Source organism: Diplotaxodon limnothrissa, linkage group LG9, assembly GCF_057381915.1.
Source record: "Diplotaxodon limnothrissa isolate DT_005_m linkage group LG9, D_limnothrissa_male_GT1.1, whole genome shotgun sequence".
In the NCBI taxonomy this organism is placed as follows: Eukaryota; Metazoa; Chordata; class Actinopteri; order Cichliformes; family Cichlidae; genus Diplotaxodon; species Diplotaxodon limnothrissa.
In genome coordinates this window covers 20,233,870-20,305,958 of record NC_140604.1, presented here as the reverse complement: position 1 = coordinate 20,305,958, position 72,089 = coordinate 20,233,870, and the positions used below count along the sequence as shown (strand labels likewise).

Here is a 72,089-nt window from a genome sequence, read left to right as displayed (position 1 = left end):
TTTTTCAAAGGACAGATTAGTGTGATTTCTCCTTCAAAAACAGAGTCTCGCAATATAAATAGAGTTTGAAAGTGTCTGCGATTTCATGTTTCATTTGACCGTAGGGAGTATCTCAGGTTTCTGGGGGGGAAAGTGCTGACACTATGCTGTTTCACCATCTGCTCAGCGTCCTGTGAGATCTCTGTCTTGTTCATACATAGGCTTTCTGGCTGGTGTAAGTCAGTAGGATGTAATAATACATTTCCAGCTTGACCTCTGCAGTACATTTATTTTAATGAATGTGCTTAAATTCATAAATGTTGAGGGTTATGAGAATAATAAAGGATGAATTTAAAAAAAAGAGAGAAAAAATAAGGCCAGTAGATTCACAGCAGAAACGCTGGTATAGTAGGTCACCCATTATGCTTGGCTCAGCCCCAGATAACTCCAGAGATTTTGCAGGAAGATGAGTCAAAAGGTGAAGAACCAGATGGAAACACTCTGTCCTTTTAATATGAAAGACCTTCCTTCATCTCGGAAAATATTTTAAAAGGGAAACACCTGGAGCACCTCAAGCGCTCCATAGGCAGTTAGATACCCACAGCTGATACCTCCAGCTCTAAATGATCCAACATGTACGTACAATTTAAACCCTTTACTGACTTCTTAAGTTGTAGGCACCTAATCTGATCATGATACTATGACCATTTAAAAAAATACATTCTTGCATTTCTGTAGTTTATGAACAACTTCTGGTAATATTTTAGAATTCTTGAGGCTTCATAAGAACATCAGTTTGTCAGGAAAAGCTACAGGTCTTATAACTTTACTAGTGTGCACCTACAAAACAATAATTGTGAAAAATCAAGTTGATCATAAAAGAGAGAGAAATTTGGAACACTAACGTTGCATCAGTAAACGCAATAAAATCCAACTGCAGGATGTATTGAAGGATTGCCAAGTACACAAAAATACAATAGTGTACAAGTGACCTTGCAAAGAAAACGATTCATTCTTTTGGGGAAAGACAGAAAAACATGCCTTTTTATAATCTGAGATGATTCATTTGCTGTTATTTTTTCTTTAAACCACAAATAAATACTAACCTTCTTCATTTTTTCAAAAGGTGAGAAGATACCGCTCTGTATGCTAAATATAGAACCACAACCTTAAATTAGAGCTTAGCTGACACAAAAGCAGCAGGAAACAGTTGGCATTGCTCCGGTATACATTATTATGTATTATGTAATGCATAATGCACAATTTGTTGTGCCAGTTCAGATGCACAAACAAACACCTCAACTGGGTCTTTTTTAATATAGAGGAGTAGCTGCTCTACTCTAAGCCCCTCCTGAGTGACCAAGCTTCTCATCTTATCTCTAAAGGACAGCCCAGACACTGTTCGTGGGAAACTCATTTCCTCGTCTTACAGTGGTGGGAGAAACTGTTTTTCCCCTTCCCGATTTCCTATTGTTTTGTATGTTTGTCATGCTTAAATGTTTCAGATCATCTGACAAATTTAAATATTAGACAAAGATAACACAATAAACAAAAAATGCAGTTTTTTAAAGTGTTAATTATTAAGGTAAAACAAATTCCAAGGCTACATGGCCTTGTTTGAAAAAGTGAATGTCCTCTAAACCTGATAGCTGGTTGGGCCACCGTTAGCTACAACAACTGCAATCAAGCATTTGCAATGAATTTCCTTTTTAAGGTCGTATCACAGCATACCAATCAGATTCAGGTCAAGTCTTTGACTAGGCCACTTCAAAGTCTTAATGTTGTTTTGCTTAACTCATTTAGAAGTGGACTTGCTGGTGTGTTTTGGATTATTGTCCTGCTGCAGAACCCAAGTGTGCTTCAACTTGAGGTTTGAACAGATGGCTGGACGTTCTTCTTCAGGATGTTTGGTAGACGGCAGAATTCATGGTTCCATTTACCACAGCAAATCTTCAAGGCACCAAAACAGCCCCATACCATCACACTATCACCTCACTACCGACACCAAACTGGAAACCTGTTGTCGCCTAGAAATTCTATTCAGAAAGATCATGAACAAAATCAGTGACAAAGATGTGCACCAAGCTCACTCTGCAGGATTGAATGGCCCAGAATAAGCTGCTGCTACTCACTTTTATACCATAACATCTTCTGGCACTAACCACCACTGGTTGCTGTCCCAGCTGTTGTTCTTTGTAAGAACAATGATACAGTTATGCAATAGGTCTGTAGATTTTTTTTCCACACTTGGCTTCTATAACACTGTATATCCTGTTATAATAAGCGAGCATTAGTACCTTTATATCCAAAGCTGCAAGTGCAATAGAAAAGCTGAGTGCAGTACATTACTTTTCTTTTAAAATATTAGAGGCAGTGAAACTTCTTGGTGAAAGCACGTTGTCATTTCTACATTCTGAAGAAATAGATCTTGTGCGTTATCAAAGCTCATAATGGACTAAAAGTACTGACACTGACTTCAGCAATGATCTTTGAATAAATAAATGTTTAATACCTTAATAGGTTTATAGCAGTGCATTATACACTGAGTTGAACCCGTACTAAAACCAGTGTGCATGCAGAGAACATTTCTCTAATGTGCTGCTGACGCAAAGCTGCCGTGACCTGACCGGTGTGAGCTACAAATTTCAGTTTGTCAGTTGTTTATCTCATGATTTTTTAATCCATCCCCTCTCAGGCCACTTAAGCCCAAAAGGCAAATCCATTTTCTCTTCTGCCCTTTATAAGTGCAGTGAGAAACGCACTGATATTTTGACTGCAGGAAAAAAAAAAAGCTTAAAAAAAAGAAAAGCTTGGTCCATCAAGACAAACGAAGTCTCAGTGCTGATGCTGCAACATGGGGACTAAGTGCGCGTGCTTTGTTTTCCCATTAATACTGTTGCCCAGTGGGTTACTGATTCATGTATCATTTATTATCTCCTGTATAACTTCATATGGTATCAGTATAACAGCTTTTTGGTTGCTATTTGTCTTTGAGTTTTACGCTTCAGAACATGAGCACCGATCATTCAATCTGTCAATCTGTCTTCATCAGTCGAAATGCTGTTTCTGAAGAGCACGATGGGAAACTGTTGATATTGGCAAATGATTAAATTGTCAAAAATAGTATAAACATATGCTGCAGGGCAGACTTTCTATGCAACATAGTGTTAGGTGCTCTTTAACATGTTCCTGCAGTGCTCTCCCTTGTTCAGAATATATGCTCTGACAATTAAAACACATGGATGGATAGATGTATTCAGTCAGCATGCAATCTAAGCTGAGCCACTCCTCTGTGGCAGGAATTACAGAGGTGTGACTCCAGCATCTTCCCTTCAGAGGGATGAGGGCGAATGGCATGAAGACAAACAATAGTAGCAAGAGCGTGGAGGCCTGCCTGTGCAGCACAGAGCCTAAACAGCATTGATTGCCGCGAGTCGCTCTGAGTGGTTTTGATAACATTTCAATAAATATTGAAATGAGCACGGCTCTCTGAGGGCACTCTAGCGCAGCTGGATTGACAACAGTGTGGAGAGGAGTTTCTGTGAAGCTTGTGACTGAACAAAATGTCTTTTGGCACAACTATCTTAGGTCACATAAAATGCAAATTGAGTTTTTTCAGCTCATGCAAAATTGAGCGTGGCATTGGTTCAACAAGATAATGTTCAGAATGCTGTTAATCGAGTTAGAAGGGTAGCATGTGCATGCACAGGGACCACAACAAATCAAGCCCAAACCTTTCCGGACAACTTTTCTTCACTTCTGACCGTTTCCCGATGACAAACCAAAGCCTGGATACTTATCACCTGCCTTGCAGTGTGCACACTCCTCTTCACATTCAGCTGGCTCTGCACCCCTAAGGGTCATTGCCAACCGCCGAACCATGAACCTCTCCAACAACTGCATGGTTAAATAAACCGCACAGAGCCATGGAGCTGTGGTGTAGCGCTGGACGCTTTGTTATACATGTGTCTGCACATCAATTTAATTCACTCTGTGGTGTGACTGTGATTTGCAGCTTGGCTGGCATCCACGACAGAGCTCTGCTTTAGCACTGATCAAATAGCCTCACTAATGGCTTGGGATGATGACACTGGATGAAATTTCTTCCACTGCTATTCCAATACAACTTCTGTTAAGACAACAACTACATGTAACTTGGGGATGTAGTAATAGCAGATTTTGATCTGTTGATCTGTTCACAGCAGAAAAACAGTCTTAGAACAATTCTTGCGTGATCATTAGATTTTACGTGACAGGTAACATGAAGTTTTGCCAGATCAATTTGTATTGAGCTTTGCTACTTTGGCAGCATGGCTGGTGTTGGTGTGAGTACTTGGTTTAGCAAGGAGACACATCTAAATCAATGAATAATAGATGAGAGCAAAAAGCAACTGTTTGACAGTGAATGAGAAGTAAAAGTAAGCAATAAATCAAAGATTTGCAGGTTCTGACCTGCAGGGATTGGAGAACTCAGATCTTAGATTCTGGAGCCATGTCTCCACTTTGTGACATGACAAACCAAAACTGCTGGCTGTTTATTGATTTTCAAGTCAAAGGCTAAAAGAGCGGCTTCAAGAGTACCAAAATTGCACTTTCATCCTTACCCAATTTTTTTCTTCAGACTAGACTGCACTTTCCAGCTCGAATGATGGAATTAGAAATCTAATAAAACCATGACACACAATTGCTCCTCTGTAACATGTTTTCTCAGCAGTAGTGTGCCTCTGGCAAAGACAGCACAACAAGCAATTTCAAGAAATATTCTCCTCAAAAAAGTTGTTCACAAGTAGGGAAAGTTGGCCTGTTTGGTGCAGTCTTGAAATTGTGAAAGGACTCTCAATCATTTGCTTCTCCTGTGCTTCTTTATCAACCTGCAAAAATATAGTGATAATGCAATCAATACAAGACACAAGCACAGTGCTAAAATAAAAAGATTCTTAAAACAGAAAAGCTTTAGTTTCTATGAATTGTGGTATTTATATTTTTTGAAAAAAGTTGCGTTTTTACAGTGCTGTGACTAACTGAACTGCATGGTCATTCACCCACTGAGCTGGATTTCGAGTCATTGCTCTGACAAATCAAAGCTGTCAGATTCTTAGTTAATAGATCTGGTTCTTGGTTTATGGTTGGTGTTGATTGTTTCTCTTTGTACTTTTAGTGTCTGTTCCATCATCTCTGTTCTTGTTCAGTGTGAACAGTCTTCTTGTCTCCATATTCAGTAATGATTTTTGGGGGGTTATTTCTATTTAATTTTGATTTATGTCTTTTTGTTTGTTTGTTTCAATCTAGTGTCTGGTTTTCTGTTTAACTTTCTGCCTGTCTGATTGTTTAGTAATGAATAATTAATTACTTTTGTAAATTGTTTATATCTAATAGAGAACTTCACTCTCCCTTCTAGACTTTCTAAAAGTAGAATATGAGGCAGAGCCTTCAGCTGTTGAGACGCACTCCTGTAGAACCATTTTCCCAATTTTGATTTGGGAGATACATGCTGTCTCTGCCTTTAAGATTGGACTGTCTTTTGGTAAAGTGTAAAGTTAGAGCTGGACCAGGTGACTCTGAACTATCCCTTAGTTATGCTACCAAGCTGATACTGCTGACTGACTTCCTGCTCCACTCACTTTATTTCTCCACTCATGTCTTTTCACTCCTCAGGTGTCTCTATGCCACTACTGCTGTCATTAAATTGTGCCATCTCTCTCTCACAGTGTGTTTTCTATCCTGTCTATTTATATTCTTTTCTCTTTCTCCTCATCCTCCTACTGGAGGAAGATGGTGTCCCCTTGTTATGTTGTAGATTTCTTCCTATTAAAGGGAGTTTTTTCTTTCCACTGTTATCTTGTGCTTACTCATGGGGGATTATCTGATTGTTGGGGTTTTGTCAAGAACGTGGCATGTTTGCTGGTGTCTTTTCAGGAACTTATTGTACTGGGAATTTCCTTTCTTGAATATAACAATTAGACCTATGCACTAAAATGGCCTCGACAGTCCCCAGATCTCAATGCAATAGTACACCTTTGGGATGTAGTGCAATGGGAGATTTGCATCAGGGATGTGAAGCCAACAAATCTGCAGCAACTGTGTGATGCTATCAGGTCAGTATGGACAAAAATCTCTGAGGAATGTTTGTTGAATTTGTGCCATAAAGAATTAAGGCAGGTTTGAAGACAAAAGCAAGGTAGTGGCAGGATCAGGGTCTCTTAACTGGTCCAGGCTCGTATATTAAATCCAGAGGCGATCGTGTCTTCGAGGATCTCAAAGGACCTAAACTTTGGAACAACCTTCCTTGACCTATCAGCCTGGATCAGTGGTTTGTTTTAAATGACTGCTAAAAACCTCATTTTTCTTAATCTTGCTCCCATTATCTTTGGCTCTGTGTGGAAGTGTGTATGTTGGAATGTGAGACTCTTTGTCTGAGTGTGTGTCTGTGTGCTGGAACATGTAGTCTTATTTTTAAAGTGCGGTTTTATTCAAGCTGTGAAGCACTTTGTAACTGCGTGTTTTAAAAAGGGCTGTACGAACCATGTTATTGTTATTGCAGTTACCTATATGCCACTTTCAGTGTTGTCTTTCTGCCATGGCTTCTGTCTTCTCTCTCTGAGAATATGTGCAGATATCTGCCTGTTTCTGATGTACAGTTAGCAGCCTCACCAAACCTCTGAATATTTATTGTTATGATGTTTGTCAATTTTCTCCGCTTTTATTTTTTCTCTCTTTATGTTTTCCTCACCCCAGCTGGTCAAGGCAGATGGGCAGCCTCCTTAGCCTGTTTTTGTTAAAAGAAATGTTGTTTTTTCCCCAATGTGCCAAATGTTTGCTCGAAGGTAATTGTTGGGTTTCTCTCTATATATTTACCATGCAGTCTAAAGTGCCTTGAGCTCACTGTTGTTGGGCTATATAAGTAAAATTGAATTTAATTAAATTGAGTTTCTAGTCGTTGCCTGACAGTTTCACTGACACAACACTTTTTGGACAGATTAAACAAAGAAAGAAACAAAAAGAAAAAAGCTGAAGTGCACCTCGCAAGTGATTCAGCGATTCAGTTGGGATTTGGATAAAGCCACGCTCGCAGTTTTCCCGTTTCCATTCTTTATGGTAAACTAAACTACCCGGCTCTTCGGTTCTGTGTCTTGTGTACTGTTTGTGTCTTTCTTGCTGCTGTTACACCCAAATTTCTCCTTGTAGGACAATTAAAGGATTATTCTATTCTATTCTATTCTATTCTTAGCTTTAGATTCACATTTTCAGTACAGACAGACATAGGAGTTGTATTGATTTTCCTACGTCTGAGTCTCGCCATGAAGCAGCTTCTCCAGAGCACATGGTTATTTTAATGTGGGTTTATTGCACAGGAGAGGATGCCTCGTGATAGTTTGCTACCAAATGCCAAAACAAGTGATGCATGCTGCTAATTTTATCGCGGTTTCGTAGATGGCGGATTTCTATGTGTTTAGCGTTCTCATCCAGTAGAAGACATCTCATTTTAAGAAGCTGGGAGGCTACAGTGTTCATTGAGGAAACCTATTGCAGTAGATCAGTCATATTCATTCCCTTGCAACATTTTGTGGCGTGACCCTTCCCTGACTCTGCTTAACGTCTGAACAATATAGAGAGATGGGCCATAAGAGTCACTGCAATCACACCTTACTGACAACAACAGGCCATAACTTCAGCAAATGACCAGCCATTTGAACCAATAGGGAAAAACTAACCTTGGTGCAATATTTTACTTTAGAAATGAGTGTTGCTGCTGTTGAACAACACAGACTGCTGCAGTACTGAACAAAGCTTGACCCACAGCTTTACTGGTCAGGATGACATCCAGAAATATTCTAGATAATGGAATATTTTTGTCAGGGATAATGGGATTATGAGGGCCGATGCAACCTGGCAGGGTAGGATAAGCATTCATTGTAAAACTCGTAGGTCTGGCACGGAAGGTTAATCCGCTGAAGTGTGAAGTCTGAGTTCAATTGAAGGATACAGCTTTAGAAATCTTTATTTGCCTCCCCTACAAGTCCTTGTAATGCATCGAGGCATTGCACGTAAACAAATTGAACAAGAGACATTACGCTGCATCAGAGCACTGCAAAGGACATAACACTCACTCTACAGCCTTGCACTTGCCTAATGATTGTCATGTCATCTTTCTCTCCTTAATATGCACCTTTTTTCTCTTTGCCAAGGCCATCCGAGTGAATGGTTTGGCAAACCCCCTAGGTGCTAGGATTCCCGTGCACCTACTGAGGGCCCCTGCTTGCTGCATATCCACTAAGCCTGTGGAAAATTACAAACACACACAAGGTCACTGTGGAGTCGAGCCAGCCTCCCACAGAGCCCATCTGATCCAGGCTGAAACGCAGCAATTACCACCCTCTGTGTGCCTCCGTGTGGGGCTGCAGCTATTTCATTATTTATTTGAACAAATAGGATTACGGTTGGTCTGCGGTGGATTGATTGTGACGAGGGATGAGAGGCTCCGGGGAGCTGGGTGCTGTGGCCTGGGTGCGCTGAGCCACTCTGCTGTGTCAAGCTCACGGCTGATCTCCTGTCTTGGTCTCAGCAACTCCTCCACTTTTCCTGGACAGTGGAGCGTCGCTGCGTTGACATATGCCATCCGCTCTACTGCATTCTCCCCAGCGATTGATGGGGAAATGTTTTGGCTGGTTTGCGTGTACCAATTCTAGGAAAATATACTTTTATGAGACCATAAAAAGCATCGATCTGTGATATCCTCTGAGGCATAGAACTCAAATTTGACATAGCACATTCACACCGAAGTAATGAAGGCTCTCTTTAGGTGCTCTTAAAAAGATTGTCAGTCACAATGTGTGCATTTTAATTAGGTTTGAAATGAATTTGCATCTAAATAATGAGGGGCACGATAGAAGTTTGCGATCACTTTCAAATTAATTGCCTTAGAAGTGCAATTAAGTAAGCAGTGATTGAAATGGAAATATGAACAGTTGCAAAATACAGATTTGTTGGCTTTAGCAAATTGCACCCAACAGATTATTAGCAATATACCTGTCCAAACTGTAAGTGGACCTTATTTAGATCATTAAGGGATATGGTTTAACAAGCAAAATAACATTCATCTAGTGTAAGACTCAATCGTACACAATATTGTGGTATCTGAAATCAATTTTGTAAGGTTAAAAGAGCAAGCCTGAGAATAAACAAGAAAAATAGTTTTGGGAAACATTACCATCAGTGATCAGGTTGATTCAGTGCAGACTGTGTGGCCTCTGTAGCTAATAGCTCATCCCAGATGGAATTTGACCTGGCAGCTCCCCCCCCAAAATACCCTCCTTTGAAGTGATGAAGCTTCAGGTCTCTGAGGTAGACTTATCTGCTTCTAGAGATTGATCGAAGGTAATTTTTTTGCCCCAAGAAAACCAAGGAGGAATGTGATAGATAGCTCAGCCCCACTATCTCCCTGATGGCGATATTAGTCCTGATTAAGACAAATGGGCCTTCTCTGCCTATCCATGCAAATGTGTGCTGCCGGTGCAATTTATCTGAGAATGTGAAATTGGAGAAACAAGGAAAGCATGCTTTTCTTCACCTGATCTTTGCCTAGAAGTTTTTCTTGCTAGTATAAATCACAAAGGCTTCTACAATCATAATGGAGCCACTGATGTATTCTTTATATATGAGTGGCCATGTCTCTGTGATCTGGATATTGAGGATTTGAGGCAGGGAAGGGCTGTTATCCTAGTATAAGCAACTCTGCAGGTACAGGGTGAAGAGAGCATTTAGTGGAGTCTCATCATAGGTGGGCCTAAGCTGCTCTAATTGATGTTGATTAATGAAATCAGCTGTAGAGAAGGCAGAAGGACAACCTTATCAAGCAGGAGGTTTGACCTCTGTGCTACAGAGCATCCTGATGAATAAAGAAAGACAAAAGATATGCTACAGTAAGCATGATACATATGCTAAGTGAATGGAACTGCAAAACACAACAAAATGTGTTAATTGATGTTAAGTGCAATCGATACGTAACGTTAAAAATCACCCTCAGTTTGCACATTTTGCAAAAGAATATTGATATTGTTAATTACGCAGCAGTCTTTTTATCAGGGCTTGAAGCAAGAATAAATTTACTGCCTTAAATGTGTTATGGAAAAAACATATTGGATTAGATTAGGTTTGATTACAGATCGATTAAAGTGACTGATGAGTACCTAAAAGCGCAAATGTCGCCTATGAAAAAATATATTAATACATTTTTACATTTCTTTTTTTTTTTTTTTTTTACAACTTTATTTATAGTTTTCCAACAAAACAGTCCAGAATTTCTTACAAAAGTTGCGAACCCTACCCCCCACCCCCATCCAGGTGGCATCCCCACAACCAGGAAGCACAATACACACAACACAAAAAAAAAAAAAAAAAAAGGGGAGAAACACTCAAACCAATCTGTGACAGTCATTATAGCACCAACAGCCGGACCCCGGCACATGAGAGAAGAAACAAAGAAGAAAAAGGGAATAAAGAAATCCCAACAGTCAAAGTACTGGCATTGAGGAGACTATGGACAGCAGTCCGAGAAGAGAGCAAGAGCATAAATTACCAACAAGTAAAGAACAATAAATCAGGCAAAAGACAGACTCTTGACATGAGTTATGAACCGTGACCAGGTTTTGTCATATTTACTCTCCAAGCCGCGCACGGTATACCTAATTTTTTCCAGAGCTAATCCCAACATCACCTCTCTAATCCAATGGACGTAGGAAGGAGGGTTCGACGCCTTCCAGCTCAGCAGTATCAGACGGCGGGCATGCAACGAGGCAAAGGCTATTGCGTTTTTGTGGAGGGGAGAGAGTCTCAGCTCTTCCCGAGGTACACCGAAGATAGCTATCAAAGAGTCAGGCCGCAGTGTTTCACCCGATATAGCTGACAGTGATTGAAAAATTGATGTCCAGAAACCATACAGGGAGGGACATGACCAAAACATGTGCCCCAAAGAAACAGGAGAGTAATCACATCTAGGACAATTCGGTGCAACATCAGGGTACAGTTTAGACAGTCTGTCATTAGAATAGTGGAGCCTGTGGACGACCTTAAATTGAATCAGGCCATGTCTAATACAGAGAGAAGACGTATGTATACGCTGTATGGCTTTCTTCCAGATGTCTTCTGACATGAGTTCTCCAACCTCCCCTTCCCACGCCGCCTTAGGTTTGTCCCATGTATGAGGGCAGCTTTCAAGAATCAATGCATAAATCTTCGATATTGCTCTTTTAGTGGGCTGACTCACATTAAGAACTAGATACAGTAGGTCCTTAGAGGGCAGAGACGGGTACCCTGGGAGAAATTTAGAAGCAAAACTCCGAGCCTGAAGGTATCTGAAGTAGTGAGACTTTGGTAAGTTATGGTCTTCACACAAATATTTAAATGAGACAAAGCCATCCTCAGTGAAGAGATCTTGAAAGAAAACCAGACCGTTTCTGTGCCAGACTGCAAATGAATGATCTATTTGAGATGGTGTAAAAAGATGGTTGAACATTATCGGAGAAAAGCTACAAGTATTTGTCAAGTTAAAATGTTTCCTGAATTGACCCCAGATCTTAATTGAATTTTGAACCACCAAATTGGAGTTCAGCCCAGATGCTTTGACATTCAATGGGAGAGGGGCAGTTAAGATCGAAATCGGAGAGATTGGGAGTGTAGCTCTCAGTTCCATATCTGCCCAGACTGGACCCTCCCCATCCGCAAACATGGTTATCCAATATGTCAGCTTGACAATATTAGCAGCCCAATAATAGAATAAGAAATTAGGTAAGCCCAAACCACCATCAGCTTTAGCTCTCTCCAGGCTTGCTCTCCTTATGCGTGCAGGTTTTTTGTTCCATATGAACAAAGAGACAAAGCGATCCAGCTGGGCAAAATAGGATTTGGGGAGAAAGATGGGGATCATTTGGAATAGATAAAGAAACCTGGGCATTACAGTCATCTTCACCACATTTATCCGTCCTGCCAGCGAAAGTGGAAGTTTTGACCACCTACCCAGATCAGATTTAGTACTGTCCAGAATAGACCTGTAGTTATACTGGAAAATAGTCTTAATCGAGCCAGCTATTTCCAGTCCCAAATATGTGAATTTGTCATTTTCAATTTTAAAAGGCAAATCGTCATAAGTGGTCTGTTTTGCCAGATTGTTCAATGGAAACAGTAAAGATTTTGATAAATTAACCTTATACCCCGATATGTTGCTGAACTCCCGCAGCCAGCGGAAAAGGTGGGGCATACTCCCAATTGGGTCTGATATCTGCAAAAGGAGATCATCAGCATAAAGCAGAGTTTTATGAGTTACCTCACCCCTGGATATACCTTTAATCCTCTCATCAGATCTGATAGCAATTGCCAGCGGTTCGATCGCAATGTCAAACAGGAAGGGTGACAGGCAACAGCCCTGCCTCGTCCCCCTGTAGAGCGAAAAATATTCCGAAATCAGACCATTTGTCCTGACTGCAGCCATAGGCGTTGAATATAGGACTTTAATCCATCTACAAAAAGTAGGTCCCATGCCGAATTTCTCCAGAACTGTGAAAAGGTAGGACCATTCGATTCTATCAAACGCCTTTTCAGCGTCAAGGCTCAGGATAACTTCCGGTTGTATTGTCGAATGGGGGGAGAATACCACATTAAACAGTCGTCTCACATTAAAAAATGACTGCCGTCCGGGAATGAAGCCCGTTTGGTCCTCATTAATAATGGTGGAAATAATAGGGTCCAACCGTAGTGCAAGAGTTTTGGTTAAAATCTTATAGTCACAGCACAAAAGACTTATTGGCCTGTATGAGCTACACTGTACAGGATCTTTATCTTTCTTTAGTAAGACTGAGATCGTGGCCTGGGTAAGCGTCTGCGGCAGATTGCCAGTAGCAAAAGATTCAGCATAAACTGATTCTAAAATAGGTGTGAGCTTCGAAGAGAATTCCTTGTAAAACTCCATGGGGAAACCGTCCGGACCTGGCGACCTTCCAGTCTGAGATAATTTAATAGCGTTCGTTATCTCTTCAATCGACAACGGCTGTTCCAAAGGCGACTGAGCGTCCGGAGAGAGCTTGGGAAGATCCAGCGAGTCAAGAAACGAGTAGATCTCGGATGAATTACTGCCCACCTCTGATTGATATAGGGTAGAGTAGAAATATTTGAACTGGTCATTAATGACTCGGGGGTCGTGAGATATCGAATCAGCACCTATTTCAATTCCCGAAATCACGCGCTCAGCTGACCGCTGTTTGAGCTGAAGTGCAAGGAGCCTCCCCGCTTTATCTCCATGCTCATAATATACCTGCCTGGATTTAAAAATATTTCTTTCGGCTCTCCATGTCATAAGCGTGTCAAATTCAGTTTGCAACAGTAATTTCTCCTTAAAAAGATCTGGCGTAGGTGAAAGAGCGTAACGCCTATCCATATCCGCAATCTTGTCAGCCAGTTCCTTAAGTTGTTTAGAGCGCTCCTTGTCTCTGTGTGCCACATAAGAAATAACTTGGCCCCTAATATAGGCTTTCATAGACTCCCACAAGACTCCCCTCGACACATCCTGAGTGTCATTAATTTCTAGAAAGAAGTCAATCTGATTGCTGAGAAACGTTTTAAAGCGTTCACATAAAAGTAATAGGGGGTCTAGCCGCCACGTTCGTTGGGGCGCTACATTACCTGGAAAAACCAGACCCATCTGCACAGGGCTATGATCTGACAACACTATACTGTGGTATTTGGTGCTGGAAATTAAGGGAAGTAGCTGGTTATCGACAATGAAGTAATCAATCCTGGAGTAACTATGATGTACAGGGGAAAAAAAGGAAAATTGCTTCGTAGATGGGTTTGTTGCACGCCAAGGGTCTGATAAGCCGTAAGAACGAAGTAGGGAATTAATAGCCACTGCTGCTGACGAGAGGGTGTTGCTCGACCTTACGCTTGATCGGTCCAGCTGGGGAGAAAGGACACAATTAAAGTCTCCACCTAGAATTAGTTTATAGGAGACAAGGTCTGGGAGAGTCGAAAAAAAATTAAGAAAGAACTGTGCGTTGTCCCAGTTAGGTCCATAAATATTAGCCAGTATTAGTGGTGTGTTAAACAGCTTGCCCACTACAACAACATATCTGCCATTAGGATCTGATATCACTTCAGAGTGTTCAAATGGAACCCCCTTCCTAATTAAGATTGCTGTTCCCCTGGCTTTGTAGTTAAAACGTGAATGATATATTTGTCCAATCCACTTACAACCTAATCTTTTTTGGGAGTTAGTATTTAAGTGTGTCTCCTGTAGAAACATCACGTCAGGTTTGAGCGATTTCAAATGACTAAATACCTTGCTTCTTTTAACCAAATTATTCAGCCCTTTGACGTTCCAGCTAATGAATGAGACCGATTTCTGTTGATTATTCACATTATCCAGAGTCATAGTGCCACAATCGATAATAGACTGATCCTGCACGTTGGTTATATCTCAGTGTTTCAGTGCCTGTTTGAGCCACAACATAAACCACAGATAAACCCAAAGCAAAACTAACAAAAACAAACAGATAAACATAGATAAACCTCTCACCATCCTGGACCCCTGGGCTGGTCTTCCACAAACCTGAGACTGCCCTGAAAACACTCCTCTCTCTCCTAGGCATATAACACGTTTACACTAGCTTAAACTCTTACATGAACTCAGCAAAGACAGAACAAAGTATAATAGGACCCTTGACTCAGCATCATTATTGCCGCATGCATGTCGGCACCCATCCACTTACAGGCCGGTACGGCTCTGAACACTCACGGTTGGAAAATAATCCCACAAGAAAGGGGTAAAACCCAATAAAAATAATGACACTGGTGATAAGAAAAAGGGGATTAATTAATCAGAATACATCAAAAAGCAAAATAAAAGCACTGTTGGGGTTATGGTGTCGGGCTGGAACTAAGACCAATGAGGATACCGAAGATATTCTGAAATAAAATATTCCCCAGGCCACATGACATCCACAGAAATCCTCAACATCTTATAGCTATACCTTGTCCAATCATAAAGGGCATCCAACCGTAGCGTGGCGACGTTCACCAGTCAATGCACAGCCTGTGCAGACTACCTCAATGGTAGCACGCAGCGTGTGATACTTGTTGTGGTCCGTGAATTAACTGTCACTCTCCCTCCGTCTCCCGTGGGCGCAGATTGGTCTCGACGTAGTGCCTTGCCTTGATCGGGTCTTCGAAAGACATCTGTTCGCCAGCCGGGGTCGTGATTTTCAATGTAGCTGGATACAGGAGACCATATTTCACTCCCGTACACCGGCGAAGCAATCTTCTCACCTCGGTAAAGGCCGATCTCTTCTTTCTAACGGTGGCCGAGTAATCAGGGTAGATGTAGAAACGCTTCCCATTACGGGTAATGGGACCTGCCCCCATGGCCTTTCGAAGAACATCCACTTTCTCCTGAAAATAGTGGAACTTGACGATTATCGGTCTCGGGGCATCTCCATCCTTTGGCCTCGGCTGCAGGCTCCTATGCGCCCGATCGAGCGTCGGCGTATAGTCGAGGGCGAGCGCTTCCTTCAACAATTCAGCCACGGCTTTCTCCGGTCGAATATTTCCGAATCCCTCTTCCACTCCAATTAGTCTGCAGTTATCACGACGTTGCCGGGACTCCAAATCATCGGCCTTGTCTGCCAACCGGACGACTTGGGCAGATAGCGCATCAACTTTAGCTTCCAGTGCTACAACACGGTTAGCCTGGCCATTAGCTTCCTCCTCAAGATCATCAGTGCGGGTCGAGAGCGTGGCGTTTTCTTTCTGCATGTCTTCGATAGCCTTCGCAAACTCTGCGCGCACACTCAGGACCTCTGACCTTAAATCACCCGCCAAGTCGTCTATTTTCTTGTGTAGTTCACCTGCAGCTGCCATCACAGACGAGTCGATCTTGGCTAGCACATTCTGCTCCGTTTGCTTTATGGCAGCCATGATTGTGTCGAGATCCGGCCCGGCCCCCACCCCCGCGGCCGGATCCGCACCAGGCAAGTCCGAGGCATCAGGCCCCGGCTTCTGCTTGAGCGATTTAGGCATGTTGAACAGCTTTAGACTACAAAATACAACTGATTCGAGAGATTAGGCACTTGTGAGACGGGTTCGCGCCGGGATGTACTAGAAGGGGAGCGGGAAAATTACGCAAATGGTCAATCTAAGCAGAGCTCGCAAAAACACGTCTTCACATGTCGCTGCTCTCTCCCCTCCCCTACATTTTTACATTTCTAGCAGACTAATAGCACAGTGAACTGAAAACAGTTTCTTTTTCTCCACCAGGAAAGTCTGGCCCACTTACAATGACTTTTTACTGTGGAAATGTCTGTATTTAAATGTTATTTAAAAAAAATTATTATTTTTTAATTATTAAAAATAATGCAATAATACACTTTGCCTCTCTCTTAGTTTAAAATATGTATTTTCATTTAGACAGACATGATCCCTGTTGAGTCTCCATCTGTCACGTATTTAGAAAAATAATTACTTTCAATGAATTTATTAAGTCTGAGGACACTAATCACAATGATTATTTTATTGTTGCAGCCTCAGTGTAAGTATTTATTTAACTTAAATAAATAGTGAGCATATATTGGATGCTGTTAAGTACAAAGTGTCTGCATCACATTACATTAGCTTCCTAATGGGCTGTAGACGTTAGCTGCTTAGATGCTCAGCCTGATGCTTGGAGCTGGAGAGTAGCACGCAGCCTGATGCTAGCATAGCTGTTATCACAACACATCATTTGTAGTGTCTGTCTGGGCAACCAGCTCATAATATAAGCTATGTTTGTGTCAGGCTCCAGTGAGCAAAGTTGAAAAAACTGAGAAGAAGTGTTAATAAAATGAATAGATAGATGTAAGATGTAAGTCTGTTGTCTCTTTTATATTGTCATCCATCAAAAAAATAAAAAAATAAAAAATTATTTATTTTATATATATATATATATATATATATATATATATATATATATATATATATATATATATATATATATTAGGGGTGCAACGATACACAAAATTCACGGTTCGGTTCGGTTCGATACTTTGGTGTCACGGTTCGATATTTTTTCGATACAAAAAAATGTTCATGCCTTTTTAATTTGTCATTTATTAAAATTATAAATATATATTTTAACTCAAAAGTACAGTTTTTAAATTTAACCCTAACCCTTGTGCGTGTTTTTTATTTTGACAGCGAATGCGCACCTGCGGACCACTTATGTGCAGCCCTGGTTATTTAGCTCGTCATATTGCAGCCACAGAAATTATTTTGTCCATGAAACCATAAAGCTGCACTTTCTTTTTGCCTTATAGTCTGATTTGTCATAACTTCTCCGTTTTGTGGTAAGCTTTTCTTTGGCTGTCACTTCTTCACCCTGACCTGTCTTATTTGGCTCAGCAGAACTAAAATATATATCTGTCTGTGAAGGTTCTCAGTCATCCAGGTCATCGTAGTCAAATATAAATCCTGCTGCTTTTACACACGCACTCACATAAGCTCAGCGATTCTCTGCGCGATCAACCTCTCATATGTTTAAGCTTGCTGCGGGAGATTTCACTTGTCATGTTTGCATAGTAAGCTAACGATTAATAAGACGATGTCAGAGGAATTGGTGCGCAAATTATCATCACTCACAGATCAGTGCTGTCGCTCTCTATACACAGTTCGCGCGATTGCAAAGTGAAAGCAAAAAAACAAGCGCAAATTCAAACGCGACTTCAATATGTCACATATTGACAGTGGCTCACCGATGCCAATGACATAATTACCCAGCTACATTTCCGAAAGAATGCAAAAGCATTGACATATATTTTTCCTTCCTACAATAGCCCGACGGGCAGGGCAGAGATAGATTTTGGTAGCCCGACTGAAAAAATCGCTAGCTCCGGGACGTCGGGCTAGAGATATTGCGAGCCCTGTATCTGATTGAGGAATCACTCATCTTTGGAAAAGAGAGTTTATTACAGAGAAATGGCTCTTTTCAAAATAAAAGCTATACTATCCGCTTCTTCTGGGCTATATTCTCAGCAGCATATTAAACAGCTGTCTAAATGACTCGGCTAAAGTTAGTAGCATGCTTGCTTGTTTTTTTTCTGCTTCCACTTGTCTTTGCACTAGGATGATGTCGGCGTAAATGTGCAGTCATATTCGTTGTGTTCCCACTAGTGCTTTCAGGTTAATCTCGTTGAAATGACCTTAACGCCACAACACGGCAAATCTCCGTTAACGAGCTACCGCCGATCGCCCCGTGCATGGGGCCAGACGGCCAACACGTTAACGAGCTAACTGCGCTAACACACTAGTTCCCACCCATGTAATTGAGCATTGCGTGGCACATCCAACATACTGTTTTACTTTAGTCCATGACGTGCTTACCTTCAGGGTCATACGTCACATGAAAACCAAAATAATTCCAAACGCCAGATCTGAATGAGAGTGGGGGAGGTCCACGTTGTAAGGAGAGCTTAACTTCTGTCTCGCTAGCTTGCCCTGCGCTCTTCCTTCTGACGATGCTGTCTGTGTTGAGCGCTCAGTGAATCTGCGTTCGACTACTCCGCCTAGGCTGCACTGTCGACCCTAGGCAGAGTAGTCGAACGCAGATTCACTGAGCGCTCAACACAGACAGCATCGTCAGAAGGAAAGTTGATAAAATAAATTAAAAATTTTGTATTGTTCGATACATATGCGTACCGAACCGAAAGCACTGTATCGAACGGTTCAATATCGATACGAATATCGTTGCACCCCTAATATATATATATATATATGCGCTGCAGGCAAGGCATACATGGAACGCCATAACCAAGTGGCCGGCGTAGTGTACAGGAACATCTGTGCCGAGTATAACCTGGAAGTCCCGAGGTCAAAATGGGAGATGCCCCCAAGGGTGGTGGAGAATGACCGAGCTAAGATCCTGTGGGACTTCCAGATACAGACGGACAAAATGGTGGTGGCTAACCAACCGGACATAGTGATGGTAGACAAACAGAAGAAGACGGCCGTAGTGATCGATGTAGCGGTTCCGAATGACAGCAATATCAGGAAGAAGGAACACGAGAAGCTGGAGAAATACCAAGGGCTCAGAGAAGAGCTCGAGAGGATGTGGAGGGTGAAGGTAACGGTGGTCCCCGTGGTAATCGGAGCACTAGGTGCGGTGACTCCCAAGCTAGGCGAGTGGCTCCAGCAGATCCCGGGAATAACATCGGAGATTTCTGTCCAGAAGAGCGCAGTCCTGGGAACAGCTAAGATACTGCGCAGGACCCTCAAGCTCCCAGGCCTCTGGTAGAGGACCCGAGCTTGAAGGATAAACCGCCCGCAGGGGCGTGCTGGGTGTTTGTTGTTTTTGTATATATGTGTATATATATATATATGTATATATGTGTGTATATATATATGTATATGTGTGTATATGTATGTGTGTATATATATGTGTATATATATGTGTGTATATATGTATATATATGTGTATATATATGTGTGTATATATATGTATATATATGTGTATATATATGTTGCCTTAAAGCGTGTTGTGACGCCTTACAAAATCTAAGCCATGTCCAAAGGTTTTTACACATCACTTCTGCTACATTTGTGACTAGGATATGACTAGTTAACACAAAAAAACATTATCTTGAGTATGGCAACATGGTCAGTTAATTCAACATATCATGCGCCCTTTAAATAACTCTAAAAGGTAATGAATGTCTAATCCTTATAGTCAGTAAACAAATTCCTCCACTGTCAGCTCTCCTATCTACCCCTTGTCAGTCTTTCTGTTACTGTTGTGACGTTTATTTTTGCCTGAGCTGTGTTCTTGGGATTAGTTAGCAGATTCCTAAATAGTTTAATTAGCCAAAATTGCTGAAACTCTCAGTGCAGAGGGCTGTGCAAGTTTCAAAAGAGGTTAAAGCATTAAAATCATCAAATTGTGTATGTGACATTTTCATAAAACAGAATGCAGTGATGCACAAACTTTTAATTGTGCAGTGTTTAAAAATTCATTGTCAATGCAACCATTAGAACACCATCTTTGCGTATCGTACTAAAAAGCAGATCAGTAGTGATAGTAAAGTATGACGTTAAGTATGTGCAGGGATGTATTCAGACCTTTTGAAACAGTTATAGTCGGGTTGTTGGAAGCTGGGGATTGCAGGATCAGTGAACAAAACTGCTAAACTAATATTGAAAATTAAACCATCCCATGTCGTGGTGGAGAAATGCTGAATTCTTGTTTATTCTTATTTGAATATGATCTTCAAAAGGGGAAGTTTTAAATTGTAGACTCTCACAATGTTGGAAACGGTTCCCTACACCTCATCAATAAGGCAGTTAAAATGACCTTGGTATCCCCAGTGGTAGCTGCAGCTCCAATGATATGAAAATATTCATAGCAAAATCCCAACTCGGCTTTATACATTTTAAAATTTTGTCCAACTTTTTCCTGTTCTGTGGTCTGGGGAGTTCTATCAGTGGAGCACTTTGACACATGATACTGTTACCCTGCTGAGTGGTGCAGAATTGAAGCTGCCAATCAAGAAGCAGGAGCCCGAAGCTAATCAATGCAAGCAGGCCATGATGTGTTTCTTTCTCTTTTTTTTTCCTTGTCAAGGTTTGAGCAGACTGACAGCCTGTTGGATGCTTGGATTCACTCACCTCCTGCAGTGTGTGCAAATCACAGAGTTATTGTAACACATGTAAATTTCTCCTGCTGGCTCTATTTAAAAGGCCTTCGTGCTGTTGTTGCTAAGTTTACATAAAAAAGGGAAGTAAATGAGAAGCGTGTAGCCTAACAACAACACTGTCTGTCTAAACGGGACCAGGGGCTGTTTGTTTGACACGAAAACATTATTGCAGTGCTGTAATTTTGAAGTCTGAAATCAAGATTCATGCTTATTTTAATGACAAACTGTAAAGAAAAAGATGAATAGATTGAAATGATCAAATATTTCCAGAAGATTTACTGGAAAACCCTTCAAGTCAAACGAAAGACATGCTAAAAGAGATTTAGCCATGTCTTTCCACAGATGGAAAGCAAAGCACCCCAAAACCACGGTGCTCACTTCAAAAATGCTTCACACTTGGGGGGAGATTTTGATGTTGGTGTGCAGTGCTATTTACCATCCAAGGAAGTTAACATTTTTCTTCATTATTCTAGTGAAAAATGTGCCATAAATGCAGTAAAACTATCCATCGATCCTTCACAAACTGGAGCTCTTTAATTGCTAAACTGAGAAGAGTAGTTTTTATTTTTCCCCAATTGTAGGCATTTTGTTCTGTTGTGGATTGATGGACACCCAGGTGTTTAACAATGCCTTTGTAGCCTTTTCTAGCTTTGTTCATCTCTACAATGGGATTTCTAAGGTTCTGTGAATGTATTGATTAACCCTTTAAGACCTACCATAGAACCAAGTCCGTCAGAGCTTATACTATATTTTTACATGCTGTGGAGCCATTTTTTGGAGCATTTCAAGTTGCTATACATCAATACAACCATTATAGCCCAAATTGTAATAATATGTCTGCATTAAGTGCATAGTAATTACATAAATTGCAAAAAAGTGGAATAAACTACAAAAAAATTTAAAATCGTTTTTGATTTTTTTAACATATATTTCTAGTTAGAGAAATTTAAGAGGCTCATCCCTCAAAACTGTAAATACAAAAAAATTGCACAAACTAGTTTCCCACCAAAGGAAATTTATTTTAAGTGTCTTCATAATTTTATTTTTGAGATACACCAATTTTCATATACTGCAGGAAAAACGAAAAAATATATTATAGTGCAAATTTGCAAAATAACAGCATGTGCATCAAAATAAACAATTTCAGCAGCAGTGCAATATGAGTCCTCAGCATCCCAGAAACGACACAGAAAGTCATAAAGTCAAACATAACTTTTAAAAACAAAAGTATAGGCTCATAAGGCCACGATGGTAAAAAAAAACTACATTTCCGCAAAATGACGTCACTTCCGGTTTTGGGCAGGTCATGCGGTCATGTGATAGTTCACGCTGATGGACGTAGGAAGTGTTACAAACAGCTGATCGGATCGGCAAAGCGTGTTTCTGGAATATTATGTTTTTGTTGCTGCAAGTGCTTTTTATGCAATTTTGCAAAGCTATATGTGGAAGGAAACTGTGACCGAGGACAAGCTGATAGCATAAGATGTAAGTACAACTCCTCCGGTTTCATATGCAAAAAAAATTATTGCGCTAGCTTACGTGGTTGCAGTGCTACCGGGATTTAAAAATAGTTACGCAAATTGGAGCGTGTCCGCTCCGACCGGCTTTAAAGGGTTAATTAATTTTAGGGGTTTCTGGAAACAGACTATGTGTGCCTCTGCAATCCACACTTCCAAGCATGTCTTCTTAATTGGAAAACTTATTGTTTGTCTAGTATTGCAACTTATGAAGGTTACATCCATGTATGCACAGTGAAAATGTTTTTACAACACAATTATGGTTAATATCTACCCTGCTGTCCCTCATAGCAATTGAATAATGGCTTGGGGGGTGGGGTCAGGATCTCTGTCTAAATAAATAGATCTGGGTAAATTCCCCGATGATTAAACATGCAACTATCTTGCTGGTAATAACTGAAATGAGTAAAGAAAGTCAACAGCCTGTTTATGCAAGATAATTCATAATTTTACTGGGGGGTTATGTAGGCTGGGTCTGATTATTGGGGGGGAGGGTCATAACCCCCCCCTAACCCCCCTGGAAATTACGCTCCTGGAGGGCAGTGTGAACTTGACCCGAAATCTTTTACATAGGAAATTTAAAAAAACCTTTATCATTTGTCCTATTCGAGAGTTGTGTGACTTTTAGTCAGGATTTGGCATATGAATTCTTGAAGCCAAAAACATGTTTTCTGAGGTCACAGACATCTCAGATCTTAAACCCAGCAGTGCCCAACCACCGGTCCGAGAGTCATTTGGTACCGGGCTGCGAGAGTTAAGGCTCGGGTGTGAAATTTATGGTTTTCAGGGTTTTTATGGTTAATTCGGTTTCCCTGGGTCTTTTCCCGTGTTGTCTGTCTTATTTTGAAAGAAATATTTATATTTACACGTTACCAGGGAGCATTAAGGGGCGGAGAGGAGGATGTTACTCTCAGTGTTTTTGGCGCATTTCAGGCGGACGCTGCTAATAAAGTTACACAATTACACAGTGGATTCGCATTTATTATTATATTTACAAAATACCACAGTTTTTGTCTTGGTCGTATCATTTTATTTCGCTGTATTTATTTGCGACACCTTAATGGAAATATTGGGGTAGGTGGGGTAGGGGTTGCATGGAGAAGCCAGTTTGGTTAACGGGATTTGGCACAAACTGACAGCTGAAATATTGCCTTGGTTTTCTTCTTTTTATTATTTGTTGTTGCCATACCACATAAAATTCTTTAAAAAAAATCTTCATTTTCTTATAAAGAAAACAAAGCAAAACAAAAACAATAATATACACGAGCAATGTTTTTGCTGTGATGTAAAAGTATATCTGTGTGTATGTCAGCGCACTGCAACAAAAGTGTGAGAAGTATTTATGCCCAATATAACATTTTGTTTTATTTATTTGTTTGAGGAAATATATTACTTTCTGTTCACCACTTTAAGGCACAAGAGTTTAGAAATATCATTGACTTCATCAAATTCCTGATGGGAACTCTTGGCAGAGGACAGTTTTAATGTCAACAAGGCACAAGTGTTTGTCCCATGAAGAGCTCAGCAGTATTTGCCAGAGCTGTTTCAATAACAAGACCTGATACAAATTGAGCATTTCTGCATCTCACTGTGAGTCTGAAAATCTGTTCGAGGCAGACTATCTCAGCCAGTGATATCATAAATATGGAAGGCCAAGATTATGTTGCTAAATTATTACATAACTTGTAATTAGAACTAGTCCTGCTGCCAGAGAAGAGTAGATCCAAACCAAGGCAGAAAAACTGTCTATGGAAGTCGTTTGCAGTACATATTACTGGTTGACACGTTTATTTACTTGATGCTTTGTTGTATCAAGTCATAGCAAGTTACTTTAATGTTTAGCAAGAAACCTTTTTTATGTGTTATTGCCATAATCTGCTTAAATTAAATTGGTGGTATTTTGCGACTGAATTAAGACATCCTCTTAAAAGTCAAACCACATCACCAAAGGATGTTCCCCGCAAGGGGAAAGTTTCTGTGTTTTTAAAAGAAACTTCAGAATTAATTAAAAATCAAATCAGGAGATGTCAAGGGATTTACTTCAAGGCTCAGGAAGGCAGTTCTTTTTCTGGGGAGGCATCCTTCAGTGAAGACAAGCCTGTGTTCATAATTCCATTTTTCATCAAAGTGTGTTTTAATCTCAACATTCTCAGTATGCTGCAGACACATCTTTACAGGGAATCCACTGTCCTTATCACTTTTTGTTCCCTACCGGTCTTACCTAAGCAATTTTAAACCTAGAAAAATATCGATTTTCACCAACAAATTCAAAGACAAGACTGCTTACTGTGCATAATTATTTTTCAAATGCTCATAATTGGATGATTTAGCTGTTCAAGCATTAAGCATTTCAATGAACCCGTGCTGAGAATATCACTTGAAGAGCAACACGCTGTACTCTCGTGAAAACTTGCAGCAACAACTCATTGCAAGACAACATCGTGCTGCCTTTGGGTCAGGCTTGCAACCTAAACAAAGCGGGAAACATGATTGCTCAGCCTTACCAGAAAATTATGCAGGAAGCATTCAGCTCCTGGTCACTCCTAATGCTGACGCTCTTTGAAGTCTTTGTGGCCTGTAGTGCTGAATCTTCAGGCCAGGTCTCCAAGCGCTATTCTGTGTCTGCCAGGCAGGAAATCAGTCTGGCAGTCTGAGAATAAGGATAGACTGGAAACCTCATAGGATGGATGGAAATGAAAACAGGTCAGCGGCTTTCGTGTATTATCCTGAGTGTAAATGTGTGCTCTGATGTGTTCACAGTGACAAAGCTAACATTGCTGGTATGTAGCAGATATAATATTGAGCATTTTGATGTAGCGTATTAGCAGGCTTTTACTACTTTGCACTGCACTAATAATACAGCCTCTCCTGGTAGAAATGCCATTCATGTTTGGGCCAAATTTCATGGAAATCCATCCATTACCTGAAATATAGCACTGAAATACAAATAAATGGACCATCACATGAGTGAGTATGATGATATAGCATCTGCAAATTGGAAATTTAGAGCAGATTCATCTAGAATGCCTTCACAGGATATGTGTAAACACGGACCTCCTGCTGGTGTGAGATGGGCAGCTGGTAACTATGAGGATTTATCCTCTGGGGATCATCACATTTTTGTTGAGATATTTCTTTCTGAGAAAATGTATTGAACAGTCTCACACTGCCATTCAGGCAGTGGAGCAACTATGCAAGCATTCTGAAAAGCAGGATGCAGAAGCCTGCATCGCTGCATGTGATGATACCCCTAAAAAAGGTTGCAGAAAACCCAAGTTGAGATGTAAAGTCTCCGTAGCATGACTGTTCATCTACAGAATTATTTTCTGGAGGGGAAGATTATTTGCAAACCAATGATTTTGCCACCACTCAGAATGCGTTTGCTGTTGTAAGAATCCAGGAAATCAATGAGACATTTTGCTGTGAACTGCAGGTGAACTTGCACTTCAGTTGTTTATGGATTTTAATTAGGGCCAAATAGTCTCATGAATTTATGTAAAACTCTCATACACCACTCAGTGTACATCACAGATGGAGTTGGGGGAATAGGGCCAGTGGTGCAGGCTGCGGACGAGGTCTGCTCTCCTGCCAAAACATTACATGATGTGAAGTACACAGCTGCATAGTGCACAGTTATCTCTGCACTGAGTCTCATCTTTCAGTCCCTTTTCAGAGACTGTGCAGTTTCCCACTGGATGCTGCTGTGAGTGACACTAGAAACTGAGCTCCAATTCCCATGCTTCACAGAGACACATCAGCCACAGAAGCTGACAAGATGTAGAACCCAAACTATGAGAAGCAGTTTGCCCATTGAATAATGTGCACCTAGGAGAACAGAGATTCTCCTCCAGACTCTTTGATGTGTTTGCTGTGAAAAGATGACTCTTGACAGCTTTGAATTAAACCCCAAACTCTGTAAAAGTAATACAAAAAAAATGGGGAGAAAAAAAAAACGTAGCATCTCTGGAATTGTAATCTCAACCCGCAAAGAACTAAACCACAACACAGGCAGTTAATGATGTATCAGTCACAGTGGGATGCTTAATTTGGTACCCTCTGAGAAAATCACATGTCACTCTTTGAGGATTGGGAATTAGTTCACAGGGCTGTTTATTTGCTTTTGTACAGAGTCACTGTGTCAGGTTAACATTGCATTTCTGTGTGGTTGTAGCGGTAAAAGTGTGTGGGGAGGAACAAAATCAGTTCTAGCAGAGTGGGCACTGTGTTTTGCAGCAGTGAAAAGAACTATTGCTGGCTTCAATGGGTTGTATGTTTGGTTCGTGCTGCTTTTAAATAGATTTTACAATCGTCTTCTCTTTTCCTGTCACCTCTCATAAAAGTGTGCCTTTTTAAAATTCAAATCATCCTCTGGGATGCCGAAATTAGCATCTTGAAATAGTTTCAGAACTTGTATTTTGCACCTCGGAGGAGCCGAACAGGTACTGTATCAACACGGCCCCTGTTTGTAAATTTTTCATGGGCGCTGTGGAGCTGAACTCAGATCAGTAAATCTTCAGTGTGCACAAATGACAGACGCAATAATATTCTCCCTTCATTGTCAAATTGGGTATCTATCAGAGCACAATATCTTACAGTAGAACAGCTCTGTGTCCTTATGCTGATTGCTGATGTTTAAAGGCTCATTCCTGATCAGTAAAATTTGTGCTTTCTTTTTACACTTCACAGCTACCATATTTGAATTCTGGTATGATGATTCAAGTTCTGCCAAAGGCTTCTCCTTTAAGGTTGCTCGCTAGGAAACCTGTTCTCACCACTTGCATATGTTCACCTGCAGAGATCAGCTTGTTCTGACCTGACTCCTATGTTTATAAGCATCACTACTGATCAGAGCTGGGTTACTGTCAATTAACAGTTTTTCAAAAGCAGGAGTGTTCAACCAGTGAAGTCCCCGTCAGTCAGGCTTTCAATACAGAGTCCTACTGTAACTTCTCATATGCCCATATCTTATTCACAATGGAACAAAGAAAACATGAGAAATTAAACCAGAGATTTCCAACTATATGTTGGCACTACATGACCAAATAACTATATGATAGGAGTCTGAAAAAACTCAACACTCCTGGGACTTCTATGATGTATTTTTCATTTTTTGTTGCTCCAATCATTTTCAGTTGATGAATGGTTTGGACTGCAATCAGGCCAGATTGGCGCCCAGACTCATAATAGTATCATAATAGTATAATGGACTGTAATAGTTACAGTATGCAGTTTAGCATTGTGCTGAGATCTACAATGCCTTCCCTGGATGTCATCTGGATGGGAGCGTATGTTGCTCTAAAACCTGTACATAAATCTTTCAGGCAGGCAGCTTGTACATCTTTCAAGGAAGCTGCCAATTTCATAGTTTGTAATGTGCCACCATAACATCAGAGATGCTGGCTTTTGAACTGAGTGTGAATAAAAAGCTGCATGTTCACTCTCCCTTTAGTCAATTTATGTTTTCCACATTGCCTCAGTCCATTTTAAATGAGCTTTGAACTTTCCTGTTCACATATGGCTCTGACTTCAGTGATTTATGGAAGGATTTCTTAGTCCCTTCAGTGATTTCCATGATAGAATAATGCTTGTTTTAAGGGCCTGAGGATGATGGGCATCCAATATTGACTTTCAGCCGTGTGCCTTGAGCACAGAGACTTCTCCAGATGTGTTGATGATATTATGTACTGTAGATGATGAGCTGTCCAAATTATTTGCATTTTTATGTTGTGGAACATTATTCTGATATTGCTCCACAGTTTTTAGAAGCCATTTACAAAAAAACCTCTGCCTGCTCTTACTTTCCAACCTTTTGCTGGGCCCATCCCAATGTTTTCGAGGTGTGTTGGTGCAATCAAATTCAAAATGAGCTAAAATATTTTTTTTTAAATTTTACTTTTTCTCTGTTCAGACAAGTGATATATTTTCTATGTTCTACTGTGAAAATATTGAGAAAGTTTCAGAAGTATCAAGATGTTTGTAATGGTGTGATTTTTTTTTTTTTTTTTTTTTGCTATTTTGGTTAACAAACATTTTGATCACACTTTATGCATATTTGGAAATACCACGACTGCATAATCTGATGACGCACAAATCATGAGCGTTCAGCCTATTAGATGGTTTGAAAACAAGCCACAATTTATCCAGATTGCTTGATTTACAACTTGGCCTGATTTGAGCTCAATATTGTGGCAAAACTGATTGTATGCTGCATCTCATCAACCAGTTCAAAAAGTACAAACACGACAAAGAGAACAAGACTGAAAAACTCACTCTTAGTTGCAAAAGACAAAACTAACGATATATGTTCAAAAGCATATTTTGATCACTGAGATTTTGTGGAAGTAAACAGTTAGTGATGTGCTGATGATCTCTTACAGCAATAATCACTTACATTATTGGTAGACTTATAGGAGTTCTTAAGTGTGCCAAATCTTGTCCCCCAAAATAAATATTTTTACCCCCGATGAAAGCTTTACCTAAAACTACTGTATGTGCCAATGTAAACAAAACAAACCTAATGAACATCTCTCTTCTTCTGCTAATACTACAGCTCCCAAAACATTTCACATTCCTCCCAGAAATATAGAAAGCAATGAAAGCTGCAGCTACTGCATGTCGTACTTCAGTAAAGAACTACAAATGTGCTAATCTGAGAATATGTGCACCAGATAAATAACAGATGAATAAAGCAATGTAACATACTTCAGTGGGCTGGAGCACTAAAATCTCTGCATTCTTTCTTTTAATGCAGATAAGTACCGGAACTGTACTTATCAAAATGTTGTGATGTCATGAACCATCAATTTAGAAAAAAATATATAATGAACAGCCTTAGATGTCTTAAGACAGAAAAGTCCAAATTCAACAATATGTCCCCATTTTCCACACTCCATCAGTCTGCTATCATTACAAAGAATTGCTGCCATCATTAGTAAGAAAAAAAGGCCCAACACAGTTGCTTAGCTTCACCATTTACTTCACTTTGGTATGGCATAATGTCAGATAAAATGATCGGTTGAAACAGCTGCAGACATTGCTGACATGATCTTTTTTATTGCACACAACACAATTCTTTCTTGAAAAATACAGTGAAAAGTCAAAAACACCATGATATGACTAAATTGAGTTACATGACTTCTAATTAATAGAGTCCAAACTGTGAGCCAATTTAACTCACAGCAAAATCTCCAGTGATAATTTAACACTGGAGATTTTGCTGTGCAGCACTGTACAGCTCGGTTCCTAATGGTTCAGTCACACTAGAGTAAAAATAGGACCACAATCTCCTTGCACTTAGGAACTAGACAATGTAAGTTGCCTGATGACTGAAATCTTTGCTGTCAGACTGATAACACATTGCAATCAATGTCAACTTATCTACAATCTGTCTCTTTGCCACAGGGAACTGGATTGAATCTCTGTTTCAAATCTATGACATTTTTTTGGATTCTCAAAGTTGAATTTCTGTGTATGTAGATGGCAACATATGTCCAAATGACGGCAACAGATTTCCTATTTTGGCCGAGTTATCACACTTATCATCATAAACAGATCACATGTAATCGTCCACTTGATGCCATTCAATTACAAACTGAAAGCAGACTGATTCTGCTTTATTGCTCTTTAAGTGCCATCATGACGCACCAAAGGCGCTTTGGTGACTGCAGCTGAGTGATTGCAGACCTGGTCCCTGTGTTCGAAGCAACCATTCCCAAAACACATGGTCACAGTAATTTTGGCGTTTTGACCAACATTTTTTTTGTGTGACCGTTACACAAAGAACTGTGCTGGTGTTGAAAAATTGTTCCAATTTCTGATCAATGGGCTAATCTATTGTTTCCACACATTTTCCAATTTCATCTAATTTAAATGAACCACTTCTGAATTTTAAGATGACTGTAAAGACTACCAAATTTAGCAAGTTTAAAGACAGAATATCAATTTTAATATAACAACCATTGGTGTATAAATGTATGTTCTTTGAGTTGGATCTTTCTTCACAATACAGGTGAAAGCAGTCGAGCCAAACGCGGGTGTGCTTTATGTCAACTATGCATGTGCTGATGTATGCTCACTGCACAACATCTGTAAGCATAAGTGTGTACTTGGCATTTGCATCTGTCGGATTTTCTCACTAGTGAATGTGAGCTGCTAAATCGTGTTGCTTTCAGTTGATGGAAGCCACGGAAGTGCACATGTCACAAACGATGTGCAAAGTGCGAAGAAAAAAAACAAAACCTCAGACAACTGAAAAACATGTGCAAACAGAAGTGACACAACTGATGCGCAAATTGAAAAGGACGTAGGGAATGATTAAACAATATCAGCAAACAGAAACTACAACAGATGCCTTTCCACATTAAGCAGCAGGTATTAAGGACATCAGACAGATGCAAACCCCAGTGAAAGGTAACAGTGCAGCAAAACCAGTTAAGAAAACAATATAATGCACAGTATGCAAATGTATCTGAAAGAGCAATATTCATTAAAATCTTAAAGTGTTATTAGCAGCAAAATAACATCTACAAGGCACTTAAAACCCTAGAATTGCTAGCAGCACTGCTCTTTACCTCATATTTGCACAGTTAAAATCCAGGTAAATTGGTTTTACAGCTTCATGAACATTGTTAAAAAAAAAAAGAGAGAGCACATCAGAAAAATAGCTTCTGTTTTTGTCCATGTGCATGCTCTTTAAAATAATGAAAACCCTTCTGTCTTTCCCAAAGAACAACAACATCTATCATTTCAGTTCTCAAATCAGTTATATTGACATTTAAATAATAAAGCTATCAAGATGAGGCTCTGTTATTACGCAGCACAAAAAGCGTAGGGTGGACGGATGAGTATAAAACAAGACAAAAAACAAAACAGACTTTAATGCGGGACATCACTTTTTCATTTTCAGATTCAAACCATTTTCAACTGACAATCAACTTTCTGAAAGAAAAAAAATACTTTTCCTGAACCTTAACTGTGTATTTAGTATTGTAACCATGACAACAAGGAGCCCTTGATGTTGAAAAAGATTAGGCTTCAACCCAAACTCCATCATGTGTCTGAAATCTAAACAACAGGCTTCTAACTGTAATATTTATAGTAGTAAAGACTTTAATAGGTATCCACTAATCCACCATTTCTGTATCTAACCATGTGTGAAAAAAGGGCACAATCTACACTCCCCCCCCCCCCCCCCCCCTTAATTATGGTTTTGAATAACTGGGATTGGAGCAGAGCATTACTTTTTGACCACCAAATTCTAATTTCCTCTCATAAACCACACAAATGTTTTTGTCAACGTTGATGAAATTCCCACTGACCATAACAATATTGGCACATAATAAAATATGTTTTTATTGCTGATTGCAGATATATAAACTCTACTGTACCCATTTAGGAAGCACGGACAAGCAATATATTTTGTGATTTATGTTGGATGACCTGCTTGATTCATCATGTTTGGTTCCTATTCTCTAGCTGAGACTAAAATGACTCTAGAAGAACCCACAGAATACAGAAGCTCTATAGTTTATTTAGAGGAAGATGACTGTGATTGACAGACAACTTATTAGAAAGTACTGAGGCCATCTTTGAAACTCAAACAGTTGGAGTTTTCCTTCTGCCTCTACCCACAGGACCGGATGCAGGACACAGGCATGCTGAGCTATCTGAGACTCCTGGGGGAAATTGAAATTCTCTGCAGGGAGAGAAATAAGGAAGTCTTTCAAGATCCTGGTTTGCACCTCCCTTTGCTCCCAGCATGACATATTTTTAATAAGGGCACTGCCTGTCAGCAGACACCACTCCTTTCAATATGTATGGCTGGAGGTTTGTTCAGCTTAAGCAAAGCCAAGATTTGCAAAGCTTCAAACAGACAGCATAAACAGCAGGAGAGTCACAGTAGGCATGGAGACACTAGTTGCCACTTGTCAATCAACAGTGCATTCAGGAGCCACGTTTGACGCAAACTTGGCTATCTACTATTCATCCCTTCTGATCTGACGCTGTAAGGAAACTCATGCTGAGCAACAACTTGAGGACCTCTTGCTCAACCTCAGTCCCAAGCAGCTGTGGATGAGAGTGATTAGAGTGTTAGTTTACTGTGGTTGACATCATTCAATCATTTCACCTCACTGAGGCGTCCTCTAATTAGGATGCCCAGCTGCATTCGTTCTCCCCAATACAAGTCAGGCGGAGAAGAATCCACAGGCGGCCTTGTGGTGATTAGAAGTTATTCCAGTTTGTTTTGGAGGATATCTTCAAAGAATGGTGGTTGTACGAAACAGAAAAAAACATTCCCCTGGCACAGAGCCCATTTGGAAGAGTGATTTTCCAGTGAAGACAGGACATAATGCATATGGAGGCAACCGAATGAAGCTCGAATTAGTCAAAAGTACTCTGCTGAGAAACATGGGAGGTTAAACAGATGGACAATTAATGTTGAAGTGAAAGTTTGGGTAGGCATACACCAGAAGGGTCCACTGCACACTACAAAAAAGTGTCTGTTTGGTCCCATTTTTGTTAGTATTAAGTAAAAGGAAAAAAAAAAATTCTTCAACTTCACATCTGAGCAGACAAGTATCACATGTGGAGTTCCCCAAGGTTCCATCTTGGGACCCCTTCTGTTTAACATCTACATGCTCCCACTGGCACAGATTATAAACAACAACAAAATAAACTATCACAGCTATGCAGATGACACACAAATATATATCACAATGTCACCAGGAGACCGAGGCCCTGTACAGGCTCTTGGTAAATGCATTGAGGAAATCAATGACTGGTTGTGCCACAATTTTCTCCAGCTAAACAAAAACAAAACTGAGGTAATAGTCCTTGGCGCCAAAGAAAAACGATTACAGGTCACCAGAGAACTTCAATCTATACATCTAAAAACCACAAACCAGGCGAGAAATTTGGGTGTAGTGATGGATGCAGACCTAAACTTAGAAAAACACATTAAGACAATAACAAAGTCAGCTTACTATCACCTCAAGAATATATCAAGGATAAAAGATCTGATGTTTCAACAGGACCTGGAAAAACTAGTCCATGCATTCATCTTTAGTAGGCTTGATTACTGTAACAGCATCTTTACAGGTCTACCTAAAAAATCAGTCAGACAACTACAGCTCATTCAGAACTCTGCTGCTCGAGTCCTCACTAAGACCAAAAAAGTGGACCACATCAGTCCAGCTCTGAGGTCCTTACACTGGCTGCCTGTCCGTCAGAGGATAGACTTTAAAATTCTGATGCTGGTCTATAAAGCTCTGAATGGTTTAGGACCAAAATACATCAATGACCTCCTGACCCAGTATGAACCATCCAGATCCCTCAGGTCATCTGGATCCGGTCTTTTATCAGTTCCCAGAGTCAGAACCAGACACGGAGAAGCTGCATTCAGCTTTTATGCTCCTTATATCTGGAACAAACTCCCAGAAAGCCTCAGATCAGCTGAAACACTCAGTTTATTTAAATCCAGGTTGAAGACTCACCTGTTCTCAGCTGCATTTGAATAAAGCACCAAATCCACACTTTAAGCTTAAATTTCAAAACTTACATTTAACTACTGATTTTATCTACTGTTCTGATTTTATCTGTTTTGATTTTATATACTGTTTTGTTTGTTTGTTTGTTTGTTTGTTTGTTAATTAGTTAGTTAGGTTATTTGCTTGTTTTAATCAATTTTAAATCATGCTTTTTATTTGTTCTTGTTTCTAATGTCTCTGTAAAGCACTTTGAATCACCTTGTTGTTGAATTGTGCTATACAAATAAACTTGCCTTGCCTTGCCTTGCCTTCAAAACACCCATCTAAAGTTTTTAATGAGCAGCTTCATTTCAGTTAGCCATCATAGATCAGAGCTGGTGCAAGGACTGAGGGGGACTTGAGAGAAAAAAATTAATCACCAACAAATGCTCAACTTTCTGTGACCGTGCATACCACTGACGACCATGAAATTGGTGTCAAAGGACTGCCCTGATTACTCCCAATACTCAGCGAGATAGAGCAACGAGTCAAACATATTGATAAGAGGCTTCTTTTGTTGGATATTTCTATGTGAGCAGATGATGGAATGCAGCAGAAATGTAGTGATGCCCTTAGGCTGACCTAAAATTCAACTTGGACCTTTTTAATGTACAATTGATAAAAACTACTAAAACTAGTCTAAGACTTTTTTTTTTAGCAGATACAGAAAATTAGAAAAGAGGGAGGGAGGAGGGATGCATCATTTCTCTCAGAGTTCTTCTGTCGCCACTTAGGTAAGGCAGCAATTTTGCAATTGCAGAGGAAAACTGGAAGAAGACAGATCGGCCTTGACATCACAAAAGTGTAGCAAGATGTGGTTAGCACTTGTAGTCGGCTGAAACCCAGCTATACTTTGTCAAAGAAGGATTCCAGATAGAGGGACTGATTTCAGTGAAGGAAATGAAAGCCCTTTAAACGCTGAAGAAGAAAAGGTGGTCCCTTCAAGAGATTAGGTGGGTTTTTGTAAGAAATTGCTTTATTGGCTGCTGTCCTTTTTTCCAGGTTGTAGTATTTCTGCATTTGTTTGTGTGGTCTTTGCAGCATTTATAAGCTAATACGGCAACTGTAAAAACACACTACTAAGCATTGCATTGGTGTTCTGAAATATTCTGAAGCCAATATTTGAGCTTACATCTGGGTGCTGTCTGACTGCCAGAAAGCGAAAAACAAAAGCATAGATTGCCACTGCAATGGAAATAAAGAGAAACCGTTGTTTTTCAGAGATTTAATACAATTTTTGTGTGCCTATGGGACCTACGGTATGTCTCGGACTAAAAAAAAGGCCTGGAATGATTACGATTCTAGGTTTATGGTTTCCATTTCTCCTCACTCCTCGCAGCAGAGAGAAAATCACGGTACAGGTGATCTGACTGCTGTGTTAGACATAATAGGCAGTCTGGGGTTTATTATATGACGATATCATTGCCTCGCCATAACAGGCAGCGTAGTTAGTGCTGATCATAAAGTAAAAAACACTGCCAATTTTGTCTATCAATAAAGCCAAAATGCAATCCTCCTAAGAGTAACAACTGTGTCGTGTTATTTTTCCTTTCCAAAACAGAGCGCGACACTGCCTGACTCGCCTCTGCAGCAGAGAGGTGAGACACAACCATAAGCCCAACATAAACTTGATGAATACAAAATAAACGGCATACATTAATAACCATCTGTAGGCTTATATTAATCAGCATGGGGGAGATTTCTGACATAGGATCTGAGGCCACAGTGCTGAATACATAGCTACAAAAATCTCCAGAGCCATCACCGGTGACCTTTAGTATTACCATAATACTGGGGAATTCTGCAATGGTTCAAGCCTGTTGCCATGGATATAAAAGGTAGTGTAGCCAAAAAGGCTTTATCTTCTACCAGTGAAATTTTGGGAAACTGTGGAGATATTGCACGCTACTTCTCTGCTCTCCGGAGTCAGGTTTCATTCTGATGGAATGAATAAACTGTGTTATGAAAATAAACCCCAGTCACCCGACTTTTGCCAACAGATGCTTTTAACACTTTCTGTGCTGTAATAAAAACAGCCTCCAATGAACAAAGCTAGAAGTCTATTAACTGTAGTGGAGTATAATGCTTAAATGGCAAAGCTAAAAGGGTGAGCTGGTTCTGTGTTAGGGTGCTAAATACTAAATCTTTTGACTATTTTTCTTTGGTAAAATCCTTTCATAAGCAGCATTTCATCTCTGAATCGTAAACTGTCGCGCTTGTGGTTATGAAGCAGTCTGACTGACTTCAAAATGATCATTGGTTTTTATGTTTTGGCAGTTTTTTTTGCAGTGCAGCTTTTCTCTGTGGAAGATTTTTGTCCTAAGAGAGATTGAAGTGTGTATTTCCTGTGGCGATGCCGATAAAGCCAACTTTGTGCCTGAAGCTTTCAAACTGTGGGGAGGAAAAAAAAAAAGAAAAGAGGAAAATCATCATGCAACAGTGGTCCCTGTGGGACACAATGCTGCAGAGCACACGTGAAAGCTGCCTATGAGGAAAGTGATCTGTCGTTTAATGGAAATACTGCACGGAAACCTAATAAGGGATGAATGAGCTGATCAATGAGACCGTGGTGGGTTATGTTAGGGCAGGCAAATGTCACACATTTCTTGAAGGCGAGATGTTTCGGAGGCTATTGGAGGCCTTTCTGTTGCCTCAGGGGAGTCTTTTGCAGAGACATGCAATGAAGATTGAGGAGATTTTAGCCAATTTTCAAATGTAACATTTACTGAGATGTTTTTCCATGATGTTTTCGTTTGCTTATCATACACTTGCACTGAATTTTTACAAATACATGCATAAATGTCAAATGGAAAAGAATGAAACAAGACTTGTCACGGTGACTTTATGTCAACTGTAATGATGATTTGTATGTTAAAAGCATAGTTTGACATTTGGGGGTGAAAATGCTCTTTTACTGAAAGGTACGTGTGATCTCTGTTACTGCTGCAGTGTCTGTAAATTACATATGACGCTATTGTGCAGTGTTATAAGGTAGTTTGGAATAATGGATGGGAACGGAGGAAAGGAGGGAACCCAGCATCAAATCAATCATCAGCAATAAACAAAAGGATCGACACTGACTATGAGTGGGATAAATGTCACCCCCGAAAGCATCAGCAAAGTGTTTTTGTTAATGCTCTATTCATAAAACATTCTCTAAACTTTCTCCTGTTTGTCCATCCTCCTGCACCACAACCTCTGCCACCTCTTTAACAGTGACTTTGACGTGCACTATTTATATATTAGCACATACTAAGAAATAGCCTCACCAACACAACCTGTAATTTCCAAAATTTTGTTGCTAAAACGGTTTTTCCTGCATATTAAACAAAGCAAATATAGCAGAGAGCTGATTTTGCTCAATGGAGATGAAGTTGTGATTCTTGCGTCCACTTCTGGGCTACACATTATAGCTGCATCAGCCTTAAACTGAATGGACGAAAGCGAGCTCATTATCTGTGTTAATTCTCATCTTCTTTTACAAAAGAAAGGGGGGCGGAAAGTATTTTGCAAGTTGCCTAACTTTTCCTCTGAGGTGCTGTGAATTAAACTGTATGCCGATGCATACGCCTACTGTTCCTTTCCATATCACTGTCTTTATTATTTTTGCAAATGCCAGATTAGCACAGCTGCGCTGCTGTGCTGACCAGCTAGCAGGTGTGTTCACTTACATCTTCAACGAGTCCCTGGCGAAGTCTGTGGTCCCCACATGCTTCAAAAGATCCACCATCATCCAGACTGCAGACTGTTCACAAAGCTCAGGGATCTGGGACGTCTGTGTGCATGGGTGTTGGACTTCCTCACTGGCAGAACTCAGGTGGTGAGGGTGGGTAGATGCGTCTCTAACAGCATCACCATCAACACAGGAGCACCTCAGGGATGTGTCCTCTCGCCACTGCTCTACTCCCTCTACACTTCAGACTGTGTGGCCACCCATGGCTCCAACACTATTGTGAAGTTTGCTGACGGCACAGTGGTGTTGGGTGCCATCTCCAACAACGATGAGGCGGCCTACATGGATGAAGTGAAGAATCTGGCATCATGGTGCCAGGACAACCACCTCCAGCTGAACGTCGGCAAGACCAAGGAGCTGGTGGTGGACTTCAGAAGGGGTCAGCACAGAGACTACAAGCCCATTATCATCAATGGAGCTCCAGTGGAGAGGGTGCAGTCCTTCAAGTATCTTGGTGTCCACATCTCCTCAGACCTGACATGGGCTGCCCACATTCAGGTCCAGACCAAAAAGGCTAGGCAGTGCCTGTATCACCTACGACAACTGAGGAAGTTCAGGGTCTCTCCAAAGATCCTCAGGATTTTCTATACAGGCGCTGTGGAGAGCATCCTCACACAGAACATGACATCGTGGTTTGGGAACAGCTGTGTGAAGGACCAAAAAGCTCTCCAGAGAGTGATCCGTACAGCAGAACGCTGCTGCAGGATTGCTCTCCCCCCACTTCAGGACACCTACACCAGGAGATGCCGGACTAGAGCAGCGCAGATACTGAAGGACCCGTCCCATCCTGGCAACAAACTGTTCCAACTTCTGCAATCTGGTAGAAGGTTCCGCATCATCCGGGCAAGGACAGAGAGACTCAAGAGGAGCTTCTATCCCCAAGCCATCCGTGCCCTAAACACACACACCCGCCCTCTCACATCATCTATAATTGACTGAGACAGGACTCTCTTCCAGACACTAAACCAAGGCACAATGTACATTTCAATTCCTTTAATTTTAAATATGTCTATATTGTCTATCCTGTAAAATAGTCAGATGTCTATTCATATTAATGTACAGAATTCACCTGCTTGCTGCTACTACTGCACATTCACCCAATGTATATAATATATATATATATATGTGTGTGTGTGTGTTCTTCCTCTACCCCCCCCCCCCCCCCCCCCCATTTTTGCACATGTCGAGGAGCGTGTCAGACTACATTTCACTGTGTGTTATACTTGTATAACTATGCATGTGACAAATAATAAACCTTGAACCTTGAACCTTAAATGACACAATAAAAGAGTCGTGCAGATCACATTAAAGAGATATTAAAACGTGTTTTATCACCTGCTGCTGCCCTAATGTTAGGTAGAAACTTAACATCGCTCAGGAATACGAAAATAAATAATAATGGAGTGAATATTAAGCCTCCCCACACTCTGTGAGAGATGAGATCGGGCTTCTGAAGTCACGGCTCCCTCTACAGTTTGTACAGTGGAAATTTTTCCATCCAGTGCAGGAAAACAATCAAACTGACTGTGCTGAACAGTCGGGAGGACACAACGGAGACGCGTCCGGGGATACACACATAATACACAGGCTCAGTTGTGTGCGTCTCAAACGCCAGCGGGAACACCAATATTCCCACAGATACGGCAGATTTCCACGTGGATTTTTTTTCCATTCGGCGGGCTGATTCGCTGTTTTCTGCGGACAATCGGGGGAAAATGTCTCATTCTTTGAATACTTGAGGAGTGACGACAACTTTCCTCCTTTCGGACTTCACCCGCACTAATAGCAGAAGATAAAGCGCGAGGAGAGGAGAGGACTGCTTTTCAACAATGCAAACAGATCAATTACCCGATCAGGATTTGCAAAATTAAGGATTTGGCGTCTCTGCAGCGGAGGTACCAAGCAATGTTTGCAGCGGAGATGCGTTGTTTGCTGAGGTTTATGTCCGTGGATGTTGCGGCTCGGTCGGGCTGCACACGGAGCCTTTGGGTGGCTGTGATTGGACCGGACACAGACTGGGGCTGACTGATGTTTGTCCGAGAGGAAATGTTTTGGGGAGGAGATCAATATGAGTTACTGGCAAAGGGGGAGACGCCAGTCGTCGCGAGTGCCCATATTACTATGAAGACGAACGGCACCATGCAGGCATAAGGATTTTTTTCTTGTATTTTAATTCAAAAACATAGGAAAAAGATCTTCTTACCATCAGAGATTTATTTATATTTATTTATGATGTGTTTTGCTGCCTTTGCAAACTGTTGCAAACATTGTTGCACTTGGATTTGGATAGTGCTTGCTTCTGCACGAAAGTTTTTTTTAATCCTTGTTCTTGACTATCATGCCCAGGAATTTGATATTGCATCATATTATCTTTTAAAATAAAAACGCCATGGACTTGTGCATCCCTAATATTTAAACGTAATCTGGACTTTCACTCTGAAAACTTATTTTTTCCGGGACATTGCAACACTTTTACTGAAGAAAACTGTCAGCTAATTACTTTTTAAAATCCTGTAGTGTAAAATGTGCTCGCAAACACCTGGAAAAATGGCTGGCAGCTGGGTTGTATATTCAGCTTTTTTACTACCATTGTTCGCAGTGGGCACAGCTTTCTCGGGGGTCTTCAACACCACAGACAGAGACGTTTTCACAGATGACTTGCTGCAGGTCAAGCTCACACAAGACAGAGCGAGTGAGCACTGGAAGCTCCAGTCTGCTGACTCCCATCCCAACCTATATTTTAACCAAGTGGATGTGTTACACTTGAGGCAAAGGTCCTCTACCACCCACAGTCACATATTTAAAGTCATCAGAGCTGCTGTGCTCACTATGTTGTCTAATGTTCCCTTTTACTTGCCCCCTGTGAAACATGAGGAGTTTACAAGCAAGTGGAATGAGATTTATGGGAACAACCTGCCTCCCCTGGCTCTCTACTGCCTGTTGTGCCCAGAGGATTCTGCTGCTCTGCAGTTTCTTATCAAGTTTATGGATAGGATGGCCGAATATTCAGACTGGAAGGTGACCAGTGCACCGAATGATGAGGTGCCCATGGCGCACTCTCTCACTGGGTTTGCTACTGCTTATGACTTTATTTACTCCTACCTGGATCAGCGTAGAAAGGATTTATACCTCAAGAAAATTCGCGCTGAGACGGTGGAGCTGTATGAGCTCTCTAAGTACAGAGGATGGGGCAAACAGTATCTCCAAAATCATCAAACCACCAACATATTAGCCATCCTGACAGGTGCAATAGTGGTGGGGTCACATGACGACCCAGAGTCAATGATCTGGAAACAAGTGGCAGTTAACTATATGGAGAAAACAATGTTTCTTTTGAATCACGTTGTTGATGGCTCCCTGGATGAGGGAGTAGCCTACGGAAGCTACACAGCCAAGTCTATCACCCAGTATGTGTTCTTAGCTCAGCGTCATTTCAACATAGACAACATGCAGAACAACTGGCTGCGGGGCCACTTTTGGTTTTATTATGCCACGCTGTTGCCGGGCTTTCAGAGAACAGTCGGCATTGCGGATTCAAACTACAACTGGTTTTATGGTCCAGAGAGCCAGCTTGTTTTCCTCGACACGTTCATCATGAAGAATGGAACGGGCAACTGGCTGGCTCAACAGATTCGAAAGCATCGGCCGAAGGACGGCCCCATGGGGCAGTCATCTGCCCAGCGCTGGGCTACACTTCACACAGAATACATCTGGTACAACTCCCACCTCACGCCGCAGCCTCCCCACGATTTTGGCAAAGCTAAAATGTATATTTTCTCAAACTGGGGTGTGGTTACATACGGAGCTGGGCTTCCCAATGGCCAGAGTAATACTTTTGTCTCCTTTAAGTCTGGCAGCCTGGGTGGCCGTGCAGTCTATGACATTGTCCATGACAAGCCTTACTCCTGGGTGGATGGCTGGAACAGCTTTAACCCTGGTCATGAGCACCCAGACCAGAACTCTTTTACTTTTGCTCCTAATGGGCAAGTATTTGTGTCTGAAGCACTTTATGGTCCAAAGTACAGCTACCTTAACAATGTTTTAGTGTTCAGTCCATCTCCTACCAGCCAGTGTAACAATCCATGGGAGGGTCAGTTGGGGGAGTGCGCTAAGTGGCTGCGCTGGACCGATGAAGGGGTGGGTGACGCTAGAGGTGAGGTGATTGCCGCTTTGTCACACAAGGATACGATGTTTGTGAGTGGGGAAGCCGTGCTGGCTTATTCACCTGCCATGAGACTAAAGAGTGTATTCAGAGCTTTGGTTCTGCTCAACTCGCAGACTTTGCTAGTCCTTGACCATGTAGAAAAATGGGGTGATTCACCTATAAAGTCACTCAGTGCTTTTTTCCACAATCTCGACATTGACTTTAAATACGTTCCTTTCAGATTCATGGACAGATATAACGGCGCGATGATGGATGTGTGGGATGCTCATTATAAAATGTTCTGGTTTGACACTCAGGGCCACAGCCCTGAAACACGGATACAGGAAGCAGAGCAGGCGGCTGAGTTTAAAAAGAGGTGGACGCAGTATATAAACGTTACTTTCCAAATGACAGGCCCGGTCAGCAGAGTGGCTTACGTGCTGCACGGACCGTATGTCAAAGTGTCCAACTGTAGATTTATAGATAACAGCAAAAATGGAGTGAGGCTTTCTTTAATCATTAATAACACAGAGAAGATTGTGTCCATTGCTACAAACTATAAAGACATTGGGGCAAGGTTGAGTTATTTGGGATTTGGAGGTCACAGTAAAGTTGAGGATAGATATCAAATCACCCGATACGGCCTTGGGACACAAATCCTCCCTAAACAAATCAGCAGTGATAATCAGCTGTTTGACTTTGGTTTCACAGTCAATGTAATAGCGGGGGTCGTTCTCTGTGTGGCTATAGGATTTTTGACCATGCAGAGAAAGTTTTATGTTTGCTTCAGCAGGCTGATGCGTTACGCACTCCTCACCGTGCTCATTCTGTGGATAGCCGAGCTGCTGTTTGTCTCTAACAGCTGCGATCAGCTTCTCTGTGGGGTAAAATGGAAAGGTGCGGGTGCCAAAAGCGAAGTAAACAAACAAATAAGATTGTACGAGCAGCACCGGCTCCCCCTTCCCACTGTTGTCATAACGACCCTTCCCGGATCGGGATCGGAAATACTCAAGCACCTTTTTTACAATAGCTCAGACTTTGTTTATATAAGGGTCCCCACCGAGCATGTGGACATTCCTGAGACTGAGTTTGAGTTTGACACCCTGGTCGATGCCTGTGAATGGTCAAGGTCAGACGCCGTGAACGCACGGTTTAAGATTATCCAGGGCTGGCTGCATTCGCTAGTGCATAACACAAAGCTGCACTTGCAAAATATTCAGCTCGTAGAGGGCAGCAGGGTCAAGCAGACCCAGAGAGTCAGCGTCCCCAGGGACAGAAAGAAAAGATCCAGGAAGAGAGAACCAGCATCTGACCTGAAGGGCAAACTGAGGGCTAGTCTGGACAGAGATGCAGAGTATGTAAGGGAAATGAGAAGGCATGTTGCAGAGTACCCTAACGCCCGGGTGGTAATCAACATGCAGAGTGGAAGCTGGACACTCAAACTACCTTTCATTCAGGAGGTAGTGGGACTTTCCTTGAGGACAATATACTTGGTGAGAGACCCGAGAGCATGGATTTATCTCATGGTTTATAACAGCAAACCCAGCCTATACTCCCTTAAAAACATCCCACAGCACCTTTCCTTGATATTCAAGGAGGATGCTGTCAGGGATGGGTGCTCAGCTGTTGCGCCAGAGTTTAAAATGATCCAGAGGCTACTGTCCCGTTATGAGACAAATCCTGTTTTGATTCTGGCTCATTTGTGGCTGGCACACACCGCAGCCGCTCTGAGGGTCAGTGAGAGCCTTCCCGAGGAGTCCTTTCTCCGAGTGAGGTTTGAGGATGTGGTCAACTTCCCCCAGGAGACGGCAGAGACAATACACACATTTCTGGGGGTGCCTGTGTCACCCACAGCCCTCAATCAACTCATATTCACCACCTCTACGAACCTGTACAATCTAATGTATGAAGGAGACATCTCACCAGCCAACATTAACATATGGAGACAGAAAATGTCTCGAAAGGACGTTCGACTGATAGAGGATGTGTGTGGAAGTGTGATGAAGAGGCTGGGTTACACTAGGTTCACCAGTTAACCGCTGCTGGTCAGCTGATATTGAGCTGTCTTTGTTTACTGTAGCTGCCAGTCACAGCCAGCTCTGTAATGTATTCTTTTTTCTTTTTCTTTTTGCACTGAGCTGAAAAAAAAAAAAACAATGTTAAAAGTTGAAGAAAAACTGTGCTGTCTCTCCGTCTGTCTTCAAGCTTTCTCCCTCAGTTGTATTTGTTTGGGTGTGTGTACAGTATTGTATCGACTACAGCGACAGATGTTTGTGAGGGAGGAATACTTTGCATTGGAACAGGTGGAAGGGAGCTCATTTTATTGTTCTTCTCCCTCTAAGCAGCCCTCTACAGTTACTTGTAGCGCTCTTTTTATCGACTGAAACTTTAGACCTGTCTTGTCTTACATACTGATGAATATCACTGAATTTCAACATAAATTTTATGATACTACCCAACAACCGTGGTGTGAGGAAAAAATGCTTTGTGCAAAATTCAAAGCTTGGTTATTTGATTTTTTTTCTTTTTTTGGGAAGTGGCAGTACATTTATTGGTTTGGAACAGATATGTTATGAAGCTCATTAATAAGTTTTGAAGTTGTAGGAGACAGCTAATTTGGGATGTCATTTTCCTGTCTGAACTGTTGAATGCTGTTTCCCTTTAAAACTGTATAAAAAATGCTGCATTGTAAGGGGTTGAAAATGGAGAACAAGAAGATGACTGGTGTTTTTTTTTAAACTCAAGTGATAGATTGTATTTTTGTTGTACGAAGGATTTTAGTTAGAAACTCAAAGATGTCACAGCAGTTTAGCACTTTCACAAAATCTGATTGTATGTGGGATTCAGTGCATTTTCCAGGGCTAACTTTACTGTATCCGCTTAATTATTATGGAAGCATAAAATCTCTGAAGATATATAAAATATGTGTAGAAGAAAGAAAGTAAAGTATTTATGAGTTCTAAAGATATATATCCCAAAAGATCAGGAATGAATACCATTATTGTAACTCCCTTTAGCATTTATTGAATTAGATCTGAGGGATGTGCTTAATAGGGATCAAACTGGTAAAAAAAAGAAACTGTCAGCCTTGACACATTTCTAGTCAAAGCAATTTCCAAAGCACCCCCCTCAGCTAGTTATATTAATCTGCAAGATGCCATAGCAGAGGCTTACTGTGTTTTATTGCTGTGATATATTCACTATAAAGGCCTGAAGGAAAAGCAAACAACACGTGTTTCTATTTCCAGTTGCAGTCACTCAGATAGCCAATCATATTTTAGGTTTTTGTCTTTAAAGAGTCCAGTGAGCCTTGCACTGAACACAGATGAATATGAAGTATAGGTAAAAAAAAAAAAATCAGAGACCATTTTTACTCTGTGATGTTATGCTCCTTGGCCTGGGTAAAAAAAAAATGCTACTCAGTAACCTTTGATGCTGTCTTGCTTAGACATTTCTGTACTGTAAATGGATCACATGTAACATGCAGATGGTGCACTCGTTTCTAAACTCGCCATCGCATCTGTTCACAGAATACTCAGTGTTCATTTGGAAATATCCATCTTTCCTTGGCTAGAAGCAGTCCTGTTTGTTTTTTTCTCTATGAACACTGAAACCCTTGACTGGCTGGAAAACCCGTTTGATGTTCGTGGTCTTTGAATGTGTAGACTTGGCAGACATGCTTTCACTTTGGTGTTGCAATCCTGTTACCAACTCTGTTTTGTATTTGCTTGTGGGGATATGGTTCCTTGCTTCTGTGGCCTTGAATTACAATCATTTCTTTTTTGACAGTTTTCTTTTTCTGGATCTGGAGCAGAAAGAGAAATTAATGTAACGAAAAGAATAAATTCATAAATATATTGACAACCAGTCTTTGTTTAGGTGTAGTGTATTATTTTCCACAATGGCATAGGCCATGTGATTATAAGGCGTTTGTCCTCATTAGCTGCTTTTATACTCATGTTAAACTAGCTATTATCCTTCGCTACAAAAGACAGAACATAAATTTTAATTTGTACGTGCTCTCTTTCCGTATGATTACGGCTAACCTGCTAGTAATGTGTCTGTTTACGCAGACGCTTGTGCTGCCACATTTTTGCACTAGCACAATCTCCAATTTATTAGACACGGATGACAGAAGCCTAATTGCTTATATGGGTGATGTGCATGACAAGGAGGAACCAACAATTAAAAACATGTCAGGAAGTTCTAATGCCATGCTCTGACTGAAACTCCCTTAACAGGAGCAGGCTTCGAAAGAGCACATGCTGTGTCTTATGTCTCAGAATGGTGAGTCAGTCATTTCATTACTCATTTGTTCTTGATCCCTCCTGTAACACTCTAATGCTTGGCAGGGTCCTCTGTGCCTAATGCTTCCACGCAGAGGCACATTATTCACAGAAAAACCTCAGGCAAATGCTTTGGAAGGTTTCTACAAGTCTGGACCTGCAGTCTCTGCTTGTAAAGTAGTTCCATTCGTTCTGAATGCAGGAGTAATCTTCCCCCTGTATGCATACGTGCTTAATAATTATTCAGGCTTCACAGAGAGCTGGGACATAACTAATAACTTCATTTCTTTTTTTAACCAGACAATTACTGGTGTCATTTAAAGAGAAGACAAGAGAATGATGCAAAACTAAACTCTACCTCTCTGACAAAAACAATGATTAAACCCAAATTTATAGAAATGATTATAAACCTTTGCAGCATAAACTATGTTTTTCCTCCGTTTGCTTTCCTTGGAATAATAGTATTTTTACAGAGCCTGTATACTGCTCAATTTTTGTGTTTATTTTTATTAACTTATGCATTACTCCAGAAAATAAGTCTTAATATTTATTAATATGTACAGTTAGTAACTACTAAATGTAATCAATTGGAACTGAACTGATAGCAACTGCAGAATTGATGACTATTAGAAAATCATCTTTCAATTAAAAGGGCCAATACCCAAATGTGGCCACACTCTTACTTACTTCTAACCAGAAAGTGATCCAAATATATCAGTTTCACTACTTTGCTGACAGGATGGAATAGGAACCTCCTAATGTCACTGGCAAAAGGCTTTCAATTCTTGGTCCCCTCATACTAATAATGTCCTTTTGAGTGAGTATTGTAAAGGCATGTGGTTCAAGGACCCTCAAGGTTTAGACTGATAAAGATGAAATACCCAGTAAATATTCAAACCTCATTGAAAACCCGAATGAGTCGAATCCACCAGGAGTATGAGGGAGTGGAACGTAGAAAAGCTTGCTTTTATTCTTGTGGGACAAATCTAGAAGTTATTATACCAAAGGTGGATTTAAGAAAACAACAACAAAAAGACAAAAAGCATCTATAACACTTTCCCTCCAAGCTGGTTTATGGAAATAAAATTTAAAAAAAAAAATAGTCACAGCCTTCCTGTGAAGAGACAAAATCCCCAAGATCAATAACAACAACTAATAAACTCATGCGATGAAGGAGGAATATGGTTTCCAGATATTCATAGCAAGTCATTCTAAGATTGGACAATCTACCTAAAATAATGATTTAAAAGAATAAAAATACCCCTGTTAGGCTTTTAGTGGAGAATTTATATTATTATGCAAATTATGGACCAATTCTTTGATCAATGCAGGTGGCGAAACCCACAAAAACAGTGATTGGCAGCAGTAGAATATAGACCACAGTCACATGAAATGAGATTCAAAACATACAGTATTATATAGTGCAGGATTTATATTTTCATCTAATGGAAATCTGTTGTGACGCCCGAACTTTTTAAGGGCATAGACATATGAAACAAGAAGAAGATAAACTAATCAGAGCTGTGGAGTGCAGTTTCAGCAATGTGTGGGTTGCTGTGATCTCCTAACTGACAGCATGTTCCAGACTAAATTACAATGTGGACTTGAGTTGCTTAAAGAGATGAACACAAGATAATGGATTGCTGCATGCAAAAATAGCACAAAAATATAAAAGTGCTCTGGATGCAGAATATTGGAGATGATGTTAAAACATGAGGCCTGCACCCAACATCCAAATCCAGGTTGTTGGATGCAGAGAGGGGGGTACGCTGCTGTGCTTGATGTTGTACTATCTTTTTGTTAAGCAGTTTTGGTTGGGTATCACTGGAAGCTAGTCGTGTATTCTTTATACATCGTAAAAAGCATGCTGAAACAATTTCAGATTCGATAACTGCTTTCTGTGAAACAGGCTGCCCTAATTCTTCCAGATGTGGATGAACCTGATGAGCCTAATGGAGACTGGAACTTTATTAGATTTTGTCTTGAGAAAGCTTCAAAAAGATTCTGTATTATTCAATCTCTGTCTCTATTCTGGTGTCTTATTGTAAAGCTTTTTTATATCTGTAGAGGGAATGCAGATTATCATCACAGATTATCTTTGGACTTTTAACATAATGGCACAGAACATTAAGGAACCCTGCTTCTGCCTCGTATAGCTCGCACATCAAATGTAAGTCTGTATAGATAATCTCCACCAATTAAATTTAATGGAATCTTACAGACAGGATAAAAATAAAGTGATATGTCAGAGTGTTCTTCCATAGAATTCATTTCTCATCTGAAAATAACACTGCAAACGCCTGCTGCTCGGAAAGACAAATACGCTTTATGAAAATCTTTTGATGTCTGATCACAAGAAACAGATGATTTGCAGAACTAATTTAAGCTAGAAGGTTGCCTCCTAGATTATCTTTGATGTCTGATAACCAATACATAATCATTGCATGAAATAAGGTTTTATGGAGAAAATGATGAAAAGCTGCATTATAATCTAATTCCATGCACCGAGTTTGGTTAAGTGATCAAGCAGCTTTCTCACACTATTAGGTGCATGGAGGTTATCCAGATAGAAAAGGAGACTCAATTTCAGCTGAGTAGTCATACCCTCTCCTTTTCCGCCTTTATCTTTCGCTGCATCCAAATCCCAGGAGACCTTCTCCCTTGCCAGCAGCCATCGCTCCTGCCACTGCTCATTAATTAACCTTTGCTGCAGCCACCATCAGTCAGAGCAGCCTGATATTCTGGAGAAGAGTAATCATCGATACCATACAAGGCCTTTGTGCTGGGGAATTAGCTCGCTAATGGAGAGCAACACCATCATTGTTGAAAGTTTCAAAACTTCCATTTGAATGTGATGTGTGATTTGTTGTGAGTGTGTCCTTCAGATGTCAGCAGATTGGCTCTGAATGGCTTCACTGATGGTGTGTAAGCAGCTGGCAAAGCCTCTCTCCTATATTTAGTCATTTTCAGTGCAGTAAACAACGCCTGTAAGGTCCTCAGATCCTACTGTTCAAATATACCTGCTGATGACACTGCTGTGTTTGGACACCGGGACGTGGAGATCCCAGGAATTGCTGTTAATAAGAGTTGACTTGCAAGGAAATATGGCGCCCTGTCAATTTGCAGCTGTTGGCAAGTAATTTCTGTAGTGAAAATGGGATCTTCTGTGCCAATAAAGCACAGCAGCCACTGCTAATGAAGCCCAGTCTGCTCTTATAGTGCAGGGAAATCAGACCAGATGAGGCGTTTTGAATTTCACTTCAGGCAAATCTCGATACTGAGATACTCTCACAGTTGTATATCAAAACACTCCTCGAGGCTTTGCACAGTCCTAGCTGTCATTCTTTAAAGTTTGGCGGATACATGAATACCAGCTGAGTTTTTCAAAATTAACTGCATAACAGGGACATTAATATAAATGCTATGTTCCCAGAGAATTTATGCACAGCGTTTTGGTGTCATTGGCTAATTTCAAATGTATGTTCTTCCATTTGTTTATTGTGCAAACATCATTTTCTTGAGCCTTACACTCCACTGGTGGGAGTTTTAAGCTGCTATGACCATTCCTTTGCCTGAAAGTCAAATGAAAGTCTGTGGAAATTGAATTTTTTCTGCTTAGCAATATGAGGCGACTGAAAACGATTCAAGACTTTGCTTTGAGAAGTTTCTGACTTTTCGACTTTGAAAGTGAGACCCCTCGAAATAAACCAATATTCTGTCAGCTTAACCTGTCTCTCTTGACATTTTAGTTAATCCCCACTCTTGTTCTGTATATTATGGACAGTTTGCAGGGTAGACACAGCTCTCTACCCCTAGGAAAATGAGCCACTCTAGTATCGCTTTGAGTAGAGCTCCTCTCTTTCTCCTATTTCAACGCCTGTGGTTTGCTAGCTGTGCAGAAATGAGCAGAATGATGCGTAAGCTGGAAAAGGAGATAAAAGGGGGGGCAGAAAAAACGAAATCGACTAAATGATTTAGCTGTGCTTTGACTAATGTAAGTTTACCAGTTCTGTTATGGAGAGGGTTAGCCACTGTTTTCATGTAATGAGCTCTGTCTGTCTATTAAAGCAAAGGGTGGCCAAGCTGCAGCATTTAAAGCCTGGTGTTATTCTGAGGTGTAGGATTGAATCCAGCTGGCCCGCTGACAGACAGACAGGGGAGAGGCCCTTTTCCTGGATGACACACTCAGTAGTCCTTCATTACTGGGACCGAGAAACCATAACCCGGCTGTCAAAGTGCTGCCACGGCCACCGCTCTCCTGAACCATGTCTAGTCGAGGCATGTCTGCCAAGCGGATCATTTTCATGTTTTATGTGATGCACAAAAGAACTAATAGGGAAGATAGCAAAACAGACACAAATGCGTGGTTAAATATTTGTGGGGACATCCCATGCAGCCTTTTTGCATCAAGCATGAGTCATTGACCTCTAATTAGTGGGATTTATGTATTATGGAGCAATAACAGCGTCGGTGACATCGGTCATTGCATGCCTGGGAAATTAAAGCAGAGCAAAGGCTTGTTGCTAAGTCATTGGAAATGAAATAACTAATGCGGGAGTTGTAGCCCATATCCTTACTTACATATTCTCATCTCACAGTCTTTTGATAGAACAGAAATGGAAAACTACTTCCCACAATAAAGAATTGACAGGAGACCCGATGGGGTAAGGAATTCATGCACTGTGAGCTTCAGAGATAAGCCAGTCATTATACTCCACACAGATTTTATATCATGCCCTTCCCATAACTATCCCACCCAGTGTGGCTATCTCTACGTCTGGAATCAGTCCAACACCACAAACTTGAAATTAGTTTTTGTCCCCTTGTGGTGTCTCTCCTTTCTTTCCTTCAAAAAGAAACTTCTCTTTCAAGAGGGCCTTACATTTCCTTGCAATCACACTATTGGCAATGTACAGCTTCTGACAACATGTTTTATTTTTAAAAGAGACATCTTGACACTGACGGGCGGCAGAAGCCGAGAGACATTCGTCAGTTTCTTCTCGTCCCCCGCGATTTTTAGCTGCAGAGCAAGCCAGATGGTCAGATTCTCTGCTCATATGGTTATGTTCCTTAGAGATCACCATTTTTGGCCTGATTGGAAAAAAAACATATAAAAGTGGCGAGGTGTTAAGAAATGATAACAGCTGAAGAAGGTCAGGACAGCAGTATCACTGCTTTGAAGAGAGTGTTTTTAAGGGGAAATGTGCCTCCTCCCTTACACAATTATTCACTGCAAAGCACAGTAACATTTTACTGTAAAAAAACTCCAATTCATATTTATCAGAGGTCGAAGAGACAAAAGAAAACAAATGAACAAGGTGCCATCTTTGCTGTTTTAAAATGCGGATGATTTGTAGGTTATAGTGCCTGTTAAAGTCTCATCTGTCTTCTGTCAGAGGATAGAAATACCACAAGACTGCAGGATGAACTCTTCTAACAACTGACGTTTTACTTTTTCAAATTTAAGAAGCCACTTACCTGTGCATACTACAGCAGTGCAGCAGATAACTTCACATTACAGGGAAATTGTTCACAGATGGATACAAGTTCCCTAATTGGCACATAATCCCTATTAGCCGTTTGAAAACTCACAATGGTGGCAATTTTCAATATGGCTGTCAACAAAAGCACTGGACTATCGTTTGTTGTTCAGGCAAAGTGAACTGGACTTGCTTTTTTGAATTATATTAGTGTCATTATATTCATGTTCAAATATGCAAAAGTCAACATTAGTATTTGCACACTATTTGTTTCGATCACACTTCTGGAGCCCTTACACGCTGCACTGGTTTTCCAATTCTCACCCATGGCTCCCAAAAAGCTTGTTTAGTGTGGTTTGTGACATAAGGAGGGGGTTGACTACTATTCAGAAGTTTGGTGGTTCAATCTTCAGCTCTGTATGTTAAAGTGCCTTTGGGCAACATACTGAACCCTAAGTACCTCCAGATGTATCCTTCTGGGTTTGCAAGGGGCGGGGGGTGGATGCAACTAGCACTTTTAAGAGTGGTAGGCGAGAGTAAAACAGTGTTACCATGGACTAAACTAGGACAGGTTGTAATATACATATATACATAAGTTATATGACTTAGCCAATATAGCGAACTGCTGGGCAGCACAGCAAAAAGGTTTTAGGTCTGAATCAGTCCAAGTTATCAGGTTAACTAGTGATTCTAAAGTGGTTGTTGGTGTGAAGGGAAATAGTTACGTCTCCATGTGTTAGCCTGTTAATGACAATAACTGATGATAATAATTGAGCAGAGCCAAAGGTTAGGAAAAGGGAAATGGTTCTTCAAAATAAAGTTTTGCCTTACCGATACAGACAGGCACAGATTCTACTTTGATGTCAAGTGGTTTCAGTCTCCAGGTTGTGTCACATTTTTCACAGTTTGACCTATGGCTCGGAGAGTAGCTGGGTAGTGTTTAAAGATAAGTCACTTTCATGCAAACATTGGGGTGACAACACCAATATGCTAGCAACCAATATGCTAGCAATCAAAAATCATGAGGAGATTTTTGCCAACCAGTTGTGGAATACAAACATTTTCCAATGGTAGATCACTAGGGAAAAAAATGGGGGGGGGGGGGGGGTGTCACAGTACCTTGGCCTGTGTGAATTTGGCTTTAGAAATAGTTTTCCCATCAACTGCCTTAGATACGAAAAAAAAGTACGTGTGTGAATGGGTAATTAAGGCATGAGTAGAAATCTTTACATAAGAACCAGTCCATTTAACTTTTACTTCTCCACAATAGTGAACAAGTTAATCACATGGTTAGCAGTCACATACAGTATCTCCAAAACCTCATAAAGGGCTCTTCATGCACTGATTATATGAAAGTTATTGAATTGAAAGGGAATAAATTAGCACTGAATGTTACATTTCCTAATCACTAAATCATCACTAAATGGTGAAAGGCACTATGGCACTATGCAGCTGCAATTCATATCACACGTTTGGAGCAGCATGTAACACACATGTGATTGCGATTATCTTGTTTTCCTTCAGACAAAGAAGCTTTGAGGATTTTTTTTAATTTATAAATTTGAGTTACCTGTAGCCAAACGAATAAAAATAAAAAGTAAAACCTCAGCAATTTCCTAATGTTGTAAACCTGCTCAACATTTGGCAATAAACCCCTTTCTGATTCTGATTCTGATTCTGAAATGTATCCAGTTATTGTAGTTTTGTGGGAAAAATGCTTTTTCCTAAAATGGCCCAAAAGGAATGGGCAGCACGGTGGCACGGTGGTTAGCACTGTTGCCTCACAGCAAGAAGGTCCTGAGTTCCATTCCACCATCAGGCCGGGGTCTTTCTGTGTGGAGTTTGCATGTTCTCCCCGTGTTTGCGTGGGTTCTCTCCGGGTACTCCGGCTTCCTCCCACCGTCCAAAGACATGCAGCTTGTGGGGATAGGTTAATTGGATAATCCAAATTGCCACTAGGTGTGAATGGTTGTCTGTCCCTGTGTGTTAGCCCTGCGACAGACTGGCGACCTGTCCAGGGTGTACCTTGCCTCTCGCCCTATGACAGCTGGGATAGGCTCCAGCGCCCCCCGCGACCCTGAAAAGGATAAGCGAATGGATGGATGGATGAAAATTCAAGTGGGTAATGGGATTTTTCAAATGAATGGCTCTGGAGTGACACACATCTAAATTCTGGCACTTGTATCCACTTTTGTGAGATTGTTTCAGTTATCTAGTGCACTAAAGAGGATTCACCATCAGAGCCAAAGTAACCTGCTTAAGGGCAGAAGGGTGAAATTGCACTCCCGTTCCTCTTCTAGGGCCTCAGGGTCTGTATGGTCTTCAGCTTTCTGGCTTTTATGCTTTAATATTCTTAAAGCAAGGAAACTTTCTCTGTCACATTTTTATGGATCAGTATTCAGAGAGATTTTTCCATACATCCCCTATTTACATTGCCAAGCTTGGTAAGCTATAATCTAGATGAATAACAGTTGTTGTGTGCACCATGGCTCTTTTTTGAAACACATAAACACGATCAAATTGTTTTCAAATGCGAATCCTTATGTTAACCTGAAATGGCAGAAAATGCTACCACAAATGTTCAGTCTTTCCTCAGTCACTAACCATAAATTATTTACGATCAACTACAGATTTCAGACAATAAATAGTCTCCAACATGCTTTTGTTTCATATTTGTCAGTGTTCATTGGTTTCTAAACAGTGTATGTGGCATAATAATAATAATAATAATAATAGTAGTAATAATAATAGTAATAATAATAGTAGTAATAATGATAATAATAATAATAATAATAATAATAATAATAGACTGTATATAAAAGGTGGGTATCACCACCGTGACCTTAGTTAATAGTTCGTCCTGTAATGAAACTCCAGTCACTGGACTGACTGCAAAAGTGAAGAAAAACTGCACGCTGATATGGTAGCAACATCTTAATCATAAGGATAGGTCCACCCTAAAGCTTGATCATGGTCTTTGACTCGAGCAGTCAATCTAACTTAAAAACCAGAGACCACATTGTGCTGAATACAACTTAAAACTAGCTACAGGGTTCTTAAAGCAATTGGGAACATGTTTACTGAGGTTACGCAGCAAGGGAGAAACCTGAAAGCTGTTTTCCTGACTCATATCTTTTGCTTGCTAGTTATAATTAGCAGGTAAACACTGTGCAGTGTTAATGCAATCCACTTCTTCACAAAACACCCTCCATTTCTTTGGAATTTACAACATTTCCATCAAATAAACTAGATTTAAGATGTGACATTTTCCCCACACAAGAAATACAAAATTTATTTAATCTCCTTCTTAGTTTAAAGACTTGCTAGCGTGATCATAGTAAATTGCTTCTTGGAAGGCAAGTTTGATGCAAAGAAAATGGACTGCTTCCCAAATAGTGTAGATGTAAGTGCATTTCTGAAATACATCAACCCAAGAGACTGACTAGACTAGACAGATACTGCTAGCTAATGCCGACTTGAGTAGCCAGCAACTTTCAATTACAAGGGATGCTCTTTTGAAGTGGCAGACATATTAAGAGGAGAATACCAAAACAATTTTTCTTTTATTGATCTCCTACTGTATCACTGAAATCAAAGAAAACAAGAACCTAATGGATGCTCACTGCCAGAAAGCACTTTTTGAAGACTGAAGCTGGCCCACTTCATCTTATCACTTAATTATTTGGCAATGAACGCCAAAAACAAGCGCTCTTGTACAACACCACACCTAATTACCCTGCACAATCAAAAGCCTTTCAGATCATAATGCTGCATGTACAAGGTTTATATTTTCATCATTCTTAACAGTTTCTTACCAGATTGTCTGTGTCATGTGTCAAATCAGGACCGCAATTTAAAACAAAATGTTATCAAACCGGACATTCTCCTCTGTCACAGCAACGTTGGTTTTACTAATTCATGACTCCTGACAAACTTCCTCTGGTCTCTTGAGTTCCTGCATTTTTAGCAACATGAGGTTTTCAGGGACTGCTAGGTGACGCAACTGCGCAGTGGCTTCCAGGGTGTTTACTTATTGTCATTTGTACCCTTTCGCAAACACACTTTGACAGGTTTTGATTTGACTTGAAGGCACAGATGATGGCATTACTTTAATAACCATTCGTGGTCACTGCGGCTTTGCTCCAGAGCATTTACTATAACAGGAGTAATGTGTGGATGGTGTCCCTCTGGCTGGGCTGCCTCATTAAATGGCTGGAAAAGAGTGGCTGGCTGCAGGGGTGATGCATTATTGATGAGAGAGCTTGATTAATTGAAAATATCCTCCACACCAGGGGAGGGTGTGTGCATGCGCGGGCGTTTTATGTGTGTGCGTGCGGTTGGAGTAAGTGGCTTCATTTTGTGTGGACAACTTAATCAGTTGATGCATAGCGCATTTTCTGATTATTATTCTGGACAGCGCTCACTGTCAAACATCTACTGTATGTGCACTCACAAACATGGGTGTTGTAAATGATATTGTTTCATACTGCGTAAGCCAAGTCCAGGTGGGAGTAATAGGCAATCTGCAGATTGTCAGTTAGTATTAAACAATAGAAGATATTTGCATTGGGACTAAGAACGTTGTTCATCCCCCTCAATGTTGGACTCCTGCACCTGCGACACCAGCTGAGTGCTGTAAATAAAAGATGAAGCTGTCAAGAGATGAGCAACAGGACCAAAATGAATTAGTAAAAGTAATCACTTGCTAACAACACCGAAGAGGGTTTTGAAAGCTTTTGACTCAGAGGTTGGATCGGAAAACGAGGCTTAACCGGCGTCTTTTGCTCAAATGAGACAGTTTCTCCTCACAGAGACCAAAACTAATGATGCATTTGGGTGCTCTTCATCAACTCGTTAAGTCAGATATTTCTAAGTTAATTGCCCATCCATTGGTCTACACAGCCTAATAATACAAGCAATACACTGGATATGTTTCATAATCTGAGACTTTAAAATGCACTTCAATTTGAAACCGTCCCTCAAGACAAATATGACAATCCTAGAAAGAGATGAAATCTGTTAGGAGTCACTTCTACACTGGCTTTTTCATGTGTTTTGCCAACCTAGAAGACTGACATTTGTCCCTCATTGTGTTTTTCATTTTACTTTGGCCTTAACTTGCAATTAACTTTTGTTTTCATTTCCTTTTTCATCAACTTTACGCACTCAAAACTGCTTGCTCAGGTTTAGGAAACAATTATGGTTTGGGATAAAATAGTTCCCTTTTCTAACATTAACACAACAAGTAGAAAAAAGTGCACAGACACTACATTAAAATTTGACAGAGGGATCATTTACAAGCATCATCATGCAAGGAGTTGAGAGTAAGACCCACCTCACTATAAACCTCGAGCAGCTTTGACAAAACGGCAGCAGGCTGTTTGAAGATTTGAAGTCCTTTTCTGTAAGAGTCGACAAACCACTAACATAAAGTGTCTCCATCACTACAAGGTCGCCTACTTCTCATGACATACATTCTTCAAGTAAGAAGGTGACTGCATTCATTTGAAGTGCATACAAATTGCTTTGCAGGGAACAAGCATTTTATTCCATAAGTACATTTCTCAAGACGTGTGAAGGTAATATGCATGCAGTTTATGTCATCAAAATCAACATCATATAAACAGCTGGCCACAGAGAGCATAGTGGATTCAGAATTGTAAAGCCTTGAGTGTGCTTCAAGAGCTTTACTCACATTATTCTTTCTTAAACACCCTTTTTACCTTTTCCAGTTTCTTCATTGTCTGGACATGTCTAACATTTCTGTAACAAACAGGTCGCAGATCATGACTATTTCATACAGCCTGTGTACAAGTAAGAATGTTTTTACTGTTCTTGCTCTAAAGCCCTGTTTTTCTACTCTGCTAACAACTGCTTCAAACACTTCATGCATTCAGCTAAGTGCAGCTCTGTGAATACCTTACTGACTATCTTGTCTTTCACTCTGAGTGGCCTTCAGTCTTGTTCACACACTTCATAACAACTGGTCAGGGGAAAAACTACAAGTGAATAGAGCAAAAAAACATAAACTGTATATCACCAAGAAACTTCCCTAGTAGAATACTTATGCTATTTTTGTACTGTGTGCTTTGTGAAATCCTTCAATATGCGCACAAAGTCCTATCTACAGTAGCTAAACAGTTATGTATACTTTTCCACAAATTAAGCTTCTGCATACGTTCAATAAGGAAGATCAGTAATCACTCATCTGCCTGTTTTCCTTATTGTTCAACTCCTAGTCTGTTCATTAATTACATCGCACAATTCAATTTCTCCACATCTCCACTTCACTCAAATCAACCCAAGAGCTCCATCTAAGCCTCAATCTTCAACTGCAACACCACCAGTGACTACACTCTGGGGGTCCGGTCCCAAGTCCTGTCACAGCTGGGATTTCATTTCACCATGTTGGGTCACCGGAGTCTAATCGCCAGCTATATATCTTAATAATAGCAAACAAATAGCCCTCTCCTTATTGAACTAAAATCTGTCTGGAAGATGGCTTTAAACACTTGTCTGATTTTCTTGACATTTTAGACTCAAGCTCATTATGTAGAAATCTATGGTGAAATTCAAAAGAAGTATTTTACCATATAAATATGTCTAAATAGTCTCTCTAGTTTATTTGATCCATTAGGACGATTATTTAATGTGCATGTTTTCTGAAATCCTTTTTCGTTTTCGTGCTCACCACAGAGGATCATCTTCCTCCATCTCACCCTATTCCTAGAATCCTCCCCATCATAAAATTCATGAATATTCTCTGTGGGTTTTCCTCTTGCTTGGCAGCTTTATCTTCTGTGCAATATGCCTACTATCCCGTGCACATGACCAAACACCCTCAGCCTTGCCTCTCTAACTTTGTCTCTAATCTGCTCATTTCTAATCCTATACCTCCTGGTCAGTCCTGACAAAAGTCTTAGTATATTCAACTCTGTCACATCCATTTCTGCCTTCGGTTTATCTGAAATAACAGAACAAATATGCCTTTCGGTGTGGAGTTGCAATACCAAGTCCAAATGCATGCACTTGGTGGGGTTAGGTAAGCTGGTGATTTTAAATCACTCATTGGTGTGGATGTAAGTGTGAAGGGTAGTCTGGCTCTCTTTGTTAGCCCTGCTTTAGGCTGGTGACCTGTCCACAGAGTAGCCCGACTTCTCTCGCTCCAGTCTGAATCGGAGGAGAATGGATGGTTGGATGGTTGGATGGATATTTTCTTCCTGCAACACTCTTGAAAAAAAAAAAATTCAGAACCAAAATAACACAAAATCTCAAAATTTACCATCACAAACAAAAAAAAATAGAAAACATTTTGCCAGTTCAGTATCAGCAAATCTTTTGGAATCGGACAGGCCTCCTCAGCCTGTTGTCCAGAAATGTGGGCTTAGGAGACTTAGAGTCCCCTCCATTATCTTGTTACCTCCCCATCCTTTGTCAACATGCAAATTTACTCAATTCTCCTCAGTGAAGTTTCATTAAGTCCCATCAAGACTGCCATCAGGATTTTGTCTGAAGTCATGCCAGGGGAAATTACAAGCCCTCCTGGCAGCTACTAATAACGAATGACTTATATATAAACCCACATTAATTTGGAATTCATAAAGGCGGAATATATTACAGAGTGAGTCACTTTTAAAACGCTTAAAGGACATAAACTTGTTTTAGCCCTTAGTCTGATGAGACATTAACTGACTCAAATGTGGCCTTCATTGCATATTCAGTGATAGCAAATCGCCCACACATCAAGGCGTTACAAAGTGCACGTTAAACCTGGCATGAAGCACAGTCCCGAGGCAAGTACACTACTGAAATATTTTGTGATATATAAAAGTACTGAATTACCAATTTGTCCATGGGTGCTGCAAATCAGCAAATTTCAAACTAAAAAGTAGCAAAGAGAGAAGTTGAAGGTATGGGCTGAAAAATGATGCTGGGTGCTTTTTCTCCAAATGCCTGGCTTCATGGCAGTAAATGTGGCATAATGAGTCCCTAAGCTAAGGCTGCAGTCACACACGGTTTGCATTTATGTTAAAGGTTGGAGTCTGTTCTCAGCTCTCTCTTGAGACATGACAGATAAACAGAAAAATATTACTATAGAAACAACACGCTGGACTCGTTTGGCTATTATGCCCGGGTGCTGAATGAATCACTATGTCTTAAAAAATGCAAAAAATCCATGAAACCTCAAGCTGAGAAGAAAAACACTCTGCTTCTTGAGGTCAACTCCGGTGCCCACGTAATGCAGTTCATCAACCATTCATCTGTGTCTGATTAAATTCCCCAGTGTCTGATCTTTCACACGTAGAAAATTAGAAAAAAAGTGACCGTCTTAGGCAATTCTTTCTTATGCTCAAAAAATATTCCTCACCCTCAATAAACACGAAGTAGTACTTTTGAGTAAAATGCAACTGAAATATATAAAATTAAAGGTTCATTTAATCAAATAATTAATCATCTTGTCAAATTTGATTTGGCCCAATTCCTTTACACTGTTAATTCCATTAAATTTAACATCATACAGTTTTGCATTGTAATTATGTAATAAAATCACATGGAACATTTACATGTACATGTAGTTAAAATAGAAAACGTGAGCTTTTTGGGCACAATTTATTAGAACGTACACGTGTAACCTTATCTTTGTTAGAAAAAAAAGAAGACTACAACTGCTTACTATCATAAAGCAGCCATAAAGTGGAATTCTGGTTGGAAAATCTAAATACTAGAAATGCATTAAACTATATGTAACGTTTGACCCTTTATGCATACGCTGGACATGAGTGAGATGACAGCAGAACTTTGATTTACAACTGTGGTTTTGTTCAGCACTGGGACACAGACACCCCCGCTCTCTGCTGTCACGTCCGCTCTCCTCCCTCTCCGACTTTCACTGTGAACATATAAAGAGTCACAATCACCTTCAGATCCCAGCACACCTGTTCACCCCGCCCCTGCGCTGCCCCGGGAGCTCACTGCGTCACCCCTCCTCTGCAGCTGGCCAGAGACCACACCCACACCACACTATATTTGAATGAAGAACACAAAGATTTCAGCTGATTTTAAAGGACATCTAAGATGTGAAAACAGAGAATATGGAATACTTTTGTTTTTGGTTGTAAAAGGAGATATCTTCAAAATTAAAAGCAGATATTACTGTTTCTAACATGAAAAAAATCAAATGCCTAAAATCTGCATAGTGACTTTAAGAAATGATTTTATTTTATAACGTTAATAAACATTAAATTTCAACACAACTTAAGTGGCTCTGCTTATGCTAATGCAGCATCACACCATGTTTACTGTAACAACATTGTTTTATAGTGTTTGCAGTTTTCACCATTTTGTCCTACTATTTTAACATGCTGTCAATTGTTTGTGAATAGAAAACACAAAATACCAGAGGGTTACATGAGCCTGTGCGGTGCTACTGTAAACTCTATCAATTTATCAGATATTTATTAATATCTAGATACAAAACGATATAATAATGAAACAGTGAATGCATGGCCCCCTTTTGGTTTAGCCTGGAACATGTAGCAAAAATAGATTTTTGATCAGTGGTGTCAGGAGTAAATTCAGTAAATACATTTTTTAACAACTTTACCGTGTTTGCTATCCTACTCCACCGATTCCTGTAAGCTTAACAACAATAGCCCTCATACGTGATCCTAACTCGGAAACACTAATTCACTACTTGACATTTTATTAGGAACCGTCTTAGACCAACAGACCACGATTGCCCTCCTTACAACCTCACTCCCAGAAATTTGAATCTACAAAGAACAAACATATTAATTAAGATTAAATGATTATTGTCAAACTCTTTTCAAATGTACAAGATAATATTTTAGAATTTCCTTTTTTCCTCTCTAAAGCTAAAAATTCGAAAAACTTGCTACAGGTAAATTAACATTCATCACATCTGAACAGTCACATGATCTTGAACATTGCTTTCATGTCTTGTGTTCATGTAAAAAAAAAGAAAAGAAAAAAGCCTGGAGCTGTTTGTAACTGCCCATCACATCACTCCACCACATTGTTTTGTCTCTTCGCCTGTGATGTGTCCTTTTAACTGACCCTTTCTCATCCGAGGACCACTGATTGTAGATAATAGCTTATTCCTGAAAAAAATCAATCAGATTGCCTTTAAAGATTGTTGGCCCGCGTGTTTGCTGCTCGTAATGGTGTTTGGACTGCTCATATTAAATGAGTGTGGTCATATTAAATGAGAATCGTGCCCTATGACCGAAAACTCGTAGAATTCAATTTACAAACATTTAAGCATCAGGTAGTTAGATAAAGACCATCAATATGCTTTCCTCCTTGACACGTGATGTATTTTCGCTCAAGGACAGCTTAATGTGAACTGTGAGCAAGGGAACATTTTCAGTTTTCAATAAAGCCTGGATGATGTTGCTAATAGAATTCACTTCCTGTTACAAATGAGAGGCACATAATTGGAAAATAATAATCCACGATAGTAAATTGGAATAATTTCAAGGTCTTGTAACCTAAAGGTGCACAATTCAGAAATTCATTTGAACTTTTTCTTCACTGCCCCTTGAATAATATGCCCCTTCATTCACAGTAGTGGGGAAACTGGAAGGAATGAAAATTAGATTTCTTGATTTGATGTCATTTTTGATCAAGGTTTCTCAGCCAGACTGATTGCAGTGCCAACGTTTGGCAGACGTAATGTCAATATCAACCTGGTTTGCTGTGTTTTCTTTGGCTGCCGTGCCAATTTACTGTAGACTTTCATTAGTGTTATTGGCAAAGATGCTGGGTTAATGTTTGATGGAAAAAATTAAAGGGGTCATTTGCTATTTCAAGAAAATTCTCATTAGCAGAATCCAATATTTTGCAAGTGATGAACCTAGAATATGCTGAATTTTATGCATCAGTCAGAGGAGTTGTATTTCTGCAGTATTTAAAGACATACAGACATGGCAGTTTAGTTGATTTGCATGATCATTTACACAAGTTACTGTTCAATAATGTTACATATGTTTTGTTTAATCATTTGGGAATTTATGCTTTCCATTTATTTTGTCATGTCTACATTTTAAAGCACTGTTCCCTTGTGGAACTGCCTTAAGTTAAAAAAAAAGAGCCTTTTGTTCAACTTCTATGTTCATAAGCGGGTAGTAAAAGTAAAACTTTATATCTATATATTTTTTAAAACAAATCGCTAAAAACATTAAAACCAAAAGACATCCAGAAGCAAGTTTCAAAAGATTTTTTAGTACGGTAGATTTTTAAAAGATAGTCGACAGATCTCTGGCTCAGTGGGAGAGACTTCTGGAGTCTGGGGGCCACTGTTGCAAAAGCTCTGTCTTATTTAGTTCTCAGCCTTGTATGTTGCACAGCCAGCAGGCCATAACCACAGACCTTAGGGTCTTGCTGGAGATGGAGTTCTAGTTCTCTGATGTAAATTAGTGCTTGTCCATACAGAGTTCTAAAAGTCAGTCTTAAAGTGGATTCTGAAGTTAATGGGAAGTCAATACCACTGAATTAGCAAAGGTGTGACACATGAGTATGTACAATACTCAATAACCTGCAGATATTCCAGGAAAGCTTTTTTAAGACAGGTCAACAGGGAATTACAATAATTCAGAGTGTGATAGAATAGAACTCAACTTGGCAGCATTTCTTAAGTGATAAAAGCGAGACTGAAGGAAATTAATGTGCGCATCCAGAGAGATTATTAAATGTCATAGATGGCATAAAAGTGACAGTAAATCCCCTTAAAACACTCAGAATTCAATGGAGAGGGAGCCAATATAACAACAACCATAGAGGCCCCAAAACAGTACCTTGTGGCACATCGGTGTGAAGTCACAACCTTTTCTAAATGCTTAATAATCAAAGGTAATTTATTCATCACTTATCATAGATTCATGTCCTTGAATGTTTTGCTCCATATTTCAGTGTGTATATTTTCATCTTTAATAACTCTGATAAACACTGAGTTTAAACTGCACTAATTCATTCGTTAAAAGTTCCACTGAAATTCAAAAACATTCAAAAGAATGCACCCAAAATCTGAAGGATTCAAACGAAGCATTTTATATAAATATTTTCTAAGGTTTAGTTGTCTTAAATATGTTCGGAGTCTTTCCGTCATATTTTGTAGAAACTGTCAGCAATCAACATATACTTGTTCACAACTTAACTTTACAATTGTGACAGCTTTGTAGAATTGTCTGGTCCTGTTACTTGGTCTTACATGAGATTATCAGAAAGGTCATCTCACTCAGACAAGATCTGCATCAGCTGCATGGCTGACAGGTGTTAATGGCTTTTCAGGTTTATGTATCCATTCTGTCACTTTTTCTTAAACATACGGGGGCTGTGTAGAAGAAAATAAAGTTGTTGTTTTAACTTAAAGCTTTTTTTTAATTAGCTACTTTTAATTAACTAATTAACTAGTTTTTAATTAAAACTAACATATAATATAACTAATATTTGAATACAAAATTAAACAAAATTTATGGTTATAATGGATGGCTTCAGGATGACCAGATGTTAGTATAGCCAAAGATAGACTGACAGAGTCTTCCACACTCTGCAGACAGACTATGCTTTATGATGCAGCACTGTATAGAATTAATGGAGCTTGAGTCAAATAATAGCAGAATAAAAGCAAATCATGTAGATCTGGCATGCACCCACGGCATGGTATGGATGTATATTTTATGTGTATATTTCCCACTCGTGTATGTGCAGCAGTATATCACTTTTTGCTCTGGTAAGACTTAGCTTAATCCTCCGTGTAAAGAACAGACTTTTAGTCAATCTTGTCTGAACACACATGTGTTTAGTGCAAAGTGGTGCAGACTTGCTGCAGTAACTCATAAGTGCATCAGGCAGTTGGGCTTGTAAAACCTGCAGATCTACTTTGCTGTTTTTATTAGGTCTTTTAGATGGTAGGCTGTTTACTGAATGCCTGAAATGTCCTTTTATACACCCATTAGACTAGGGAGGGTAATGTAATCCGTAGGTTTACACAAGGACCTTGTCAGAAAAGCTGTGAATACATTAATGGAGCTGGAGGTTATGTTCGGGGCATTTAAAAAAAACACAATTCCTGTAAGTGATGTTTTTCTGAAAGATGCTTCTTCTCCTTTTTTCCCCATCCTTCTACTCTTCCTGATTCTAGGTGCAGAGCCAAAAAGTAAGATCAAAGTGGCTCCTTTCATCTTTCACTGTTTTTGATGATGCATGTACACATTGCCAGTGCTTTTGTTGTGCTCCAGTTTTATGGCACCAGAGAGATAAGAAATTGGCAGAAGGAAATATAGATGATTTTGCCTATGTGTGATAAATTGAAACATCAACAACATCTCCTGTCTACTCCTCATGCTGTTAAGGTTGTCACTGCATTTTACACAGGTGTCCTGTTGGGAAATATATCTGAACAAGAATATTGACTAGCTTCACAGTATGGTTTCTGCTAATGAATCTCAATGAGGTCCAGAGGAGTTCTTTAGTTTTTACAAAAATAACCAATGCAGTCTAGTTTTGTTTTTAATTAAGTCATTTTTTTGCATTACATTCACTTAAAAAAAAGTTAAGAGTTGTAATTAAGTTGTAGCTAAGTAAGTTGCAATTCCTTCTAGTAATAGTAAACTAGTAACTACTGAAAAGTCACACATCAATGAATGCATCGGTTCAGCGTCTTGCCTAAGGAAACTTCGGCATGTGAACAGCAGCCAAGGATCAAATCACCAACCTCAGATTAGTAGATGACCTGCTTTACCTCCTGAGCTACAGCTACCACATTTATGCAGATATCTCAATGCATTTAGGCACGTAGACATGTTCAAAATGATGGAATTTCAGACTGAGAATAAAAATGGGGAAGAAAAGTGATTTCAATAACTTTAAATGTGCCATGTTTGTTGGTGGCAGAAGGGCGGTATTTCAGAAATTACTCATCTGCTGGGATTTTCCCAAAGAAAAATGTCTAAGGTTTAGAGATTACAGTCTGAAAGAGAGAAAATATCCAGTGAGCATCAGTTTTTCCTTGTATCAACAGTTCTGGTAATAATGTGGGGGATGTTTTCTTGGTGCACTTTTGGAGTAATTCAGCATCATTTAAATGTAACAACCTATTTGAGTATTATTGCCGACCATATCCATCCCTTTCTGACCATTACTGATTGCTGTTTCCAGGAGGATAACACACCATGTCACAACGCCCAAATAATCTCAAAGTGATTTCTTGAACATGCCAATGAGCTCACTCAAATGACCTCCACAGTCACCAGATCTCACTCCATGGGATATGGTGGAACAAGAGATTTGGATCATGGATATGAAGCTTTTTGTGCTGCTACCATATAAGTAGGATCCAAAATCTCTGAGGAATGTTTCCGACACCTTTTTAAATCTATGCCATGAAGAATTAAGCTCTGAAACAAAAGAAGGTTTTGAATCCAGTGCTAGGTGTACCTAATAAAGAGTCCACATGATCTATCTCTGAGCATATAAATTACATATATTATGATTGTTTGCCAGCTGACAATCATAACCTTTGGATTTCTACTTTCTAGCCTTGTATTTTTCTAACCGCTAGACAAGAATATTCAAACACACTTAAACTTGTTTTCTTGGATATTGACTCCTCTGCATGCAAAATTTCAGTAAAGTTTTATGTGGATCTGAAGATAATTCAAGTCTTCTTTCCCACAACAGCTCGAACAAGCAGTGCTCCTTCTGAATTCTGCAGAGGATCCTAACTCATTCCAAGTCAATATAATGTCCAGTACGGCTTGCTAAAATGGCCCATTTAACCTCCCCTCTAGAACTGATAGGTGCTGTTAAACCATTCATAGTGATGCATTTTGTAGATGTAATTATGTTCCTCAAATTAAATAATTTACTCTGCACATTCCGGCCAACCAATCTGTAATTATTGCTGAACCCAGGTCGTATAATGTTTTAATCAGGCTGTGATATTGAACTGCTCAAGTTGTAATTAAAAAATGAGCAGGAATTAAGCACCACAATGTACGAGGGGCAGAATTGGCAGGACTGTCAAATACAAGAAAAAATGAGCACACCGGATTCCTCATTTGCAATGTAGATTACTTTTTGGAGCAAAACAATAGGATTATTGAAATCAGAATCTGACCCAATGAATAAAACATGATAAGCTTAGAAAATAATGGCAAGTAGAAAATGGGCCAAATATATGTTCATGAATTCAGAAATGGGTGTTTATCATTGAGGAGGAAAAATGAGAAAGCAATACAAACAGGTTAACTCTAGGGTGCCTTGAATTTTAATAGTGCTTTCTAGTAGCTTTGAGGTAATATATACTGTAATTGGGTTGCTGATTATTATGCAACCTTTTTTTTCCTCAAGTAAAACTAAAAACAAAGACAGAGACTCATGGGTGGAACGTATGCTATTTACAGCAGCCCTGCCACTGGGATTGGCCTCAAAGTCCCTCATGCGCAGCACAAAGTTTGTCACCAAGGCGGTCGTCCAGGTGATGGAAAAGCAAGATACCCTCAGAGAACTCATAAGATGTCTCTAGGCAGCCTTACAGTGCCTTAGCAGTAACTCCTAGTTTTTCTAGCTTTTGATCCCTAATTTCCTTCGGGTTTAATAAAGTATTCTGATCATCCCTGTGAAAGTGATAAATTAGTCAGGGGATACTAATGTTGGGCTCTTATTTGTACATTCAGCTCTGACTGAGTCCAAGACTGTTTGATTTGTGAAGTGAGGTGCTTGAGAAAGAGTTGTCAGCACTCAGAGAACGAGAGGGTGTATAATGGAAACACTTGGCAGCTCTTCGTATAGAGGTTGATGTCAATGTCAAAAGTAAGATCCTGTGACAGACGTGATTAAATATTTAAAAGTGTTAGTGCAATTGGAGAGTGTTCCTTTGCAGTTGGGATACAGTTTCTCTAAAGAGGCCTTGTGGACAAGAGCTGTTAATTTTCTCCTGCCACGTCTGCCATCGGCACACCCAGAGATCAAACGATTCACTTATCGTCTGCAAGTCCCCGATGCAAACACAAGCACAAGTTTTGTTTCTCGAGCTTGTTGTTTTAATTTCATCTCGCAGAAACTGAGCTGTTAATGTATCTCCAGATGGCATTTAATCATCACTGTGAACATGTCCGCAATAGATTGTTCTAATTAACTAGAATGTATGATTAACTTTTTGGATATCAGGATATTACAGCCATTTTCAGTGTAATCAATCAACTTTGATAGTCCCAGCATTTAAACAAGTTCATTTTAATGAGAATATATTTAATACCCAGTGCTGTACACCAGTACTGAAATACAGTTAGGGTGATAAGTATTTAGACAATGATATTTTTTGTATTTTTACCGCAGTGGATTCCAGATGGAATTTAAGTGCAGACTTTCAGCTTTAATCCAAAGTTTAAAACAAATACTCAAAGTCATTTTTTGAATGTTGTGCTCATAAATGTGTGTAATTATGTCTTCCAACAAACGGATGCATTTTCATAAACTTTGACTTTCATGTATTAAAAATACATAGGAACAAGCACTAGTTTATGGAAGCTCTAATCTTGCACCGTTTTCTTGAATACAGTAGCTGAGATGGACATCGTCGTTCTGCCCAATCAGGCTTCATGTATGTGGCTAGAGACCAGAAGCATGCATTATATGCCTTAGAAGTTACTTTAAATTTAAAGATCACAAACAGAAGCCATCTATTTCCACTGTGGAAAGGAAAGAAGCCATCTATGTCCAGTGTGAACAACTATCTGAACAGGGGTGGTGGTTTACGACACCAACTGTCTGCCATCTATAATCCAGTTTTGAGATCCCTTCCCTGATGCCTTAACGCCCACTCACATCCTGGGCCTTCTGACCTCAGGAAATCACATGATAGGGTGGGGCTAGGATTCACAGTGAGTTCGCACGAAACCTTGGCTGATTGTGACCTACACCTGTTTTCATACCTTGGCTCGTGTGATTAGATAGAGGATCAATAGGGGGTCCATGTCCCTCTTGGGGGGATACTCCCATTGTCCTTAAATCTGGGACTCTCCACCATTTGACCTTAGAACTGAAGAAGCTTCTCGGATGAGAGGTGAAACGTATTCAAGCGACTTAAAGAAGTCCAGACGCTTTTCTTTCCAAGCTCCTTAGATCACAATGACCTGGATGACTGAGAAACTTCACACACATCACAAACAGGTCTTTCAAACTATGTACATTAAACATTCGTACATGTATGTTTTCATTATCGTTTTCTTTTTGTCTTTCTCCTCCTTAAGCATTACTCACTCTCTTTCCTCATTTTCACCTGCCCACCAGCTTTCCGCCTTATCTCCTGAACTGAAGTCAGAGCTCTATCACATGAAAACAGACATAATCGTGCTCATTTAGTTCAGATTTTGTGCAATTACTTACGGTAATAGTAACAATTACAGAACAGAAGTGCGCTTCAGTGACTCATATCAGTCTCCTTTCACAAAGATTTACAACCTCCTACAGAGCGAATACACATGGACACCCAAAATACTGACACTGCAGTCCTATCGACAGTTGAGGTAAACAGCAGACTGACAGCCTACACTCACTCAGGCCAGCTAACCTTCCATTTGTTTTGTTCTTTAGTTCATCTGCTGATTTAGCAACTGTTTCATCTCCTGACTCTCACACATCAATACACAATCAATCATTAATGATGTCAAATCAACACCTTTCAGTGTTTCCTTCTATGAATTAATTATTGAGTTCTTCCTTGTCCCATGCTCATCCACTAACAGCCCATACCCTAAAAAAGTGTGGTGAAGGTGTCCACAAGGTTTTATGGCCTTTTCTATACACTTAGGTGATGCTTAACAACTAATGTAGAAATTCTCTCGACTGGTCAAAGTTAATTATACCTAATGTAACCAAAACAAGCTATTGACAACTTAAATACAAACATCCTGCTTTCAGTCTTCCAAAAAAAAAAAAGAAAAAGAAAAGTTAAAGTGAAATTTTTTAAGTCTGTTTAGCCACACTCTGCGGTCCTTTGTGAAACAATAGCTTGGCTGTGAGAATGTAAACAGAGACAGTTTTCGGTTGCAATAAATAAAGAAACAGGACCGTTCTCACTTCTTACAGAGCTGCCTAATTGCCATTTTAATCATGAGAAATGGAAAACCAAAGAGTAAATCAGATATAATGAAACAAAATCGAGTAATGAATTCTTAAACTCTCCATGATTATCTTTGGCATGCTTCCAAAGCTTTCATTTGCAGACCCTCTGAAGCTGCAATAAAGTGCCTTTTATTTTCTCTATACACGAGAACTTCTACTTTAGTAGTCCTGAGATAAATCACTGTTACAGAGAAGTTAGTTTAAATACACATACACACCCAGCATGCATTATTTTTTCCTGTCTCCCAAGACTCACAACATCAAGTTCCATCTTTATTCTTTTATTTAATTCTGATGACATATTGTTTTGTTGTTTTATTGATGATGAATTGTTAAAAGAACTGCAGTCTCATTGATCAATAATACAACACAAAATCTTCAAAAGAGGAAGAAAAAATTGTTAAAGTAGAAATCTGATGTAACTTTCGAGTTGAATAATTTTTTATTTTTTTTATATAGAGTATCGAGGAATGGGAGATAAGCTGGGAGAGGTAATGTAGAAATCCCACAGGAAGGAGCTGGCCTGGAAGCCAAACCACCTCCGCAGATTGGATTAATATTGCATGGCCACTTGTGCAGGGCTGCCTCTCTTGAAGGAACACTGATTGCCTCATTCGCTCCCTCACATCCTTCAAAAGGGAAAGTTATCAAAATACTACAAAAGGGAGGCTGGTGATGAAAACAAAGCCTGCCTCATCCCTTGAAAAACATCAGTGACAAAAAGCTTTCAAATGACTCCTCTGAAAGGGACAACAACAAAGAGCAAGTGACAGCGAGCATTTATGCCCTATTTATCTTGTTCCAAAGGCAGTGCAAGAAAGATGTTTTTTTTTGCTGTTTTGTACACATGGTGTGGTAATCCTAGTGAGGTTGCAAAGCACTTTTTTTCAGATTGTAATTGTCTGGTAATTTGAGGAAATAACGGGTTTAACAAGGTTTGCTCACCGACGCAGTACCAGGAAGAGCTGCAGCCCGTGGAGTGCTACACGATTGTGCTTGCAGATAATTGGCTTGAGATTTCACACATTTACTACGCTGTCATGTTTTTTTTTGTTTGTTTGTTTTCTGTGAGGTTAAACTTATATTGACACCTGTTGAACTGCTATTGACTCGTGCTGAGAAACTTCAACAATCCACAAAGTATTACATCGCTTTCAGTTTGAGTTTGAGGCGTTTGCTTAGATTTGGTGCAGAGATTCTGGCACATATTAAGATACATTGTGAATTTACACAGCTCCAAGGGTCACTTAAACAGGCATTGTCTGGTAGAGTAATATTTGTCAGCCTGAAGAGAGATTATGTGTGTAGGTAAATCACCAGCAGCAAAAAGGAAGTAGCGCAGAAGCTGATTCGAACCAATGCTGTGTCTTTTTTTTCCCTGTTTCTGCTCTAACACTGTTAACACCATGTTCTGACCTCCCTGCTTTATGACCCCGCATGGCCCAGAGACATCCAGTGGATGATAGCAAGGAGTGAGCAGCAGTATTTGCCCACCCATTTGTCCTATTTTTCCCTCTGTGCTGTTGCAACTTTTGATGAATGAGCCAGGCAGTTAGGACACCTTTCCCCTTTCTCCGTCACGCACAGTAACTGGGCTGTTAAACCACGTGACTCTGACCAGAGGCTGTTTGTAACTGCGGACAGAACTCGGTCTCGACACACCGGATAAGAGTGTAATTATCCGGATCGGAGCCGATATTGTGAAATGAGTACATTGCATGATAGGATCCCAGACAGGGTAACACATTTGGACAGAGTAGATCCAGCTTGAGGAGCGACACATTTTTATTGTCACAGGTTCTGACAGATGTCATTTGTTTTCAAGTGTCATCATGAAGCTCAAGGTGTCTCCGAGCAGTGATTGATTTTGTACTCAGCTGTGATAGCAAGAGCAAGAAGAGCTTAGCTCACACTTCCAAAAAAATCTGTTTTCATGAAGCATGTAATAAAACTTTGATAGAGTATCTGTCTGTTGCAGGTAAACAAATCAATGAATATGAGACAATCGATAAAGCAGTGAGCGATAGTAGCTCTGATAACTGCCACCCTCCGTTTAGCTCAGGTAACTACGTCTGCCTATCTCTGTATATTTGTTTATTTATGTTCTACGTGTCGACACTAAATTGAAATGTAGTGTCTCTATCCTGTGTACCTAAATAAGATTTAAGTCAATACTCATTTGCATCTTTTGCAAAAACAAAACAAAACAAAAAACTAATTTGCAAACTAGTGTCAGCTTTGGTAATATGGCTTTTAAAAAATAGCATAATGAGAATAGCTACATGGACTGCAATTCTCACCAACTTTATCCATCTGTTTTCTTGTCAGACAGAAATCTCACATATATAATTCACAAGTTTTTATGTTGGTTTGACAAAAAAAAATTGGTTTTATTTAGCTTTTTTGCTGTTATTTAAGCCATTTAATTCACAGATTTTCCAATTTCTTTGTGTGAGGCTTGATTTTCCTTTTCAACACAAAATAAAACAATTTGAAATATTTGCTTTCAAATTGTTTTCTTTGTTTTTTTCAGATGGAAGATCCAAATAAAGAATAAGGGGATGGACATCTGATGG

General features: G+C 40.1%; 2 protein-coding genes across 2 annotated transcripts; one reads left to right on the top strand and one right to left on the bottom strand.

The window, feature by feature from the left end:
- Positions 1 to 14,638: 14,638 nt before the first annotated feature.
- LOC146625467 (uncharacterized) lies at positions 14,639 to 16,041 on the bottom strand. Its single transcript, XM_085362185.1, has one exon. The coding sequence runs from the start codon at positions 16,039 to 16,041 to the stop codon at positions 15,124 to 15,126; it is 918 nt and encodes a 305-aa protein (XP_085218311.1). The 3' UTR covers positions 14,639 to 15,123.
- A 23,882-nt stretch (positions 16,042 to 39,923) lies between these two features.
- On the top strand, positions 39,924 to 44,080 carry dselb (dermatan sulfate epimerase like b). Its single transcript, XM_085362103.1, has one exon. The coding sequence runs from the start codon at positions 39,980 to 39,982 to the stop codon at positions 43,634 to 43,636; it is 3,657 nt and encodes a 1,218-aa protein (XP_085218229.1). The 5' UTR covers positions 39,924 to 39,979; the 3' UTR covers positions 43,637 to 44,080.
- The last annotated feature ends 28,009 nt before the right edge of the window (positions 44,081 to 72,089 follow it).

Excerpts from the sequence above, each read along its gene's own strand:
- LOC146625467 (XM_085362185.1), bottom strand. The coding sequence starts at position 16,041 with ATGCCTAAATCGCTCAAGCAGAAGCCGGGGCCTGATGCCTCGGACTTG.
- dselb (XM_085362103.1), top strand. The coding sequence starts at position 39,980 with ATGTGCTCGCAAACACCTGGAAAAATGGCTGGCAGCTGGGTTGTATAT.